Consider the following 71859-nt stretch of genomic DNA (forward strand, 5'->3'; position numbering starts at 1 on the left):
AGGCCCCAGCAGTTCCTAGAGGCCCCAGCAGTTCCTAGAGGCCCCAGCAGTCCCTAGAGGCCCCAGCAGTCCCTGGAGGCCCCAGCAGTTCCTACAGGCCCCAGCAGTTCCTTGCCACATGAGGTTTCCCAGCATATTCACTTATTTCATCAAGCCAGAAAGAAGAGTTTCTCTAACAAGTCTGCTAGCAAGATGATTTTTTTTTCTTTTAGTGACAGCGTCTTTGAGTAGTCTACAGGCACATGATACCATACCCAGCTAATTTATTTTTTTACTTTTTGTAGAGATGATGTCTCCCTATGTTGCCTAGTCTGGTCTTGAACTCCTAGCCTCAAGCAATCCTCCCACCTTGGCCTCCCAAAGCCCTGGGATTACAGGTATGAGCTCCCGTGCCTGGCCAAGACAGGGCTTTAGATAATGGACTTTAATAATGAGAGTGACATCCCATCACATTTGCCACATTCCATAGGTTTGAGCAAGTAACAGACCTCTCCACACTTCGGTGGGAGGGGTTATGAAAGCCACCTTAGAGTCTGCCTGCCACAGAGGTTACTATCTCTGAACTTCAACTTTTTCACCTAAAAACTAATACATCTGTCCTTAGGGTAGTCATGAGGATTAATGCATGCAGAACTCTTTGAACAATACCTGGCTTATAGCACCTGCTGACCAAGCTCTGTGCAGCAAGCTCAGTAATAGATAGGTACCTTATTATTGCTGTTATTATTTTTATTATTATTACTAGATATCTTGCTACAGCCACAAAAACATCAGCGACTCTGACCATGTTTCAGAATTCACTGATTGGTTTGCTCCTGCTTCTCAGGGGCTCCTAACCCATGCTCTTCTCACCTCAACTCAACCCACGTGCAGCTGCAGGGGCAGCTGTGGAGTTTGCTGAACATCTCTTGTCTGTCCATAACCTGATGAGAAAATGAGGAGGGGAAGAGGAAGCATCCTTCCTTTTTTAGACAGGGCTCGGAATTGCTATCAGCTTGAGTACATGTCCTGGGCCTTTTCAACTATCTGGCCCAAGGCTAGGTTATTGATAAAGCTTAACACTCATGGTATCCACACAGTTTAAAAATTGGATAATCTGATAAAAGATTTAATTCCTCATGGGAAAAGTCTGAACTTTGTTGATCTTCCTTCCACAAATATGTGCAGTTTGGTGCTGCTTTCATTTGGAATTCCACATGAAGTTAGAGGTAGAAAAACCTTAATTTTCTCAATAACTATGAGCCCTGAAGCTTCTGTTCTGATTTGAACATAGCAGAAGACCTTGAACTGAAAATGTCTAGAATTGAAAATTTTCTGAATTAGCACTCAGGCTTCATTTTTGTTTCATACACCATTAGATTAACCATTCTCATTTTGTTTCTTAGATTAAATGCAACAAATCAAAGGCAGCGAGAGGTGAAGTTTCTTGGTGATTTTCCTTTGTCAACAGTCACACTCACAGCAGAGAGCTTGAGAGTCATCAGGAGACAGCAAAGCTGTTGGCAAAGAATTTTATGGGAAGAGCGATTTGGGACTATTTATAATAGAGGTTAGGTGGCATTGCTTACCTTTGTGGTATCACAGAGCAGTGCAACATCAAAGAAAGATTATGTCTTATTGAGAATACTCACTTTAGTCACATAAAATATGTTATACATTGCTTTTTCAATTGTAGTAATAACACTTTTAAAAATTATAGGGTTGTGCTTTAGATTTCATGGAAAATTAACTTATGAATAGTATCTCATATATTAATAAATACAGGTTAGTGTTAGAGTAACATAGTCTGTTTGGCAGAAGAACGGTCAAATAGGGAAGGATTTCTATAGAACAGAGGACAAGAAGGCGCACTCTGGCTTTCACCTCCATCTGTGGCACAGGCCATGTGGAAGCCTGCCTGCCACTGTCCTCACTTGCCTCCAGCTGACTGCTTTGCTTCTGAAGTTCCTGTCACTGCCACATCTAATATCAGACCCATCACCACATGGTTGGTCCTGTGTGTGAGTGTCTTCTCCTCTCAGTAACTCTGGGAAGCTCTCCTGAGGATAAAGCACTGCCTCTTCCAGAAAACACCACTGGTCCTGCAGATCCTGAGCCTGGGCCTCAGAAGACCTGCTGTTCTCCTCTGGCCCTTCTGCCACTCATCCCATTCAAGTCACTCTCCAACTTAGCAGGGACTTACGATCAGAATGTGCTTCTTCTTTAAGTTTATTTTAGCTATTAAAAATGGGTGAACTTGAAAATTATGTTTCTTTTACACCTATTGGGGGTGCCACTCTTTGATAGCCAGAATCTTGGCTGATGAGAGGATGACATTTCCCAGTGACTGGATCTGCTTTCACACTCATCTGCAGAAGGAGCTGGCATTTCCTTCCCTTGGGCCTTTGGCTTTGGTCTCTAATCATGGCACTGTTGCTTGAAGTCGTTTTGGTTTTCCCCATAGTCCAAAGGCACAGGGGACAGACACACAAACACACACACACACACATACACACACACACTCTCTCTCTCTCTGTTCCTTAAAATATGTATTGGGACTCTTTTCTTGTACTTCTATATTTGAACAAACACACATAGTTTGATTACAGCTTCTTCAAATAGTCAGTTTTCATCTGACCTTTATGTATTTCCACATAGGAACTAAATGGATTAAATTTTCATTTCTTCCTTTGAAATGTATGCTCTTAAAGCATGAGGAAATGTAACAGGAAAGGGCTTTAAGGCCAGTGGGATATTGAGTGAGGAAAGAAGACTAATGGAGAAGGTGCATGTATTATTGGAAACTCAAAGCTGGTTATTTGACATTTATAGTTTATACTCAGCCTATTTCAAGGAATTGAGGTGGCTTCAATACATCAGGCTGATAGGGAGAAGGAGGAGGGCGGAGATTTGCCATGGCTGTGGGAGACAGGCAAATCCAGCTGCAGCAATGTGTTCCTCCCAATTTATTACTGGCTTGCAAAGACCCTACAGCTTCTTCCTGGAGTTGCGTGTCCAAGTACTTTAACTTCTGGAAATCGGTTGCAATGGCCTACAGCCTGGAAAGGCCTTCCCAGGACTGGCTTGCTAGAGTCCACAGGAAAACAAGCCTTTGCCTTAGCCAAAGGCCTTGAGTTTTTATTGCTGTTTGTATTAGGTTGGTGCAAAAGTAATCACAACTTTTGGTCATTGAAAGTAATGGCAAAAACCACAATTACATTTGAATGAACCTAATACTTTGTATTCTATCCTTCTTTTATTACATTGTTTTTTCTCTCCAGTTGTAAAGTTTAAAAGTTGTCCCTACAATAAGACTGTTCACACAGAACCTAGCTATTAGAAACACTAGCTGGTGGGATCACCCTTGCATCCATTAGGGAAGGAAGGCCAGTCAGGAGCACTGGCATTTGTTGAAATGTTACATTATTCTGTCCCTTGGCAACATTATTCCCATAGATTCTAAAATGAGGGATCAGTCACTCTAGCGGTACCGGCTGCAGAAGATCATCTTTTTGAATGCGTCCCTGAGCTCTTGGCTCCGGAAGGCATATATAAAGGGGTCAATGACAGCATTGCACATGATCAACATGCCGTTCACCTGGAAGAGAGACATGTAGCAAGCACAGTAGGGGTTACTTGGGCAGAACGTCATTAAGAGGATGTGAAGGACAAAGGGGGCCCAGCAGAAGATGAAGACCCCAAGCAGGATGGTCAGTGTGATGGCCCCTTTCATGTTGGCTCTGGGAAGGGTGGAGATCTTCCTGGTATGGGATCGAGCCAGCAGGAACATGTGCACATAAAGGCACAGGATGAAGACCAGCATCAGTGGGAACAGCGACGTGAAGGTGATCACCGTGGGCACATGATGGGAGAAGATCACCATGGCGATGCCACTCCCTGTGCAGAACGTCCAGATGACCGCAAGGACCACCACGGTGCGGCGCATGGTCACGATGCTGTGGTACTGCAGTGCATGGAAGATGGTGATGTAGCGGTCGGCGGCAATCACAGACAGGCTGAAGATGGAGCCAAGCAGGGAGAGGATGAACAGGGAGTCGATGATGTCATCGGCTGTGGTTTCGAGACTGCCACGCAGCTTGAGATAGCCCACGTTTCTCAATATGATAAGGATATTTTCCAAGATCTTATATAGGCTGCCCAGCATATCAGAAATGGCCAAACTACAGATGAAAAAGTACATGGGTGCCTGGAGATTCTTATTCTTGAACACAGCCAGCAGGACGATCAGATTCTCTAAAACTCCAACAATGGAAATTGTGAAAAATATTTCTTCCGGTAAAACCACACGAGGACAGTCGGAGTCATTTCTTGCTGTGTTGTTGACGTTTTCATATGAGTTGAAAATGTGCTTCATTTCTCCTGCTTGTGGTTAGGCAGGGATGTTACTTGGACTTGACTTCACAGAAAACTTGGTTGATTGTTCAGGATCTTTTCTTTCTTGTAGCACTTGCTGGAGATCTAAGTTAAAATCACCCAATCACCTAAAAGAGAGTATGCAGAAATATTAGTTGACAGAACATTAGAAAATACAAACCAGCCACTCTCACTTAAGGAAACTCTATTTGCTTCATAAAAATGCACATAAATCAGTATATTAGAAAAAGCCTGCATGTGTATGTTTATTGTAGCACTAGTGACAATAACAAAGATATGGAATCAACCAGTGTTCATCAATGGGTGAAGAGATAAGGAAAATGTCGTACATATACACAATGAAGTACTCTTCAGCTGTAAAAAAGAATAAAGTCATGTCTTTTGTAGCAACATGGTTGGAAGTAGAGACCATTATCTAAGTAAAATAACTCAGAAACAGAAAGTCAGATACTGCATGTTCTCACTTATATGTGGGAGCTAAATAATGCATACATGTGGACATAGAGTGTGGAATGGACATTGGAGACTCGGAAGGGTGGGAGGGGGTGGCTGATAAGAAATTTCCTCATGGGTAACATGTATGTTATTTGGGTGATGGATACACTAGAAGCCCAGGCTTCACCACTACGCAGTATATCTATATAACAAAACGGTGCTTGTACCCCTTACATTTATAAAAATATTTATAAAGTATTGTAATTTAAGTAAAATAATTTACTGGGCCCTCATCTTAAGCACTTTGTGAGAAACAGCTTTAGTGGAATTTTGAGCCAAGAGATGATAGCAAAAATTATTCTTTGCTGCCTTACTTTCCCTCCCATCCTTCTCATGAACACACATGAGTGTGGAATGACAGGATGGACAGCAGTGGTGCCCTTGATGAGAAAAGAGGTAAAGCAAGGAAAGGTCCATGTGCGAACAGGAGAGCCCACAGCTGCCTTCTCCGACTAGGAGGTGGTGGCTGGGCTCAGTGAACTCGGGAGAGGTTTAGGTCTCTTCCTTCTCACTGCTTGTCTCCCTGGGCCACTGCCTGAGCACCCCCAGCCTGTGGGATAATGGCAAAGGTGTGGATGTATCATTCCCAAAGATGACTATGCAATGTGTGTTACCGCTTCTGTTTCAACTCCCGGGACTGGTATTTCTGGAGAGTTCTTATTTTCGGTGTGTCTGGGGTGAAATTGACTCTGGCAGTCAATAGTAGGGGATGCCAGCACCACTCAGTGAGGAAAAGACACTTCCCAGGGAGGACAAATCTGGGAGCACAGCCTGTGATCTGAAGTCCACAGGGAGCCCATCATGGCCTCAGTGTAGGGAATCGTCTGGAAAGGAACCAATTCCCTTGGAAAGGACTAGGGGAGAGGTCAACTGCTCAGAGGGAGGTTTGTGAGTTCGGTGGTGTGGAAGGAGGGGATTGACAGGGAGTAGCTGCTGCTAGGGTTCTGCTTGGAATGGCCAATTTACCCCGTTTGCCTGAAACATGGGCAGGTTTTAAAAGCCAGAAGTCCTGCCTCCCAGGAACCACCTCAGTCCTGGACAGACGGGGATGAGCCACCTTTGTGCCTCCTGCCCAGGCTCGGGGAAGCCTGTGTGCTGTGTCCCACCTGCTGGGAAGCCTCAGGGTTGGGAGGGGACCTGTGGTGGTCAGGGTTAATGTATCAGCCTCACTGAGCTTCAGGGTGCCAGGTATGTGGTGAGACAGTGTTCTGGGTGTGTCTGAGGGTGTTTCTGGATGAGACGAACATTTGAACAGGTGACTGGGTAAAACAGAGGCCCTCCGGGATGTGGATGAGCCTCATTCGATCAGCAGAAGGCCTGAGGAGAACAGAAGGGCTCTTCAAGGACTAGGGGGCTCCTCCAGCCTGACTGCCTGACGGCGACGCTGGCCTCTTCCTGCCTTCAGACTAGCATGGAAGCGTAAACTCCTCTTAGGTCTCACGTCTGCTGGCTTTCAGACCGGAACACACCATCCACTTTCCTGGGTCTCCAGCTTGCTGGGTGCAGAGCTTGGAACTGCCCAGCCCCATAACTATGTGTGCCAATTCCCTATAATAAATCTCTTTATGTCTCTACACATCTCCTGTTGGTTCTTTTCCTCTGCGGCATCCTGGTTAACATAGGCCCATCCTGGTTAATACAGGGTCCATGTGACCGGGAAGAACCATGTATGGAGGCTCTGCCGGGACAGAGATTTCCCCATATCTTATGAGTCCATTAAGTGTAATCAGAATTAGTACATATTTCTAATCTCAGATGCAATTGATGGTAAAATTGATGAAAAAAAAGGAAATATTGAAAGTGGTTGTAATATTTCTTAGAAACAGGTAGTTTGGAAACCCAGCTTCAGTTGCTGTGCATTGCTGACCTGCAGCTGCCAATCCTATAAATCCACGAGGAGCCCTGAATTTGGACAGAAATGCAGTGTGCCCATGGGGCGCCTCCAACAGGCCACAATCAACCATTGCTACTGCACATTTGTGGATGCTGCCAAGCTGGTGGTGGGGACTGCAGGTGGTGTGTGGCCCCATTCTTGGTTAAATGGACAGTGACACGAATTGGTGGACTTTATGAGTGCTCAGCATGACCTGGTCACCATCTAATACTCCACACTCATTCACTCGCTCAACCTCCAGGGGAAACCATAGCAGAGAGGTTGGGCAGCTGCCCAAAGCCACAGTCTGGAGAGAATATAGCAGAGCCCGCCTGTGACCACCTGTCACACTCCTTTCACATGTGGCAAGGGTAACAACAACAGATGCAAGAGCCAGACACAGCACCCCTGCTCCATCACAAACTGCAATAAAATTGACACCAGTCATTTTCCTCTCGACTTGGCCTTTCTCAGTGCCAAGTAGGATTTGTAAATTATGCTGTGTTGCTATGCTCCTGTTGTACCTGCTCAGGGATTGCCTGTAGAACACACTAAATGACAATTAGAAGACGCAAAACTCACTCCATATAAACTTCGCAAGAACCTGCTGTGAGGTGGTGCCAATGATCCAGATATTTCAACAATGTCTTTGGCTGAAAGAACTTGGATAGAGGTCTGCACCTGCTGCCTGTCTGGCTCTCACTCCTTCAAAGCCTTCTGCTATCCCCTCCTGTTTGCTTTTTTGTGTCTTGATTGTTTTTCTTTTTTTGAGATAGAGTCTTGCTCTGTCACCAGGCTGGAGTACAGTGGTGCAATCTCGGCTCACTGTACCCTCTGTCTTCTGGGTTCAAGTGATTCTCCTGCCTCAGCCTCCCAAGTAGCTGGGACTGCAGGCACACACCACACCACCATGTCTAGCTAATTTTTGTATTTTTAGTAGAGATGGAATTTCACCACGTTGGCCAGGATGATCTCAATCTCTTGACCTTGTGATCTGCCCACCTCGGCCTCCCAAAGTCCTGGGGTTACAGGCATGAGCCACTGTGCCTGGCCAATGTTTTGATTTCTTTACTACAAAAAACACAGGCCTAGAGCCCTTCCAACTTCTTCCAGGGTTTGTGGTTTTCTGGGCAACGAATGTCCACCTTCAAGTCCACACTGCTTCCTTCTGTCCATACCCTATTGAAACCTGTCTCAAGCTCCTGGGCTCAAGGCATCCTCCCACCTTAGCTTCCCAAAGCACCGGGGATTACAGATATCAGCCACCCAACCTGGCAGGGTGATCATAAAAGCTCAGTCTTTCTTATGTTATTTGAACCTCTGGAGTTAACTTCTGGCCTGAAGACCAAGCTTCATCACCTTGAGCTCGCAGTAAACAAGATCTTAGAAGGCTCTAACTCTGCGGTGCTCCTCGAGAGGCAGAGATGGGAGGGTGGATGAGAAATGAGAAAAGAGGCAAGTTTTTCACACCTTTAAAATCTGTACCAGAAGAAACCTGGTTGATTCATTTGCGTCAAGGCATAGGTCTAGGCAGGCAGAGCAGACAATTGAGGCAGTTATAATTTTTCAAGGAACTGCAAGGAAAAGTGAAATCAACTTTTGTTTTTTGGCTGTGAGGGGCACACAAATCATAGAGTTAACGGCATCACAGGGCAAAAGAATGTCGCCCCAGATACTTAAGTGCGTCCCCAAATGTGGCTCATCCTGTTAGACGCGCTTTGCAAAAGTCCAGGGAGCATGGGTAACTCTAAAATGAGATTTTTATATTGATTACCATCTTTGACCAAAAAAAAAGGAAAAATATAATTTTTATATATTTTAAAGGCACTAAGGGTAAGGAGAAAGCTCTGTTATGTGTTAAATTCTTGTTATGTGCCAACTGGTCCTGCGTCCTGTGCTGTGCATGGTGGGTCTCATTTTAAGCCTCTTGACAATGATATAAGGGAGTCCTATTCTCTCTGACTCACCCCTGAGGAGTTGAGGCCGAGAGACCAAGAGACTGGTCTAAAGTCTCATAGGCTTTACGTTGCACAGTTGGGATTTAAATCAAGATCTGTTTGGCTCCAAAAATGATTATTCTTAGGGCTGCCATGAATATTCATTTGATAAGGAAGTTTTAATGGCTTTGGTAAAAAATGATTATAAAGTAACTTACAAATCCTAAACCTCTGTATCTGACCAAATCAGGATGGTTTTTTTTTTTTTTTTTTGACTCTCTCTGAGATTTTTAATGAAATTCAGAGAAGAGAAAGACCTGTAGTCCCCACTTGTGGCTTAGGAAGGATGTTAATGCTGCCGAAAGGCTTTGAGCAGCAGGGCTGCAGACGTCCTGGGGCCCCCGGGCTGTGTTTTCCGGTTCTGTGGATCTTCCTGGAGGTAAATGAGCAGCACGGTGCCACTTCCCTCTGTGCTGCTGGACATTTTCTTGGATTGCTCTTCTGGAGAAGAGCTGAGGAAGGAGGACTGAGTGATGTTTACCAGAAGCTTTCAAGCCTTTCTAGAGGGCAGTCCCGTAACCCAGGCTTTAGAGAGAGCCAGCCAAGCACTGTGCTCCTGGGCTCTGGGTGCTGGTGGCGGGGCTGTCATGCCACTGGGCTGATTTGCAGGCATCGGGTGAGGTTCTGGAATCTGCTCTGAGTGAATCAGGAGCTCCTCTCAGTGTCCCAGCTTCTGTGCTGCCTTCCTTCTTTGTTTTCACTAGATGCATTTAAGATTTTTATGTCACTCTTTGAATAGGTTCTACGGCCCAATACGCTTATATGTCTGTGTGTCTGTATGTGTGGATACATATGAACAGTACAAAGCCTCCCTCCCCACACTCTATCCATCGGTCTCTTTCTTCTGGAATTTCTTGTGTGTGTGTGTGTGTGTGTGTGTGTGTACATGTGTATTTGTGTGTGTGTATGTGCGTGTGTGTGTGTGTGTGTGTGTGTGTGTGTATGTGTGTGTGTGTGTTTTATTATTATACTTTAAGTTCTGGGGTACATGTGCAGATGGTGCAGGATTGTTACACAGGTATACAAATTCCATGGTGGTTGGTGGTTTGCTGTATCCTTCCCCACCCCCCACCCCGCCACTGCCCCTCACCTACATTAGGGGTGAGGGATACATTATTCTAATGGTATCCTTCTCTATCCCCCCACCCCCTGCTAAGCTTCTGGAATTTCTTTATGCATATACCAGCAAACATGAATATGCACATATTCTCTCAGTTGTTAGGGTTTCTGGGAAGCAGAGGCTGAGATGGGATTAGCAAGGCCTGTCAAGAATGCAGAGGAGTCTGCAGACTGGGAGGCACGCATGGTCCCTGGGCACACAAGGAGGAAGAGATTGATTAGGGCGAGTCTCAGCAGCACAGCTCTGAGAACGTTTTCATCTGGCCACGGAAAGGCTGCAAGTCAAAGCTGCCCATGAATATTGGTGGGGAGAGATTTGGAAAACTGAGCTGCCAACTCTTTTCCGATGGCAGGAGATCTGAGTGGCTCATGTCCATGACCAGCATGCCCTCACTTCCTGTGCATTCAAAGAGAGTATATTGTATATCATTTGATACCTTGCTCTTATCTTGGAAGCTTTCCAAAGGAGGATCGCTTCCTCGTCTCTCTCCTTTCCTTCCTTCTTCCACGCATGGTATTCCATTGTATGGATGTATCCCAAGTTATTTAATCTATTCTGTATTGATAATTATTTGGTTTACAATATTTTGCTGCGTAAATAATGCTATAATGCATTATCATCTAAGTATATCGTTTTACGTGAACCTGCATGAGGAAGATAATTTTACAGAAATGGAATTGTGTGCAAGTGTGTAGGTGTGGGTGATTGTGATAGGTGTTCTCAGGCTACCTTCCATGGGGGCTATCCCGGTTGACATCCTCACCAATAGTGCATGAGTGCCTGCCCCTTCCCTAGCCTCCTCAATATAGAGTGCTGTCAAGCTTTTGGTTTATTGCCAATGACACATCTGGTGGGTGTTTTAGTATCTTGCTTTGATCTATTTTCTTGTTATGGAGTCTGTGACCCCCCTTTTGGTGGCTTTGACACCCCAGTTGGGATAAGCACTCACTGCCATTCCTGCATTGTCACAGCATTTGGTCCTTTGGGTCTTGGGTTCCTACTTCTGTTTCAGTGCCCACAAACACATCAGACCTATCCTACCTCAACATTCAACTGAGGGAGGCACCGGCATCGTCTCTTTGTGCATGACCTGTTCTTGTTACTGATTAGTGCTTTTATTTCTTGGTCCTGAATTCGAAGAGAGAAGAAAAAGAGTGGAAAAACAAGCAACAAAATAAGCTAAAGATGATCTAATAAAGAAGAGATGAAAAATGGGAAATAGGATGCACTAGTCAAGTACAAACCAACACACCTGGCCAGGCAGAGTTTTGCATAATTTAAAGGGGCCAATGGTGGCCTGCGTCCTGAGAGGCCCAGAGTCTGGGGTCAATTCAGGGGACTTCGTCCTCATGCAAGGTCATGATTGGGGCACTGGGCTAGGGTATGGGTGACCCCTCCTTGCTGATGGTTCAGAGCCTCTATGGCAGCTTTTAAGGATGTTGAATATTCCTCTGGTTACAGGTCAGGATGAAGGTGGTCTGAATGTTGAAAGCCACCCTCTAAAAGGGGAAGAGTTATTGTGACTTTCACTAGAGATTACTAGCTTTGACTAAAACTTAGAAAACAGAGAGTGAAATGTGGGGAGGAGTGGGTTGGAAAATGTGGGCCCTCTACAAGCATGCAGGACGGGCTGCCCCTACCCCCTTGAGAGCCTAGCAGTCCCTCCCCACCGGCACCCATCCCTGCTCAGCACAGGCCTCTGGGCAGGGTCTGGTGGTGGTTGGAACATGGTGGCCCATGAGCCCAGCTCACCTTGACTCATACGTCATCCTCCTCTGCCCGGGCACTACTTCACTCCTGGATACTTGGCTTGAACAGGGTAGAACACTTTGAAGGACTTGTAATAAAAGTGACAAAAATGACAACAAATGAACATTTTTTTTTGAGACAGGATCAGAATAATGTTTGTCCAAATGTCTGGGCACTCCATGGCTCAGTCAAGTTGACATAAAATTAACCATGACAACAAGGAAGAGAGCTATCAACTTTATTTTGAAAGAGAGATATAAAAAGAAATGGAGATGGAGATAGATACAATCTGTCTCTCTCTCTCTCTCTCTCACACACACACACACACACACACACACACACACACACACACACCCTGTCATCCTGGCTGGAGTACAGTGGTGTGGTCATGGCTCACTGCAGCCTCAACCTCCTGGGCTCAAGCGATTGTCTGACCTCAGCCTCCCAACATGCTGGGATTGCAGGTGTGAGTCACCTGCCTGGCCCCAAATGAATGATTTGCAAAGATATATGTGCTTGTTTTGAGGCCTTTTCATAACAGATCTCAATCTTCAGTTCACGTGGAGAGAGAACTATATTCTCCTCCAGGAGCCGCCACTGAACGTCCTCTTTTTAGACATGAATACTATTGATTGTTGTGAAATTCTTTGTGACAACTTCCACCTGATTTCTTATTTGTTTGAATTCTGAATGACATCCTGGAGTTTACGTTTATATAATTCATGGGTGGTCCTGATCAAGCGTTTGTCTTGTTATCCACTGTGGCATGGGGTGGTGAGATGGCTGATTGGAAGAATATGAGTACTGATAGTAAAAATCAGAGAGTAATTTTCTACTCCTGTGTCTTTTGGTTCCTTAGACTCATTTGAAGTGCAGAGCTCCTGCTTTGAAGCTGGTTGATGTGTTTGCTTTGTGTGCTTATGAATATTTATATGAGCTGTGAAGTAGATGGGCCTTGAAGGTGCCCAAGCTCATCAGGTGTGCTGCTAAGAATTCTTTCACTAATGGATTTATTTTTTGCTTGTCTTTCCCTCCACTTAAAAAAAGTCTTTAAATTAATCATCGAGCTTTCACTTTCCTCTTCAGGTAATGGAGATCTCAGCCGTCCAGCTGCCTCCTGTGCCTCCCCGATTACTGTCAGTCACTTTGGGGTTTGTGTTGCTTATTGGCTAGAGGGAAGCTCAATTAAAATCAATAACAAAAGAGAAGATTTTAAATGTTATACACAGCATGTCGGTTTTTCTCAAATTATATAGTACAATGCAGAGGGTGAAGATCACTGATGTGGAGAGGCTGAATCTGCAGATATTCAGGCCTGTGATCACGTTTAACTGTATTGCACAGAAGTGATACTGTTCTGGGAAAGGAACTGAATCTGTTTTAAAAAGAGATTTGAGCGTGTTCACCAGAGGGATGGCCTAAACAGTATTACATTCCATCCCAACACCTCTTCATGAGAAGGCACTGGCTTCTGGGAGTGTATATTTGAGTGATAGTAAATCTCTGTGTCTCACCTCTGTTCATTCACGTTTCTCTTTAAAAAGATTCCAACATTCAGCCTGTAATCCCAGCACTTTGGGAGGCCGAGGTGGGTGGATCATGAGGTCAGGAGTTCGAGACCAGCCTGATCAACATGGTGAAATCACATCTCTACTAAAAAATACACAAAAATTAGCTGGGCATGGTGGCACACTCCTGTAATCCCAGCTACTCAGGAGGCTGAGGCAGGAGAATTACCTGAAACTGGGAGGTGGAGGTTGCAGTGAGTCAAGATCGTGCCACTGCACTCCAGCTTGGGTGACAGAGTGAGACTCCATCTCAAAAGAAAAAAAAAAAGGATTCCAACATTCTTGGAAATTTCTCAATAGTCTTGAAAGAGAAATCTGAGAAACAGAAGTGTGTGTGTGTGTTTGTGTGTGTGTGTGTGTGTGTGAGAGAGAGAGAGAGAGAGAGAGAGGGAGAGAGACAGAGACACAGACAGAGAGACAGAGAGAGAAGATATATCAATATCAAACTAAAATTGATTAGTGACAGGTGACCTTTTGTTCTTTAATTTTCTTTTCTATTTTTCCCTACAATATAGCTGTGAGACAGATTACCTTTTGGGTATTACTAGGGAATCTCATATCTAATTTATCCCAAATTTATGAGAGATTTTCGTGGAAGTTAATTTTTGCTTTGGTCGAAGAGAAATAATCATTGAAATCCAGAAACAGCATCATGAGGATAATAACACTCAGTGCATAGAGTTTGTAGGCTGTGATCTGGATTCTATGTGATAATGTATGTGCCCAGATTCTGGAATGCAGTGTGGACTCAATAAAGAAGATTATTCTTCAACTAGTTCTCATAGCCTGAAGTATAAAATTCTATTAAAACAAAACAAAACAAAACTTGGCACTTATAGCTCTGTATAGTTTGCTTCCATGCTGTTTTCTTACCGTATTTTCTAGTGTTCTCCTAGGTTGAACATGTGTTCCAGCTGGCCCAGACATCTTACTGTCTCTAAGATGGCTCGCTCATTTTTGCCCGCCACATTTTTAGTGCTGCTCTCCCACTGAAATTTATGAATCTTTCCTTTGTCTAAATCATATATTTGTTTAAGCCCAAACAAGATCAAACATCTTGAAGGTCTCTGTCTCCATCTCAACCCATGTGACCTGTCTGTGCCATCACACCACAGCGTGTCTTGTTCTCGGCTTGCGTGTGTCAGGTGACACTCTCTGCTTTTGGGAAAAGTCTACTTTAAGTGTAGATGTCTTGTCTCCTGGGCAGCTCGGCAGTGCCCTGCAAGGCTGGCAAATTTGACACCCTCTTCTTTACATCTTCCTGGGTAACTGAGGTGTGCAGCAGCAACCTGAACAACCCACAGTAATCGGAATAATTCATAGCCTGTGCTTCTAAATGAATATTTTTTGGGGAAATCCAAAGTGTACAAGAAACAGAGTTAGTGGCTTCATTTTATCGTATGTCATAGCTTATGTTTTAGTGGATAATATTTGAGTTAAACTTTATTGGAAAATGAAATCAAAATGTTGCCTTCCTCTTCTTTCAAAGTAGTAGCAAAAAAAAAAAAATGTTGCCTTCCTAGATATCAAAGTGTTGCCTTCTTCTTCTTTCGAAGTGGTAGCAGAAAAATGGAAAGCCTTCACTGTCCTCCTAGACAGGAGTAAGTGTCAGGTTCTACAGAACCCCTGAAAACAGCTTTATTTACAAGAGCAGTACTTGCAGGGTCAGAGGCAGGAAATGCTGGGACCTTTGTGCAAGAGTCCGGAGAGGTTTTTATTCAGCAGGAAGGGGCAGAAAAGGACCCTCTGCCTGTAGAAAGGAGCTGAAATCAGACCTCTTATATCTTGAATGTTGAAAAGGAAAAAAAGCTTAACCTTTGGGAATGTTTATTCTCAGGCAAGGGAGTGGATACAGTCTACCTCCAGGAAGAGTGGGGAGGTGACGTCAGACCTGGTTTTGGCCCGGAGTCCCAGGAGTGGTTAGCACCCTGGGAAGGCTGTGTGTGGGACTGAAAGTGCAGGAGACTAGGAGCTAACTACCTGCAAATTCAGTGAGAAGGGGGAGGAGCCGCCTCCAACAGCAACACCATGAGGCAGCGGGAAGTAAGGACAGTAGTAGATCAAATACCAGACTGGTCTTGCTTAGACCTGGGCTCCATAAGTCTCTAGGTTTTAGAAGATTCAGGGGTACAGAGGCAGCCTAGAGGAAGATACCGACTTTTTTTCTCACGTACTAGATTGGTATTTGAACATTTAATTTGAATATTAAGAGATATGACTATTTTACCACAACTTTGTGGAGCAACTCATATTGGTTATATAAAGTCTATGTCAAAATGTGAAATCTATGAGGCACACAGGGTAAAAAGCACTATGTTGTTCTAATAAATAAGAGTTAGACAGTATATATCATGATTAAAAAAGGTAAGGCCAAGATTCTCAATGTAAAGGGATTAAAATTTGTACTAATCTCAGATTTCTGGGGTTCCATTTGGTGCAAATCAAAAAAGTGGCATGGGGAGTTAAGAAAGGTGATGTGTCACCTGGAAGCAGTCATCCCCTCCTTGACCCTGGCACAAAGCTTTCTCAACCAGGAAAAATATATGAGAATTGGCTGAAAAGTGTAAGAAGTAACTCTTGTCTGCTTTGGGTAAAAGATGGAGGAAGAAAATAGAAATACAATGATTAAGCAAATAGTTTTTTTTTTTTTGACTTGGAACCTAACATCAACAATGACAGTTCAGAGAAATGAAAATTGAAGGAAAGAAGATAGAAAACAATTATAAATATAAGCTTCTGTGATTTATTTAAATTTAAATAAATATAAATTACTCAAAATCCAGGTACCAATTTTTATTAAATATAGGTATCTAATACTACTTTAGACCCTGTAGTTACGAAATGTGTTCTTACTAAAGACCTGGAGCAAGGAACACACTCTCTGCCTTTAGGACCTAAAAACCTGACTGATTCATGACTCAGTGGCCTTAAATAATCAGTGATGTTTACAAAGATGTATATACAATGATATTCACTGACTTGTTATTTATAGTAACTAAAAAACTAAAAACAACTTAAGTAACTGGTGATTAAGGATTGGTTAAATACGCTCTGGCAAGTCCATATGATGGAACGCTACATGACAATTAAAATCGTAGTTCAACATACCCTGAAATAATAAAGGCAGAGGTAGAACAGAATGGCAGAATAGAAGGCGCCACTGATTGTCCCCCCTGCAAAGACACCAACAACATAGAAAAAAACACCTTCATAAAAGCCAAATTTCAGGGGATCCCTCATGGTACCTGGTTTTAACTTCATATTGCTGAAAGAAGCACCAAAGAGATGGGAAAAATGGGTAGAAAAAACAGTCTTGAATTGCTCCCCTCCTCCACCCCCTCAGTGGTAGCTTGGTGCGGACAGCGTCCCTGCGTATTGGGGAGGGAGAGCACAGCAATTGTGAGCACTGAACTCAGTGGTGTCTTGTTAGAACAGAAAGGGTAACTAGACTACGCTCAGCTGACACCCGCTCACGGAGGAAGCCTTTAGACCAGCCGAAGCCAGGCGTATTGCTAACCCCAGGGGTCGGAACTTGAGTTCTTGCAAACCTCGCTGCAGAAAGCTACAGTGCTCCCAGTCTCTAAGTAAACTTGAAAAGGCTGCCTAGGCCACAAGGACCGCAACTCTTAGGCAAGTCCTAATGCTGAACTAGGCCCATAGACAGTGGACTTGGGGCAGGGGCACACAACCTACTGAGATACCAGCTGTGGTGGCTAAGGGAGTGCTGGCATCACCTCTTCCCTAACGCCAGGCTGCACAGCTCATGGCTCCAAAAGAGACCCCTTCCTTCTGCTTGAGGAGAGGAGAGGGAAGCATAGGGAGAACTTTGCTTTGCATATTGGATATCAGCTCAGCCACAGCAGGATAGGGCACTGCTCAGATCTGTGAGGCTTCCATTCCAGGCTCTAACTTTTGGACATTTCTAGACACACCCTGGGCCAGAAGGGAACCTGCTGCCTTGAAGGGAAGGAACCAGTTCTGGCAGCATTCATCATCTGTTAGCTGAAGAGCCTTTAGGCCCTGAGTAACCAGCAGCAATACCCAGGTACTACATTGAGGGCCTTGGGTGAGCCTCTGAGACTTGCTGGTTTCAGGTGAGACTCAGCACATTCCCAGCTGCGGTGGCTATGGGGTAAGATTCCTTCTGCTTGAGAAAAGCAGAGGGAAAAGTAAAGGGGACTTTGTCTTGCACCTTAGGTACCAGCACAGCCACAGTGGGAGAGATCAGCAAGTGGGCCCTTAGAGTCCCTCATTCCAGAAGTTGACTCATGGACAGCATTTCTGGACCAGTCCTGGGCCAGCAGTGATCTCACTGCCCTGAAGTGTGATTACCAGATCAGGCAGCGTCCACCACTAGCTGATTGAAGAGCCCTTGCAAACCAGGAAACATCGGTGGTAGTCTGGCAGAGCTTACTGTGGCCTGCGGTGGTGGTGGCTACAGGGTAAGTCTTCTCTGCCTGTGGGAAGGAGAGGGGTGAGTGGGAAGGACTGTGTCTTGCAGTTTGAGTGTCAGCTCAGCCACAGCGCAACAGAACATTAGGTAGACTTCCAGGGTTTTTCACTCTAGTCCCTGACTCCTGGATAGCGCCTCTGGACCTACCCAGAACTTTGGGGGGGGAGCTTCCTGCCCTGAAAGGAAGGACACAGGCCTGGCTGGCTTTACTACCTGCTGACTGTAGAGCCCCAGGGCCTTGAGTGAATGCTGGCAGTAGCCAGGGAGTGGTTACAGCAGGCCTGGGGTGAGACTGAGTACTGTGTGGGCTTTAGGTCTGACTCAGAACAGTCATAGTGGTGGTGGCCACAGAGGTGCTTGTGTCACTCCACCCCTAGATGGGTGGCTCAGGAGAGAGAGAGAGACTCTGTATGTTTGGGAGAAAGTAAGGGAAGAGAACAAGAGTCTCTGCTTGGTAATCCAGATAATTCTCCTGGATCTTGTCCAAGACCATCAAGGTGGTACCTCTATGAGTCTGCAAGAACCACAGTATTACTGGGCTTGGAGTGCTCCCTAAAGCAGGTACACCTTAGATCACAACTTCCAAGTCCTTCCAAATATATGGAGAGCCTTCCCAAGGACGGGTACAAACAAGCCTACCCAGTGAAGACTACAATAAATACCTAACTCTTCAGTATCTAGACACTGATGAACATCTACTAGCATTTACATCATCCAGGAAGATATGACCTTGCCAAATAATTAAATAAGTCATCAGGGACCAATTTAGAGAAACAGATATGTGACCTTTCGGACAGAGAATTCAAAATAGTTGTGTTGAGGAAACTCAAAGAAATTCAAGGCAAAAGAGAAGGAAGTCAAAATCCTATCAGATAAATTTAATAAAGAGATTGAAATAAAAAGAATCACACAGAAATTCTAGAGCTGAAAAATGCAACTGGCATACTGATGAATGCATCAGAATCTTTCAATAGCAGAATTGATCAAGCAGAAGAAAGAATTAGTGAGTGTGGATACAGGCTATTTGAAAATACACAGTCAGAAGAGACAAAAGAAAAAAGAATAAATACAATGAAGTGTGCCTATAGGATCTATAAAATAGCCTCAAAAGGACAAATCTAAGAGTTATTGGCCTTAAAGAGGAAGTAGAGAAAGAGATGGGATAGAAAATTTATTCAAAGGGATAATACAAAAGAACTTCCCAAACCTAGAGAAAGATATCAATGTGAAAGTAAAAGGTTATAGAACATCAAACATATTTAACCCAAAGAAGGCTACCTCAAGGCATTTAATAATCTTACTCCCAAAGATCAAGGATAAAGAGAGAATCATAAAAGCAGCAAGAGAAAAGAAACAACAATGGAGCTTCAATACACCTGGCAGCAGACTTTTCAGTGGAAATCTTACAGGCCAGGAGAGAGTGGCACGGCATATTTAAAGTGCAGAAGGAAAAAACATATTTCTTAGAATAGTATATCAAGTGAATATATCCTTCAAACATAAAGGAAAAATAACAACTTTCCCAGACAAACAAAAGCTGAAATAGTTCATCAACACTTGGCCTACAAGAAATGCTAAAAGGAGTACCTCAATCAGAAAGAAAAGGATGTCAATGAACAATAGGCAATCACATGAAGGTACAAAACTCACTGGTAACAGTGAGTACACAGAAAAGCACAGAATATTATAACACTGTAACTGTGTTGTATAAACTACTCTTATCCTACGTACAGAGACTAAATAATGAACCAATAAAATGTAATAACTACAACAAATTTTTAAGATATAGACAGTACAAAAATGTGAATAGAAACAACAGAAAGTTAAAAATGGGGGATGAAGTTAAGGATAGAGTTTTTGTTAATTTTTGTTTTGCCTGTTTGTTTATGCAAACAATGTTAAGTTGTTATTAGGTTAAAATAATGGGTTATAAGATAGTATCTGCAAGCCTTGTGGTAACCGCAAACTGAAAAACATACAATGGATACACAAAAAACCAAAAGCAGGAAACTAAATCATATCAGCAGAAAAACATCACCTTTATTAAAAGAAGACAGGAGGGAAAAAAAGAAGGAAGAGAACACCATAAAACAACCAGAAAATGAATAACAAAATGGCAGGAGTACCTCCTTACTTATCAATAACAATATTGAATGTTAATGAACTAAACTCTCCAGTCAGAAGACACAGAGTGGCTGAATAGATGAAAAACAAGACCCATTGATCTGCTGCCTACAAGAAACACACTTCACTTATAAAGACACACACAGACTGAAAATAAAAGGATGGGAAAAAAATCTATGCTAATGGAACCCAAAAAAGAGCAGGAATAGCTATACTTCCACCAGACAAAATAGATTTCAAAACAAACCTGTAAGATACAAAGAAGGTCACTGTATAATGACAAAGGGGTCCATTAAGCAAGAGGATATAACAATTTTAAATATATATTCACCTAATACTGGAGCACCCAGACACATAAAGCAAATTTATTAGAGCTAAAGAGAGAGATAGACCCCAAAACAATAATAGCTGGAGACTTCAACATCCCACTTTCAGCATTGGACAGAAAATCAATGAAGAAACATCAGACTTAATCTGCACTATAAAGCAAATGAACCTACTAGATATTTATAGAACATTTCATCCAATAGCTACAGAATACACATTCTTTTTCTTAGCACATGGATCATTCTCAAGGATAGACCATAGGTTAAGTCAGAAAACAAGTCTCAAAACATTCAAAAAAATTGAAATAATGTCAAGTATCTTTTCTTACCACAATGGAATAAAACTAGAAATTACTAACAAGAGGAATTATGGAAACCATACAGATACATGGAAATTAAACAATATGCTCCTGAATGACCAGTGAATGTAGAAATTAAGAAGAAAATCAAAAAATTTATTGAAATAAATAATAATGCAAACACAACATATGACAACCTATGGGATATAGCAAAAGCTGTACTAAGAGGAAAATTTATAGCTATAAATGCCTATATAAAAAAAGAGAGAAAGTTCCAAATAAGCAATTTAATGATGCATTTCAAAAAACTAGAAAAGCAAGAGCAATCCAAACCAAAAAGTAGTAAGGGAAAAAAATAATAAAGGTTGGAGAAAAAGTTGATTTTTTTGAAAAGTTAAATCAATACATCTTTAGCCATGCTAAGAAAAAAAGAGAGAAGATATAAATAAATAAAATAAGAAATGAGAAAGAAGACATTACAACTGATACTGGACAAAAAATCATTAGTGGCTGCTGTGAGCAACTATATGCCAAAAATTGGAACATATAGAAGAAATTGACAAATTCCAAGACACACACAACCTAACAAGATTGAACCAGGAAGAAATCCAAAACCTGAACAGACCAATAACAAGCAGCAAGGTTGAAGCCATAATAAAAAGTCTCCCTGTAAAGAAAAGCCTGGGACCCAATGGCTTCACTGCTGAATTCTACTGCATATTTAAAGAATCCTACTCAAACTATTTTGAAAAATAGAGGATGAAGGAACACTTCCAAACTTGTTCTACAATGCCAGTATGACCCTGTCACCAAAAACAGACGAAGACACATCGAAAAAAGAAAACTACAGGCCAATATCTCTGATGAATGTTAATGGAGAAATCTGCCTTCCCCACACTGCCAAATACTGGCAAAGCAAATTCAACAATATATTAGAAAGATCATTCATCATGACCAAATGGGATTTTTTCCCTAGGATGCAAGGATAGTTCAACATATGCAAACCAATCAATGTGATACATCATATCAATAAATGAAGAATAAAAACCATATGATAATTTCAATTGATGCTGAAAAAGTTATACAATCCAACATCTCTTCATAATAAAAGGATAAAAAAACTGGGTTGAGAAGGAAAATACCTCAATATAATAAAAGCTATACATGACATACCCATAGCCATGCAATCACTACCAAAATATTAATGACAATCTTCACACAAATAGAAAAGAAAATCCTAAAATTTATATGGAACCTCAAAAGACCCAGAATAGTCAAAGCTATCCTAAGCAAAATAGCAAAACTGGAGGAGTCACACTACCTGACTTCACATTATACTGGTGAGCTATAATAAGCAAAACATGAAACTGGCATAAAAACAGACACATAGACCAATGGAACAGACTCCAGAATCCAGAAATACATCCAGACAACTAGGGTGAACTCATTTTTGACAAAAATGTCAAGAACATGCATTGGGGGAAAAAGAAATTCTCTTTAATATATGGTGCTCACAAAACTGGATATTCATATGCAGAAGAATGAAAGTAGACCCCTATCTCTTGCCACACACACACACACACACACACACACACACACACACGGATTAAAGACTTAAATCTAATACCTCAAACTATGAAACTAATACCATAAAACATTGGGAAAAATCTCCAGGACATTGGTCTGGGCAAAAATTTCTAGAGTAGTACCCCATAAACACAGGTATCCAAAGCAGTAATGGACAAATGGGATCACATCAAGTTAAAAAGCTTCTGCACAGCAAAGGAAACAACTAATGAGGTAAAGGGACAACCCACAGAGTCAGAGAAAAATTTGCAAACTACCCATCTGACAAGGGATTAATAATAAAATATATGAGGAGCTCAAATAACTCTATAGGATAAAGTCTAATAATCTGATTTTAAAACTGGGCAGAAGATTTGAATAGATATTCTCAAAAGAAGACATACAAGTGGCAAACAGGCATAGGAAAAGGTGCTCAACATCATTGATCATCAGAGTAATGCAAAGCAAAACTACAGTGAGATATCATCTTACCCCAGTTAAAATGGTTTATATTCAAAGGACAGGCAATAACATGCTGGCATAGATGTGGAGAAAAGGGAACCCTTACATACTGTTGGTGGGAATGAAAATCAGTAAAATCATTATGGAGAACAGTTGGGAGGTTCCTCAAAAAAATAAAAATAGAGTTATCATATGATCCAGAAATCCTACTTTTGGGTGTATACCCAAAAGGAAGAAAATCAGTATATTAAAGAGATATCTGCATTGCTATGTTTGTTGCAGCACTGTTTACAATAGCTAAGATTTGGAAGCAACCTAAGTGTTCATCAACAGATGAATGGATAAAGAAAATACAGAACATATGTACACAATGGAGTACTATTCAGCCATAAAAAACAGTGAGATCCTGTGATTTGCAACAACATGGATCGAAGTGGAGATCATCATGTTAAGTGAAATAAGCCAGGAACAGAAAGACAAGCATCATATATTCTCACTTATTTATGGGATCTAAAAATCAAAACAATTGAACTAATGGGTATAGAGAGTACAAGGATGGTTGCCAGAGGCTGGAAAGATAGTATGTGGGGGGTGTTCTGTGGGGAGGTGGGGATGGTTAATGGGTACAAAAATAGTTAGAGATAATTAATAATACCTACTATTTGATAATACAACAGGGTGAGTATAGTCATTAACAACTTAATTGTACATTTTGAAACAAAAAATGAAGGCTTAAAGGAAAAATTAAAAAAACAACAAAAAAGAGGAGGATGAAAATGCACCTTAATATATCTATTAGAAGTATTTTAAAGCTGTGCCCTTTCTTAGATCTCTATATGATAAAATCCTTAAAAGAGTGTTTAGGTTTTTAATAATTGCAGATTTTAAAAAATTCATTTCCACAGTTGCCTGCTTATATTTTGAGTCATCCTGTTTCTTTTTCCAATGAAATAAATCCAATTAAAATGTTTTCAAAATCATAATAAAGGCCATGTGTGGCATACTCATAGCTAGCGTCATAGTGAATGAGGAAAAATTGAAAGTCTTTTCTCTAAGATCTGGACCAAGACAAGGATGCCCACTTTTACCACTTTTGTTCAACATAATCCTGCAAGTCCTGGCCAGAGCAATTAGACAAGAGAAAAAAAGGAACAAAGCTGGAGGCATCATGCTACCTGACTTCAAACTATACTAAAAGGCTACAGTAACCAAAGCAGCATGGTACTGGTACCAAAACAGATATATAGACCAATGGAGCAGAACAGAGACCTCAGAAATAGCATCACACATCCACAACTATCCGATTTTTGACAAACCTGACAAAAACAAGCAATGGGGAAAGGATCTCCTATCCAATAAATGGTGGTGGGAAAACTGGCTAGCCATATGCAGATAACTGAAACTGGGCCCCTTACTTACACCTTATATAGAAATTAACTCAAGATGGATTAAAGACTAAAATGTAAAACCCCAAACCATAAAAATCCTAGAAGAAAACCTAGGCAATACAATTCAGGACAGAGGCATGGGCAAAGACTTCATGACTAAAATGCCAAAAGCAATTGCAACAAAAGCCAAAACTGAAAAATGGGATCTAATTACACTAAAGAGCTTCTGCACAGCAAAAGAAACTATCATCAGAGTGAACAGTCAATCTACAGAGTGGGAGAAAATTTTTGCAATCTATCTGCCTGGCAAAGATCTAATATCCAGAATTTATAAGGAACTTAAATTTTCAAGAAAGAAACAACCCCATCAAACCATGGGCAAAGGGTATGAATAGACACTTCTCAAAAGAAGACATTTACATGGCCAAGAAACATGAAGAAAAATTCAACATCACTGATCATCGGAGAAATGCAATCAAAACCACAATGAGATATCATCTCACGCCAGTTAGAATGGAGATTATTAAAAAGTCAGGAAACAATAGATGCTGGTAAGGCTGTGGAGAAATACGAACGCTTTTACAGTGTTGGTGGGAGTGCAAATTAGTTCAACCTTTGTGGAAGACAGTATGGTGATTCCTGAAGGATCTAGAACCAGAAATACCATTTGACCCCGCAATTCCATTACTGGGTATGTGCCCAAAGAAATATAAGTAATTCTACTATAAAGATACATGCACATATATGCTTATTCCAGCACTATTTACAATAGCAAAGACATGAAACCAATGCAAATGCCCATCAATGATAGACTGGATAAAGAAAATGTAGCACATACACATGATGGAATACTATGAAGCCATACAAAGGAATGAGTTTACGTCCTTTGCAGGGACGTGGATGAAACTGGAAGCCATCATCCTCAGCAAAGTAACACAGCAACAGAAAACCAAACACTGCATGTTCTCACTCATAAATGGGAGTTGAACATTGAGAACACATGGGCAAAAAGAGGGGAACAAAACACACCAGGACCTGTTGGGAATGGGGGTGAGGGGAAGTAACTTTGAAGGTGGGTCAATAGGTGCAGCAAACCACCACAGCACAGGTATACCTATGTAACAAACCTACACATTCTGCATATGCATTCCATTTTTTTTTTAAGAAGAAATAAAAAAAAAGAAGTCAAATTAGCCTTGTTTGCGGATGACATGATGCTATACTTAGAAAAAGTTAAAGACTTCACCAAAAAACTAAGACCTGATAAATTCAGTAAAGTTGCAGACTACAAAATCAACATACAAAAATTAGTAACACTTATATACACCAACAGTGAACCATCTAAAAAAGAAATAAAAGGGTAATCCCATTTACAGTAGCCTCAAATAAAATTAAATACTTAGAAATTAACCAAAGAAGCGAAAGATCTCTGTGAAAACTATAAAACACTGATGAAAGAAGTTGAAGAGGACGCCATAAAGTGGAACAATTCTCTATGCTCGTGGGTTGGAATAATTAATATCGTTAAAATGTCCATACTACCCAAAGCAATTTACAGATTCAATGCAGTTCCAATCAAAATACTATGACATTCTTCAGAAAATCAAAAAATACCTAAAATGTATAGGGAATCGCAAAAGACCCTGAATAGCCAAAGCCATCCTGAGTAAGTACACCCTGACTAAGTACATCCTGACTCCAAAATGTACTATAAACCTGTAGTAACAAAATCAGCATGGCACCAGCATAAAAACAGTTACGCAGATCAATGGAAGAGAATAAATAACCCAGATACAAATCCATACATTTACATTTATAGTCATCTCACCTTTGACAAAGGTGCCAAGAACATACAATGGGGAAAGGACAGTCTTTTCAGTAAATGGTGCTGGGAAAACTAGATATCCATATGAAAGTGGGCCTCTATCTCTCACCATACACAAAAATCAAATCAAGATAGATTAAAGATTTAAATCTAAGACCTGAAACTAGGAAACTACTTAAAGAAAAGACTGGGGAAATGCTTCAAGACACTGGTTTCTGCAAAGATTCTGGAGTAAGAGCTCAAAAGCATAGGCAACAAAAGCAAATATAGGCAGGTGAAACTATACCAAGATAGAAAGCTTCTGCACAGCAAGGAAAACAATCAACAAAGTGAAGAGACAACCCACAGAATGGGAGAAAACATTTGCAAACTCTCCATAGGGAAGAGATTAATAACCAAACTGTATAAGGAGTTCAAACAACTCAGTAGCAAAAGGAAACCAACAAATAATCCAATTTAAAAATGAGCGGCTGGGTGCGGTGGCTCACACCTGTAATCTCAACACTTTGGGAGGCTGAGGCAGGCAGATCATGAGGTCAAGAGATCAAGACCATCCTGGCCAACATGGTGAAACTCTGTCTCTACTAAAAATACAAAAATTAGCTGGGCATGGTGGTGCGTGCCTGTAGCCCCAGCTACTTGGGGGGCTGAGGCAGGAGAATAGCTTGAACCCAAGAGGCAGAGGTTGCAGTGAGCAGAGATCATGTCACTACACTTCAGCCTGGTGACATAGTGAGATGTTGTCTCAAAAAAAAAAAAAAAAAAAAAGAAAGAAAAGACAAAGATCTGAACAGACATTTCTCAAAAAAAAAGACATACAAATAAATGGCCAAACAGGTATATAAAAATTGCAAAACATCACTAATCATCAGAGAAATGAAAATCAAAGCTACAATGAGATATAATCTCACCCCAGTTTAAATGGCATATATCCAAAAATGAGCAATATCAAATACTGGTGAGGATGTGGTGAAAGAGGATCCCTCATACACTGTTGGTGGGAAGGTAAACTACTACAGCCACCCTGGAGAACAGTTTGGAGGTGACTCAAAAAACTAAAAATAGAGCTACCCCCTACTGGGTATATATTCCAAAGAAAGGAAATTATTATATCAAAGAGACATCTCCACTACCATGTTTGTTGCAACATTATTCACAAGAGTCAAAATATGGAATCAACCTAAGTGTCCATCAACAAATGAATGAATAAAATGTGGTATATAAACATAATGGAATATTATTCAACCATAAGGAATAATGAAATCTTGTCATTTGCAGCAACATGAATGGAACTGGAGGCCAATATGTTAAGTGAAATTAAGCAAGCACAGAAAGACAAATGTCACATGTTCTCACTCATATGTGGAAGCTAAAAAAGTAAGTCTCAGGAAGATAGATAGTGTGGTTACCAGAGCCCAGGAAGGGTAGAGAAGAGGGGCAGATGAAGAGAAATTGACTAATGGGTAGAAATACATTGTCTGATAGAAGAAATGAGAGCTAGTGTTTGATAAATCAGTAGGGTGACTATAGTTTACAATAACTTTTGTACATTTCAAAATGACTAGATGAGAAGAATTTGAATGTTCTAGCATTATTTTAGGGTGATAGATTTCCTAAGTACACTGATTTAATCTTTACAAATTATATGAATGTATCAAATTATCACATGTACCCTGAAACTACATACAACTATTAAAACTACATACGTACACCAATTTAAAAAATTGCAGCTCAAAAGTGCAGAAGCTTCTTTCTGTGTGTGTGTGTGTGTGTGTGTGTGTGTGTGTGTGTGTGTGTATTTCAAGCAAAGGTATAGAAAAATCCATGACATCAAATTTTAATGGTGGTTATCACTAGGGGTAGAGATATGAGCTATTTTTTAAATAAATATTTTATTTTGGAACAGTTTAAAATTTATGGAAAGGTTGCGAAGATTGACAGAGTCCCCACAAACCCCACACCCAGTTTAACATCTTATATCATGTTAACATCTTACATGAGTATGGTGCATTTATCACAACTAATGGACCAATATTGACATACTATTGTTAACAAGTCCATACTTTATTCAAATTTCCTAATTTTAACCTAATGTCCTTTTGTGTTTCAGGATCTTATCCAGGACATGATATTATTACTTTTAGCCATCATGTCTCCTTAGGTTTCTCTTGGCTGTGACAGTTTCTCAGACTTTCCTTTTTTGATAACCTGGAAAATTTTAGAGTACTGCTCAAAAATTTTGTAGAATTGCCTCAATGGTCTGATATTTTTCTCATGATTAGACTGGGGCTATGGACTTTGGGGAGGAAGACCACAAGATGTAAACTATCATTCTCATTACATCATATCAAGGGACACATTGTCAAGGTGACTCACCACTGTGGTGCTAACCATGGTCTCCTGGCTGAGTTCGTGCTTGCCAGGTTTCTCCACTACAGCTACTGTTTCCCACACACCCTTTCCATAATGGATTCTTTGAAAGGAAGTCAGGATGCACAGCCCCAACATACAGAGCAGAAGTTCTGCCCCACCACCTTGAGGGTGGATGGTGTACATAATCCATTTGGAGTTCTTCTGCATGGGAGATTGGCCTATCTTTCCCCATTTATTATTTACTTATTTATTCAATCATATGTTTCTATCAGTATGAATGCATGGACAACTATTTTGTACTTTAGATTATAATCCAATGCTATTTGATTTGTTTTATTGCTTAAATTGTTCAACTTTGGCCACTGGAAGCCCTTTCAGTTGGCACCTGTGTCCTGTGCCAGACCTGCATCACTGTGGCTTTCTGGAACACTTAGTTACTCTCTGGCACTGCAAGATGCTCCAGGCTCAATTTGTTATTTCCTGACAGTCATAGAATAAGCCACTTTCCCAAGGATCCTTGATTTCATCCACTGCAGAATGGAATTAGAAACTAAGACCAGAGTGCTCAATGTACTTGTTGCTACTGGGGTGCCATTTAAATTTTAATAAAGTCTATTATTTATTTTTTCTTTCATGGATGATGGTTTTCATGTTATATCTAAAAACACCAAATTCAGTGTCATGGAGATTTTCTCTTATGGTTTTTTTAGACGTTGTATAGTTTTGTAATTTTCATTTAGGTCTATGATTCATTTGAAGTTAATTTTTTCCTGTAAGGAATAAGATGTATGTTTAAAATAATTTTTCCCCATATGAATGTCCAATTGTTCCAGCTCCGTTTGTTGAAAAGTCTACCCTTTTCTCATTGAATTGCTTTTGTTGAAATCAGCTGGCTATATTTGTGTGGCCCTTACTGTTTCTTTGATTTATTTGTCTATTCTTTTGCAAGAACATGCTGTCTTGATTACTGGCTTTAGAGTAAGTGTGAGACTTACTCAGACTTATATAAAGTAAAGAGTGACTGTCCTCTGACTTACCATAAAGTAAGGAATGACAGTCCTCTGACTTTGTTGTTCTTTTTCTGTATTTTCTTGGCTCTTCAAGCTCACCTGCTTTTCCACATATATTCTGGAATAAACTTATTGACATCTTCAAAATAGTTTTCTGGACTTTTGACAGGGATTGTGTTGACTCTGTTGATCAAGTTGAGAAGATTAAAAAAGTGTGTTTCTTGTCATTTTGCAAGTTTTCTGAATTTGGTATTTAAAACATATACTACAAAGTGCCTGAGGGGGAGCTTGGACAGCTTCCTGTAGCCTGCCTGGAGGAGGGGCAGCTGCGGCTGGCAGGTTCCTTTGGGGCTGCTGTTCTTTAGTCCAGTCCTGGTTGTGCTGAGGCTGCTCCTGTCATGCTCACCACTAAGGCTCCCTTCAGTGCACCAGGCATCTGGAGGACAGAGAAGCGCTTGGAATCTTTCAATTCATCTGTTTCTCATCACAACAGTGTTTGCCCCAAATCATGCCAGGCACAGTGAGGGAGCTTGCAGTCGCTCCTGTGCCCTACTGTCTCTCCTACAAAGCTGACGCTAGTCGCCATCCCATTATGAGTGAAAGCATCATCTCCAGAAACTGCTTCCTTTTTCAATTCTTATCTTTTACACCTGAGACCAAATTGACACTGGCTCACTTAATGCCATGATTTATGATTTATAAAAAGCAATCAGAGTGGCTCAGCAGAGAACACAGGCAGGTGCAGTCGCCATAGGTAAGAGAGTGAAGCAGCAAAACTTCAGAGCCAGGGTGATTGCTAGAGCAAGGAGGCCAGTGACAGTAGCAGAGACTAGGGGCCAGAGGACACAGGGATAGGACTGGAGCCGAGGGCTGGGCAACTGAGGGCAGGGGTGTGGTTGTCAGGGAGCAACCCAGGCAGCCTGCAGTCTCCTGGAGCTCCCCTTTTTATTAGATAAAGAAACTCCATAAAATCCTTGTAGTTCACCTTAAAAACAAGTACGAGATTCTTCCCTGCATGGTCCCATTTTTGTTCTCATCTCTGAAATGGCTCCAAATTTTACCTTTTGAAAAAGCATGAACTAGTTTAAAACTGGTTTAGCTAGCCAAAGAAATGCCATTAAATAAAAGGATATCAGTAAAGAGCTGTTTTTTCCTCCCAGAGAAGAGATTTAAAATTTACTGGGTATCTTTGGACGAGTGCCTGAAATACTTCTCTGCCTTACCTAGCTCCTATTAGCCCCACCTTTAAAAAGTGGCCGAGTCCATCCCAACTGGACCCCAGAGAAGCCTATGAGCACAGAGGGCAGCTATGGCTTCTGGACCTTGCTCTAGAGTCACTGGCTTTGTACCATCCATGGCAGGGTCTCCATCCTAGGGACTGGGGGGTGTTAACTGGGAAAAAGGGGATGGGCCATATAGGGAGGAAAGGAAGAAGGAGGAGTTAAGATCTTTTGTTGGCTTTAATCCTAGTAATCAGTTGAAGAATTGGCAGTTTTTAGCATGTCTAGAATCCAATTTTAGGTTATGTGTCACTGGAAATCCAAAAGATACAGAAAACACCTTACTGCCCATGAACATCTAGCTGAGGAGGTAAGACATGCACAGTTGAGAAAGAGGACAGGTGAGGCTTTGGCCACTTGCCATTTGGGGTCAGAGCTGCTCCGTGGTGTGGCTGGCATCGGAAAGAATTGGCTTCACTTACGGGTGCTTTAGGTAATTTATTCTCTACTGTGTCGGGCCCGCAGCGTGTGTTCAGCAATTTTACTTAATACTCGACCAGGTAAAATAGCAGACTCCTGGATAGCTCAGCACAGCCTTACAATTCTGTACGTTAAGGGCAAATTGATTTTGCCATGGCTTCTCTTACAGTTGTCTCTATGTTAAAGGTTGGAGAAAGGACAGAGTGAAAGGTATTCTCCCTCAGTGCTCCAGTTACACATAAGGGGTAGTGTTTCTATTTCCTGCTCCCCTGCCTATATCATAGATAAGAAAAGTGAAGCTCAGAGAGGTTGAGTTAGTTGCTCAAGGTCACCTAGCCACTGAATCTGCCTCGTCCCAAGGTCCGTGCTTGCTTGCTTATTACAAAGAGCCTGAGAGGCTGTTTGGAAGCAGAAGCAGCAGCACAAGCCTAGCTCTGAGGGAGGTATGGGTAGGAAGACGGGGTCAGTTTAGGCCAAGAGCTATGGGAGAAGCCGGGAACTGAGGGGCTCAGGACTCTGTAGATTATTACTAATCAAATAATCAAAACTCTGTTGAAATAAATAGGAGAAATCCAAGGACAGGTGAATTTCTATTTTGTTCACTGCTCCCCGACCGTCCAACAGCTTTGCTAGGGCTCAGTCACTGTCTCCAGCTGAAGTCAGTTTCCTTGATCTTACTGATGTTGATCTTGCAGAGTTGTAAGTTACCCTTATCACTATGAAGAGGGGCTGCAGCCAGCAGAGCTCATTATGGTAGGCAGTGGCTCATCTGAGTCCAGCACATATCCTGTTTTGAATTCCACATAGACTCAATTATGAGAGGCATTCAAGGGAGACTTATTTTGGGGGTGGCCTTATTCTTTTTCCCCATGCTGGGCATAGGCAGAAGCATCTCTCAGTGTGAGCATCCTGCAGGCCACTGGGCGGGTTTACAGCTTTTCCCACACTTCACAGAGCACTGCTGCTTACAGTATAATTTCTTTTTTAATGTCTACAACAAGACTGGAAATTGGGCATGAATTAGGCATGAATGACAATGTTACCACATCTTAGGATGAGCAAAGGAAGGTCCCAAGAATGGAAGCTTTCTCTGGAGCTCACAGCTAGGGAGGCGTGAAGCCAGGGCTGGAGTACTGTGGTTGGAAATGAGTGTGATGCCCGCCTCCCTGCACGGCCTCACCCCGGCTGCCACCTTCCATCCACTCACATCTCCTGTCTTCTGAGCTCCACTGCTCATGTCAGGCTTCCTCCATGGCACCTTCCCACCTGTGTGACCCACCTGGACCTTTCCCTGCCATGCTGTGCCGCTCACACAAATACTTGCTGCCCCCAGGTTTTGGTGCTGGGACGCCCACTAGGTTGACTTAGTCTCTACTGTTTGCGCGTGTGGTTTTCCCACCAAGCCAGGCTCTGTGTCTTACCCATGCCGCTAGCATGGTGCTTGGCACACACATATTTTGAATTGAGGACTTGCTTTAAAACCGTCTTCCAAATTTCTGTGCCCTGGCAGCTCATAGTCAGGGAACAGAGAAGCGAAGACTTTAAGACTCCACTACCCTTTAAGGCCCATTAGGTGGGGTTTGCACCAGCACTGGCCTGTCTGTTCACACATCTCTCTCCCTGGGCCTGCCCACATCTCTCCTCACTTCTCACACTCAGCACTGTGTCCTTGCCCAAGTGCAGATTCTCCTCCACTGCCCCTGCCCCCATCCCAAAGCAGCCCAGGATCGCTGCCCGTCTATGTGCCTGTAGCTCTTCGTTCTTATTTCTATGATGGCATTATTCACATGAAAACCCTGCAGATGGATCTGAGTTCCTTGTCCATAAACCTGGCCCCTGCAGACAACCTGGCCCACAGCAAATATATTTGTACAATGAAGACAAGGAATGTGGCTTACACTGACAAGAAAGCTCTCACTGAAATTTATTAGACACTAAGGATTCTGTGGGAAACACCTGGAATCATTACCAAGGTAAAGAATAGGATGGGTTTTTGTTTTGTTTTGTTTTTAAACAGATGTCTTAAGTTGCTCTGAGGCAGTGAGAGGGCAATTTGCTGCTGGAGCAAAAACTTCCTCTGCCAGAGATTCAGGATCCACTGAGTTCAAGACGGCTTTGCAGCCATCTACCCCATTGCCCATGTTCATGCCCTCCTCCTCCCCTGCCGTGGCCTAAACAGGATCCCGAAGGCAGGGTGAGGGCTCCCTTTCCCTGCTCCCACAGCTCTTTGTGGGTGTGTGTCCTGTCTGGGAGCTAGTGTGAACTGTTGTCTCAGTGTGCTGTGTCCTGAGCCCCGGGGCTCCAGGAGGCTCCACTCTGATTTAGGCTTGCAACAGTGCCCAGCACGTGAGGTTTCAGTACAGTTTGATCCAGGTGTGAATATGTGAGCAGAGCCTGTGACCACGGCCTCACTCCCACTCTAGGGATAGGGTGTGGAGGGGATATGAGGAACGCTCCTCCTTCCAGTCTGCTCAAGGCTGTCTGCTCAGCACCCCTTTGAACCCCTTTCCCATTCCGATCCCTTCTGGGCTTTTTGCATGGGTGTGTATATGTGTGTTTACAAGTGTGTGCACATGTATGTGTGTATGTGTGTGTGTATGAGAGAGAGTGTATGTGTAAGTGAAGAATGGGGATGGTTATCTGAAAGCATCATAGGCAAACTGAAATATGAAAAAAAAAACTGTTTTATCGAAGCCTGGGGCCTCCTTTCTAGGTAACATGTGTCCCCCTGACAGAGCCAGCCAAGAAAAGGTGTGAACCCCTCATGATGGCAGTGACTGCATGCTTTTCAGGAGTAAGTGATAATCAGCATGCTTTTAGTTCTTGTTTACCCTGCACCCCATGTTGCTGCCTAGGAAGCTGAAGGAACACTGAGCTAGTGATTGAGAAAGGCACAGAAAGTGTGCGTGCATCTCCCAGAAATGTAACATCACACGTGTTGATGGTGGAGTTGCTTAGAAACCAACGCCTGAGGTGCAGGAAGCCACCGCATGCCCACGTCTTTGTGGCACTAAACCCTCTGCACTCTTACACCTAGAAGATCTAATCAGATGAAGGGGCAAGCTCCAGAAGTAATAATAGAAGCATGATTTGTTTCACCCCTAATTCCATTAAGAAAAACTGGCTGTATTCTTTGGATAGAGTTCAATGACAATTTGAAGAGTACTAGAGAAGCTAATAAATTCATTAATAGGAAAGATTGTTTTAGCTAGACAAAAAGGTAATACACTTCATTGTAATAGTTTAATTAGAAAAATAATAAACTTCCTTAGGAAGGATGAAAGCCCATAATTAAAAAGATGAGCTATTAGGAGGAATTCTGAATATTACCTCTTCTCAGATTTGTTCCTAGTTGCTCTATTCATGGTCCAAAAGCACTTAACAAGCTGAGGAATTAGTGGAAAATGTACTTACCTTCAGCTCCAAAGCAGGAACTTTCTAGCCAAAATGACCGAGAAGGAATGAGCTCTGAGAGAAAAGCAAGCAAATAGACCTTGGACCAGGAAGGGCCGGAACACATGCATCACAGGGAGAGACAGCTAGATTGTTATCATTACCTTGAATAAATGTCATCCGACATGAACTGCATATTTCTGGTAATGTGAAGTTAGAGAAATGGAAAGACACAGGCAGATTAAGACATAATTTCCATGAACTCAGCTAGTCAAGGTTGCTTGCAGTGTTTATGGCAATGTTTACAGCAGATTATGGAATTGTAATCTTGCTCTTTTTAAATGTCACTTAAGAGCTGTATTTAGTTCTAAAAATAACTAAGGAATTAAACAAATTGGGTTTTTGAAAAAATGGTTTTGGAAGAGTTTGTTTTAAAACTTGCAGCAAACTTCTCAAGACATCTTGCAAACATTTGGCTCATTAGTCTCATTGAGAAGAAGGGAATAGCCCCATTATCCATATTTCACAAGACTAAACAATGAGACTGAGGGAACTGTGTGCTCAAGTGCACATATGACGCATGGGCCCAGACGAGAAAAACCCTGTGTTCTGCCAATGCTTCTCCGTCCAAAAACTTCATAGAAACTGCCATAGATAAGAGCCATCATTCAAAGCAAAATTATTCCATTTTAGGGTGCAATACTGAGTGTTTTCTGCTTGCCAGGGCCTGCAAGAAGGGGCCGCTGCTGGTGTCAGTCACAGCCACAGGAATGTTGAAGTGTGGAGTTGGCCCAAGTTTTGGGATAATCTTGGGTTTTGGGGCTGGGGCCAAATCAGTGGCTGTTTCTGAAATGTGAGCTTCAGCCCCAAGCTAAAATGTGTTCACATGTGGGTGGTCTGGAAAGGACTGAGGAGAGAGGCCTGAGTTGAATTTGACAGGCGGCTAAACACAGTTTTATAAAGTGGTTTTCCCTGGCCTGCCACTGAGGCAAAGTGTGTTGTTCTCAGGAACTCACAGACCCAGGGTCATGCCAGGTTTTGACTGTTTCTGAGTAGGTGTGTGCCCTGCAACATGCCCTGCAGCTCAGACCAGTGCGTTCCACATGCCTCTTTCCCCTTTCCAGAGTCACGTAGTTTAGGTAACACAGAAAAGCAAGGCATTGCCTCCGGAAGGCTACTGTATTATCTGGAAAAGTAGAGACAACTTGCCCTTAGCTCTTGGGCTTACAGAAGCACAGGCCCTTTGTGGGAGATCTATGGATCTCATTAGCTGGTTGAGAAAACTGGTGGCCAGCCCCGGGGAGTGGGACATCAGGTAGGCTGCAGACAGTGGGAACACTGTCTGGAGAAGGTGAGCCTCAGCCAGTCCTCTGTGTGGGACCTGGGCCACTCTGATTGGGAGAGACAGAGAGAGACTTCCAGCAGGTGGAAGGTTGCCTAGGGGTTTAGCTAAGCCCTGCAAAGAGAGTAGCTGTTGCTATTTTATTCTTCCATTTTGGGGGCTCATCTCTCTCCAATTTTTAGAGAAAAGAGGGCAAATATCTCTTGGGAGAAGCAGAGTAGAAATGACAAAGGATTTAGAGCCAGAAGACTTGGGATCAGAGTTCTGATGCCAGGCCTCTAGGACTCCATTGCCTTGTGTAAAGTGGGCTGTTGTGAAGATTGAGATCAGGTTTGTAAGAGTACTCAGGGAAATGTAAAATCATATACCAATACCTGTGGTTTTATTATAACCTGGTCCAAACACTCTTGAAATAGTGGTCTTTTAAAAGAAATATCTTTGCTATAGGGAAACCCATTCAGCTGGTGAACATTGAAAAGGAAACTTATAAGCAGAGATGCTGGCAGATGAACTCTGATGACCATGTTACAACTGCGCCACCATTCCATCACCAGCCCAGTCTCTCTCTCACCCAAAGAGACAGAATGGAAAAGGGGAATTTTAGGGAGCATTCAAATGGCTCCTGTATGAACCCTTTTTTCTCTTCTCATACAATTGTATACAACTCGGTCACTTTCACAACTACAACTTCCTCCCCAGTGCTGTCTCTCTTACGGAAAAGCTAAAGAGGCAGAGACAGGAAGAGAGGGTGGGGGAGGCTTGGGAGGCAGAGGAAATGGGAGGGAATTGGAATGGGGCAACAGAAAGGGACAGAAAGAAGAGACAGGGCCAGGGATCTGTCTTTTGTGTTTGCAGGACCGCGCCATTCTGACACAGAAAAAGCTGGAGTTGGAAGTTAACTCACAAATGTCTTTGCTGAAATCTGCAGTTGAAGCAATGGTAATAATCCATGCTGGGTTTCCTACATGCCAGCCATGGTGAATGTTCTCAGTGCTATACATATGTCAACGTTTACTCTTCACAGCACATGTGTGAAGTCACCTTACAGACCCCATTTATAGATGGGGATCTGAGAAGTTCAGCAGCTCTGAAGAGGCTATGATAGTACTTAAGATTTCCCTGTAAGAACGATGAGGAGTCTAGACTAGGATGACATGAACTGATTCAGGCTTTAAAGGATCCTCTCCACAAAGAATGGGTTATAGGGACCAGAGGGGAGACAGGACAGTGGTAGAGCTGGGTGCCTGTTGGGAGCTGCTTGAGGAGGGAATGGAAAGTGAGAAGACAGCAAGCATGGACAAGCTTTTATAAAACATTTATATTCAATTTTAAAATTAATATTGTATATATTTAAGGTGTACATGATATTTTGTGTGTACACTCACAGTGAACAGATGACTGCAGCCAATCTACTGAACATACCCATCCGTTCGCAGTTGTCTGTCTGTGTGTGCAGTGAGAACACTGAAGATCTGCTCTCTTTGCACATTTCAAGCATACAACACAGGATTAGCCACAGTCACCATGCTGTACCTCTGGCCTCCAGGACTTACTCCTTCTGCACCGCTGAAACTTCATGCCCTTTGACCAGCATTGCCCCAGGTCCCCACCCCAGGCCCTAGCAGCCACCCTTCTCCTCTCTTCCTAAAGGTTTGACTTTTTAATTATTCAACATAGAAGTGAGATCAAGACATGGTGAGGGCTTTCAGTTTTGATGTGAGAAGACGCAGAGCGGGAGTGCATAGGGAATATTTTGATATGGGAAGGTGTGGATGGGGAGTGGATAGGGAGTAAGTGGGGCCTGCCTTTTAGGAAAAGACCTCCTGGGTAGGTAGCTTGTGTGGGGATGGGACTATCCAGCAGAAAGCATGGGCTTGGTCAGCAGGTCACAGTGCAGCGGAGATGCACACACGTTCCTGAGTAGGCAGGGGGTGGATCCTGAGGGCTAGAGGAAGGGGTGACCTTGGCCAGAATGGCGAGACAGCGGGCACAGTTGTAGGGAGCCCATGGCCTGGTGGTGGGGAGATGAGGGCCTGCCTCTTGATTGCGTATTTTGTCACAGAAGTACAAGGCAATCTTATTTTGGTCTGATATATGAACAATTGGGTAATTGCTCCAATATCTGAGCTACGCAAGTAAAGTAGGAAGTGTATTTGACATCCGAGCGTGACCAACAGGGCTCACTAAAGCCTTGCCACCCAGCCTAAAGAGGACCAGCCACAGACACAAATGTAGCTCCCATCCATAAAGCCAAAGGAAGCACATTTCTAGCCATTTTAAATTTCCCATTTGGACCCACTTTTCAGTCTTCAAGGGAATATTTTGAAATCCATTTGCAGAACACCTCCACTTGCACAGAAAGCTCCACAATAATAATTGGCACAGAGCTGGTGCTCAGCAAGATTTTCCTTCTGTTCCTGACTTCCTTTGCTTTTTGAGACACAGTCTGACTGTGTCACCCAGGCTGGAACGCAGCAGTGGGTTCTTGGTTTATTGCAGCGTCAACCTTCCAGGCTCCAGAAATCCTCACACCTCAGCCTCCCGAGTAGCTGGGACTACATGCATGTGCCACCATGCCCAGCTAATTTTTGTATTTTTTGTAGCAATGGGGTTTTGCCATGTTGCCAAGGCTGGTCCTGAACTCCTGAACTCAAGTGATCTGCCCACCTTGGACTCTCAAAGTGCTGGTATTACAGGTGTGAGCCACTGCCCTTGGTCCCGGTTCCTGACTTCCTGTTAGCCCTCTGTTAATTAGATTTCTAAATGCACTGGCCTTTTCATCCTCACACCAATCGCATGCATTGCACAAAGGATAATGAAGACTTATCAATTCATTTCCTCATTTATTCCGCTCTCATTTGATAAGTCTGTACCATGCGGCTGGCACTGTGTGGATGCTGGGGATGCAGATGTATGACATAGCCTCTGCCCTAGAAGAGTTCAGTATGTAGCTGGAAAGAAGGACCACATAGGTATAAGTGTGCCACACAAGTGATAAGTGCTAGATCCAAAGTATATCTAAAATATTTGGGGAACTCTGATGTTAAAGTACCTATTCCTCCTTTAGGTGAGCATAAGGACGTCTTCCTATGTTGTTTAAGTTGCATTGTGAGGGGTAAATAGGATTTTGCTAAGCAGATATGGTCGGAAGAGGATCACAGGAGATGCAGAAAGCAATCATGAAAGTTCATGTGAGAGGGTCTAGGAGGAGTGGAGAGTGAGCGGGGAAGGGCGACGGGAAGGAAGTGCCTGTCATGGTGGTTCACAATATGCACTGTAGAGCCAGACTGCCCACGTATGGGTCTTGGATCTGCAGCTGATTTTGAACCGGTTATCTCACCTTTCCAGGCCTTTGTTTTTTAGTTTCCTTCTCTTTAAAATAATATCAATATTTCCCAGTTGTGGCAGAGACACTCTGCTCACCAAACATCACATGTGCTCTTCCAGATTGCTCAGTTTTTCTTATAATTGGGTTAGGAATGACCATGTGACTAGTTCTGGCCTTAATGCACTGTGTGTGGAGTGTCAACTCCAAGCTGAGCTGGTGAAGTACCCGTGTGACTCACCTGTCACTTTTGTTTTTCCTTGTGCAGGCACCTTGGAGGCCATGTGTTTCATGTGATAGAACCACGGGAGCCTTTGTGTGGTAAGCTATTGATACTTTGGGGTCAGTTTGTTACTGCAACTTAGTTTGCCCTATCCTAACCGGTACATCACCAGTTAGCGCTGTTACAAGAATCAAATAAGCGAACTTGTAAAGCATTTAGAACAACACCTGGCATATAGTGAGTGCTATACAAGAGTTTTTAAAACTAATTACAAGAACAGAGGGTGGGGAGTGCTGAGGACATGGCGGGAGGTAGTCAGCACAATTTGGGTCATAAAAACTCTTGCATACCACCTAAAGGAACTTAATTTAATTTTTAACTAGAGGAGTGTATTAAAAGTAGGTGAATACTTTGTCAATGTGGACAGAGAGAGTAAAGGCAGTGCCTAGCACATATAAATGCTTGGTGAAGACTGCCCTGGTTGTTTCATTGCTGTCTTGTAATCGCAGGCGCTCCCTGACTGCTGGGTAGGGGCAGAGCAGGGAGCGACTTTGAGAGTGCAAGTTTCTCATTGAAGGAGAGGTGGGAACACCAGCCACAACCTAAAGCTGAAGGCTGTTAAAAGAATCGTGTTTATTAGTTTATTAATTTGGAGAGGCAGGTGATGGCTGTTTATGAAATATGGTTTGTGCCTTAGCCCCTCTGTGTACAGATCACCGCCACTGGGGCTGGAGAAACTAGAAAACAAAGACTGTGTGAGACCAGGTCAGGAGTCATTGTTAGAGCCTGGGCAGAGCTGAAAGCTACACTGGGAACCCTCTGTCTCTGTGTAGTCCTTCTTGCCTTGCTGATGAAGAAACTGTTCCCAGAAAGGCTGGCTCGCCTTCCTGCCCAGCGGCTGCTCTGCAGGGTTGGAGAGCTGAGGCTGCCTCTCCTTGCCTGTGCCTGCTGTCTGCGTGATAGCAAGCACTTTCTCTCTGTCTTCTCTGCTTCAAGTAACCCTATATTTTCATCCCAATAATCACTTACTGTTTTCTCTTCCTGAACTTTTTCTAGTATTCCTACATCCCTCCCAGATTAGAGCTTCGGTTAGACACAGAGACAGTCAATGTCCTGCAATGGATGGTTCACTCAGACTGGACCATTTGAGACAAGTTTAATAAAAGGGCCATTTATGGCCCTGCACGGTGGCTCATGCCTATAATCCCAGCACTTTGGGAGGCTGAGGTGGCTGGACCATTAGGTCAGGAGATCGAGACCATCCTGGCTAACATGGTGAGACCCCCTGTCTACTAAAAATGCAAAAAATTAACTGGGCATGGTAGCATGTGCCTGTAATCCCAGCTACTTGGGAGGGTGAGGTAGGAGAATTGCTTGAACCCAGGAGGTGGAGGTTGCAGTGAGCCAAGATTGCACCACTGCACTGCAGCCTAGGTGACAGAGTGAGACGCCAACTCAAAATAAATAAATAAATAAACAAATAAATAAATAAAAGGGTCATTTACAAAGATGTAGGCAGTGTAGAGCAAGCCATACTGCAGAGCACAGAATCTGGTCACAGCCATGCCTCTCAGCTGCCCTGGGTTTGAGGTATGTATCCAGCCTGTGGTGACCTGCAGGAGAGAGCTGGGAGAATACCCTGTCACCCCTCTCTCCTGTGCAACTCATGGGTTTAATCCAATCAGAAGCCAGAGGGCAAGGACGTTGATTCCAAGTTACTTGTGCTCAGCCTCCCAGGCCATGACGCTGGAGGAGAGGTTGGACAGGGGATCTGGAGAGGCACAGGGAAGATTTCTGCACTGTTAAATACAATGTGTGGTGGCCATTGTTTGGACTGAGCTCCTGTACCCGGCCACAACAGATCAGAGCAAACCAGAATGGAGTCACTTGTGCTAGATGCCACATAACCAATCTGAGCCTAGAAATGGGCCTGTTTTCCAAAAAAGCGGGAGATTCAGAGCAACCAGTCCTAAGGGGCCCAGTCAACCTGTCAGTGGCTCTATAAGAACGTAACTTTGAACTAACCCATCTGCTTTTTGTTCCCTCTTTCTGCTTCTTCAGGCTCTTCTGCCTATAAAACCTACCTCCTCTGCCTAGCTATTAATACCCTCTTCATAGATGGGGTGCTACTCAACTCACGAATCATTAATAAAAGCCTATTAGGTCTTGAAACACAATTTGTTGAAATGTTTTCTTTGATAGCACAGATGAACACGGTCCATAAAAGCTGGCTCAGAAAGGAGCTTGCAGAGATGGCAATGTGGTTGCCACCTGGCAGGTGCCATCAGCCCGGGCCTCCCAGCACTGTGCTTGGAGTCTCAGCTGTGGTCTCAGGCTCTGACTACCACTTATGCAGAGCCCAGTGTCCCAGGGACTGGGCCCCTGCGTCACTGAGCAGTGTCTTGTGTTCTAGCCTCGGCTCTGGTTACACAGGGATAGAATGGTTCTGCAACAGATGCCCTTGCAATCCTCCAAGCTTAACCTCATGGCAGCACTGCAGTGGTTTATAGCTGGGGAGAGGGTGCTTTACACTCTTGGAAGATATGTGTAGAGTAGGGTTTTCAAACTTCAATTGTACAGAATCCTAGAATGCTGCTTTCACACTTGGCCAAGTCATCTAAGATGCTTCCCTTGCACTGCCTGTCTCCATCAGGGAGAGACTACGGTTATCAGAAAGCACCGCCTATCTGTGATAATATAAATGGAAAAAGAATAAATTTCCAAAACCTTTAGAAACAAAAAGAACTGAGAGTAAATTCTCCAGTTTAAAGCTGACAGTTCCATCAATTTCTTTGGTTTTAGAGCCTCCCTGGAAAAGGAAAAGGAAAGCATTTAGCTTTGTTTCAGTCCATATGCACAGGGTCGATTGCGATTTCTTTTAATGAAACCTCTAGCAAATCCTAGGCCCTTAGAACTGAAAGGCAGCTAGAGGTCCATGGGTTTAAACACTTTGATGTGCAGAGAAGGAAACTGAGACCCCCAGAAGTGAAAGGACACTTTCAGTGTCACCCCGAGAGGCTGTTTCATACTGGACACAGTTTGTTCGGGTCCCATGTTTCCCTGTGTTCCCTTTGACATAGAAATGAAGTAACTTGAGCTTCCTTTCTGTGTGCTGTGGGAGTTTAGCTCCTTCCCCCGGTTGCTACTGTGATTTCATAACCAGCATCTGGTGGCTGCTGCCAGCCTCTGCTTGTGGGAGCTGCTGCCCCTGGCGTCTCGCCTTTGCCCTGGACCATGCCTGGTCCTGGAGGCTGGAGGCAGTTCCCATGCTGCTTTTCTGGAGCACACGTGAGCCTCCCCTTTTGTCTCCTAGCACAGAGAACTCAGGGAGGTGACGACAGTCTCCAGGCACAGAGACTGGCTTATGACCAGACTGCACGGCAGGTTCACTCAACATCCACTAAAAGTTTGGGTGCTGGCAATTTAACAATTCACAGAACAGACTCACCAAGTCACTGCCCTAAGACCTTCCACTTTAGGGCCAGTCCTCTTTATCCACAAGGTGCTTTCTCTTTCCTTCTCCTGCCTGATCCCACCTTGAGAGACACCTGGGTCCTCAGAGCAGAGTCTTTTCTATCACATCCTCTGTAGCTGAGATCTGTGTTGTCTCCCTTTTATTCTCAGAGGGCCAGAGGAAAACAAAAAATTCTTTTAAACAAATAAATCTGGCGAAAAATACCTATTTACTTGATTTTCTTGAGCAGTGATTTTTGCAGTGGTCGGCTGACAAGCAGCCGGAGGATCGCCTGCACACGTGTACCAAAGCAGCAGACCTGAGGTCAGAACTGGGGTGTGGGTGGGGGAGTACGCTTTAGGGGCTTCCGATGCCTGGAGTCTGAGAATCTCTGTTGTGGAGCAATTAAACTCCCACCTGTCTCAATGTTCCATCTCTTCTAGGCCTGCACATCTCTGCATAAGCAAGAGGCTCAATAAAGTGCTTTCCCAAACAAAAGAAAGTTACTTCCAGTAAGTTCAAGGAAAAAACAAAAATAATCTAAGATCTATGACTTTTGGAAGACATTGTATTTCAATAAATGGATCAGGGTGTAGATATCAAATTGTGTAGTATTTTAGACTCCATTGAATGTAATAAGTGATAATAGCTTTAAATGGACATTTACAGTCAGCTGAGAATGACATCCTTTGCAGTTATTTAAGCCTATAATGAAAAGTGTTGGAAGTCACCTGAGAAGTGTACTCAGGTTGAGAAGGCAGGTTTCCTAAATCCTTTTAGTGGGGACCTGAGCACAAATGTTTGAAGGCTGCTGGTCTGTCACATCCAAGCTACACTTCTTGATGTAAACACTGTTTGTGGTATGGCTCCTGTTACATCTCCAGGTTCTGGGGGAGCCGGGCTGGCAACTTTCCCCACCTCTCCACACCCTGAAAAACCTGCAGGACCTGAATGCATGTGGCATGCTGGCTCATCTGCCAGTCTGTGCCCTGTGGCTGGCCAGAAATGCCCTCTTCTGTGCTGTGTGGCATCTCCCACCCATCCGCAGCCTCTGTCAGCTCCCACAACTCTACCCGGCTCCCTTCCAGAGGGAGGGGAGTGCTCTGCTCTCTCACGGGACTCCCCTTGCACCCACCTCATGGTGGTGTGATGGCTCCTTGCAGCGTTTTCTCTGCTAGCACGTGAGCTCCTCAGGGGCAGGCACCTGGGCCTCCCTTTTTGCCCTCTCTCCCTTGCAGGTGTTTTTGTTTAAGTTATCCAGTAACTGGTTTTATTTCTCCTTACGTAGCAGCTTTGACATTTTTTCTTGTTCCTTAAAACATTGGTATATGTCACATTGTCACTTTTCTATGTGTCTGTGCAAAGCATGCGCTGCACATTTGTCAAATTAGTCTACTGTGCTGAATGCCCATAGAGAGTCGATATGTGAATTTTCCCCTCTAGGACAACACTTACCTCAGGTTTGAGCTGCACTGTCCCTTCCCGTCTCTGAGCACGTGCTTCTCTTTGGATCTTCTAGTGAGCCCCCCATGTGCCAAAGGAGCCAAAAGGACTCCAGAGACTTACACCAGAAATGCAGAGTTGCTTAGCCACCCACAGACGGAGTTCCACTCTTGGATAGAAACTCAGAGGAACTTTTGCCGCTTCTGTGGTTGGTTCATTGATGCTCATGTCTTTCCTGCTTGTGTACATGTTTTTTAAAAAATATACGTATACAATTACTGAATGCATCTCAGATCACTGTGGATAATAAAATGGTGCTTAAGATCTTAAATAAATGGCATGTTTCTTCCCAAGATATGATGAATATGGTGGCATGCCCCATCAGGATGCTTGGGATTTGATGTCATTACTTGTGTCCTAAAAAAGCTGGATTTTCAGTGATGTAATAAGGTTATTTGTAGGAAGTGCCCAGACAATAAACTCTATGGAAGTGCAAAGAGCAGATTCTGAACTGAGGACCATTGGTAGCTGGCAGCTGGTAGTTCTGAAGTAACTACAGTCTGGGGGACAGTCTGGGGGACATTAAACTACGATAGAACCTGCATCGGAAGCTCGGATCCAAATCTTTGAATGAGATCCAAAATCAAGTCATGGAGAACAAAACGTGATGTATGGATGCATGTACATGTGTGTATGTGCAGGTGCATGTGGTGTGCAGTTAGAGCCTCTGTGAGTTCTGTGGATGTGTTGCTTCCTTAGTAGCTTTCTATGGACTGAGCTAGACCAGGGTGGTTAGGCCAGGGTATGAAATGGTAGTCACCAGCATGGCAAAACTTAAGAATAGTCTGGAACTAAAAGGAGTAAACTGTATCAGCCAAACCCAAAGGTTTAGGGAATAAGATGAGTAATAAAGGCATTTAAATGCTCTTCTTACTGAGAAACTGGAAAACCATGGGCAACAGAGGATCTTTAAAGGGGTACTCTTTGGATCTTCTTTTATTTTTTCAGGTGCCTTATGACTATATTCTTTGTTTATTTTCTTCCTATTCTTTTTCTTTTTTTCAAAATATATATTTTATTGCACTTTAGATTCTGGGGTACATGTGAAGAACATGCAGGATTGTTGCATAGGTACATACATGGCAATGTGGTTTGCTGCCTCCTCCATCCCTATCACCTATATCTGCATTTCTCTTCATGTTATCCCTCCCCAACTCCCTACCCCCCACTGTCTCTCCCCTAGTGCCCCCCAACAGACCCTGGTGTGTGATGCTCCCCTCTTGTGTCCATGTGTTCTGATTGTTCAACACCTGCCTATGAGTGAGAACATGCAGTGTTTGATTTCCTGTTCTTGTGTCAGTTTGCTGAGATTTATGGTTTCCAGATTCATCCACGTTTCTACAAAGGACACGAACTCATCCTTTTTACGGCTGCATAGTATTCCACAATGTATATGTGCCACATTTTCCCTGTCCAGTCTATCATAGATGGGCCTTAAGATTGGTTCCAGGTCTTTGCTATTGTAAACAGTGCCACAATGAACATACGTGTGCATGTTTCTTTATAATAGAAAGATTTATAATCCTTTGGATATATATCCAGCAATGGGATTGCTGGGTCAAATGGAATTTCTATTTCTAGGTTCTTGAGGAATTGCCACACTATCTTCCACAATGATTGAACTAATTTACACTTCCATCAACAGTGCAAAAGTGTTCTTATTTCTTCACATCTTCTCCAGCATATATTTTCTCCAGATTTTTTAAAGATCACCATTCTAACTGGCACGAGATGGTATCTCAATGTGGTTTGGATTTGCATCTCTCTAATGACCAGTGATGATGAGCATTTTTTCATGTGTTTGTTGGCCTCATATATGCCTTCTTTTGAAAAGTGTCTGTTCATATCCTTTACCCACTTTTGAATGGGTTTGTTCGTTTTTTTCTTCTAAATCTATTTTAACGGTATTTGTAGATTCTGGATATTAGCCGTTTGTCAGACGGGTAGATTGCAAAACTTTTTCCCCATTCTGTTGGTTGCTGATTCACTCTAATGATTGTTTCTTTTGCTGTGCAGAAGCTCTGGAGTTTAATTAGATCCCATTTGTCTGTTTTGGCTTTTGTTGCCATTGCTTTTGGTGTTTTAGTCATGAAGTCCTTGTCTATGCCAATGTCCTGAATGGTTTTGGCTAGGTTTTCTTCTAGGGTTTTTATAGTGTTAGGTCTTATGTTTAAGTCTTTAATCCATCTGGAGTTAATTTGTGTCTTTTTTCTCATGAGTTTTGAAGAACATCTTTATTTCTGCCTTCATTTCATTGTTTATCCAGTCAACATTCAAGAGCCAGTTTTTCAGTTTCCATGAAATTGTGTGGTTCTGACTTAGTTTCTGAATCCTGAGTTCTAATTTGATTGCACTGTGGTCTGAGAGACTGTTTACTATGATTTCTGTTCTTTTGCATTTGCTGAGGAATGATTTACTTCCAATTATGTGGTCAGTTTTAGAGTAGGTGTGATGTGGTGCTGAGAAGAATGTATATTCTGTGGATTTGGAGTGGAGAGTTCTGTAAATGTCTATTAGGTTTGCTTGGTCCAGATCTGAGTTCAAGTCCTGGATATCCTTGTTAATTTTCTGTCTTGTTGATCTATCTAATATTGACAGTGGAGTGTTAAAGTCTCCCACTGTTATTGTGTGGGAGTCTAAGTCTCTTTGTAGGTCGTTAAGAACTTGCTTTATGTATCTGGGTGCTCCAGTATTGGGTGCATATATATTTAGGATCGTTATCTCTTCCTGTTGCATTGATCCTTTACCATTATGTAATGTCTTTCTTTGTCTCTTGATATTTGTTTGTTTAAAGTCTATTTTATCAGAGACTAGGATTGCAACTCTTGCTTTTTTTTTGCTCTCTGTTTGCTTGGTAGATCCTCCTCTATCCCTTTACTTTGCCTATGTGTGTCCTTGCATGTGAGATGGGTTTCCTGGATACAGCACACCAATGGGTTTTGACTTTTTGTCCGATTTGCCAGTCTGTGTCTTTTGATTGGGGCATTTAGCCCATTTAAATTGAAGGTTAATATTGTTATGTGTGAATTTGATCCTGCCATTTTGATGCTAGCTGATTGTTTTGCCCATTAGTTGATGCAGTTTCTTCATTGTGTCAATGCTCTTTACCATTTGGTATGTTTTTGGAGTGGCTGGTACTGATTGTTCCTTTCTATGTTTAGTGCTTCTTTCAGGAGCTCTTGTAAGGCAGGCCTGGTGGTGATGAAATCTCTGAGCAATTGCTTGTTCATAATGGATTTTATTTCTCCATCGCTTATGAAGCTTAGTTTGGCTGGATATGAAATTCTAGGTTAAAAGTTTTTTCTTTAATGGTGTTGAATATTGGCCCCCTCTCTCTTCTGGCTTGTAAGGTTTCTGCTGAGAGATCTGCTGTGAGTCTGATGGGCTTCCCTTTGTAAGTAACCCAACCTTTCTCTCTGGCTGCCCTTAGAATTTTTTCCTCGTTTCAACCCTGGCGAATCTGATGATTGTGTGCCTTGGAGTTGCTCTTCTTGAGGAATATCTTTGTGGTGTTCTCTGTATTTCCTGGACTTGAATATTGGTCTGCCTTGCTAGGTTGGGGAAGTTCTCCTGAATAATATCCTGAAGAGTGTTTTCCAGCTTGGATTCATTCTCTTCATCACATTCAGGTACACCTATCAAACGTAGTAGATGTTTTCACATAATCCCATATTTCTTGGAACCTTTGTTCATTTCTTTTCACTCTTTTTTCTTTAATCTTGCCTTCTTGTTTTATTTCATTGAGTTGATCTTCAATCTCTGATATCTTTTCTTCTGCTTGGTTGATTCGGCTATTGGAACTTGTGTATGCTTTGGGAAGTTCTCATGTTGTGTTTTTCAGCTCCATCAATTCACTTATATTTTTCTCTAAGGTGTTTATTCTCCTTAGCATTTCATCAAATCTTTTTTCAAGATTCTTAGTTTCTTTGCATTGGGTAAAAGAACATGTTCTTTTAGCTCAGAGAAGTTTGTTATTACCCACTATCTGAAGCCTGATTCTGTCAATTCATCAAACTCATTCTCCATCCAGCCTTATTCCCTTGCAGGTGAGGAGTTCCCTTGGAGGAGGAGAGGCATTCTGGTTTTGGGTGTTTTCATCCTTTTTGCACTGGTTTCTTCTCATCTTTGTGGATTTATCTACCTGTGATATTTGTAGTTGGTGACTTTCGGACGGGGTCTCTGAGTGGATGTCCTTTTTGTTGATGATGAAGTTATTTCTTTCTGTTTTTTAGTTTTCCTTCTAACAGTCAGGCCCCTCTGCTGTAGAACTGCTGGAGGCCCACTCCAGACCCTGCTTGCCTGGGGATCATCTGCAGCAGCTGCAGAACAGTAAGGGTTACTTCCAGTTTCTTCTTCTATTATCTCTTTTCCAGAAGGATACTTGCCAGATGTCAGCCTGAGCTCTCCTTAATGAGGTGTCTCTTTGGATATACGAGGGTTGGGGAGCTGCTTGATGAGACAGTCTGTCCCTTATAGGAGTGTAAGTGCTGAGCTGTGAGCTCCGCTGTTCTATTCAGAGCTGCTGGGCAGTTACATTTAAGTCTGCTGCAGCAGAACTCATAACTCCCTTTTTTTCCCTAGGTGCTCTGTCCTGGGAAGGGGTTTTATTTATAAGCTCCTGACATGCTGCTGCCTTTTTTCAGAGCTGCCCTGCCCAGCAAGGAGGTAGCCTAGTCACAGTCTGCCAGCAGAGGCATTGCTGAGCTGCCGTGGGCTCTGCCAGCTGCTATGTGAACTTCTTTGTGGTTTTGTTTATAGAGGTATAGTTAGAACTGCCTCAGTAATGGCGGTGTGCCTCAGTAATGGTGGACTGTCTCTGTAATGGTGGACTGTCTCTGTAATGGTGGACTGTCTTTGTAATGGCAGACTGCCTCAATAGTGGTGGACTGCCTCCTTAATGGCAGTTGCCCTTCCCCCAGTAGAGCTGCATCATCCTGGGCCCAGCTGTGCTTGCTGTGAAACTCTCAATCCAGAGCGTTTTAGATTGCTGGTCTTTGTGGAGGTGAGACCCGCTGAGCCAGATCACCTGGCTTCCTGGTTCAGCACCCTCTTTTACAGTTGAATGGGCAACTCTGTCTCCCAGGCATTCCAGGCGCCCATTGAAATGGCATCCAGATTTGTGTGAGTTTTTGTGTGGAGAACTGCTGCGCCGGCTGAAACAGCTGTGCTGGAGGCTCCTGGGGCTTTTCTACCCAGGAATCGCCTGGTCTGTAGGCAATAAATATTCATTTGGAAATGCAGGGATTTCCTCTCTGCATTTTCCACTCACCCTCTGCATTCTCACTGGGAACTGCGCTCCAGAGCTGTTCCTATTTGGCCATCTTGAATCATCTCTGTATCTTCTTAATAGAAGAATAAATGTTGATGAGTAGAGTTAAGAATTACAGAAGAATTTCCAAATTAAGGTGAGGTTAAAAATGAGAAGGACAGGTGACTTGATCAAATTAACAAATGGAAGAAAACAGAAAAAGAGGCAACAACAAATTAAAGTGAATAGTACATCTAAACAGGAAGGCAGTCAAATAAGTGCTGTAGTCAGTACGCCCCATGGGACACTGAAGTCTTCTGGCACAAGCAGGGACAGGCAATTTGGGTTAAAAAACAAACCTCATCTAAAAGAAATGCTATCTTCTCATTTATAAGTGGGAGCTGAACAATGAGAACACATGGACACAGGGAGGGGAATGACACACACTGGGGTCTCTTGAGGGGCCGCAGGTGGGGAGAGCACTAGGAAAAAGGGTGGATGCATGCTGGGCCTAATACCTAGGTGATAGGTTAATAGGTGCCGTAAACCACCATGGCACATGTTTACCTATTCAACAAACCAGCATGTCCTGCACATGTATCCCAGAACTTAAAAAATGCAATAAAATAAAAAAAAATAAAATAAAAAGTAGAAGGAATGTTAAGCAAAAGTGGAAAATAAAGTGCTTAAAACAGAAATACCATGTAAATGCACATAAAAATGGTTGTGACAATATCAGTCAATGTGAAATGTGTGAATGGTGTTAAAAGGAAAAAGAGGGATGTTGTCATTAAAGAAGGAACAATGAAGATAATATAATACCTGAAAAAATATATATGCAACACAAAATACTAGCTGAATAAATAATGGAAACACTATTAGAACCGCAAAGAAAACTTAAAAATAACAGAAATATAGTGGGAGATCTGCTCATCTCCTGAACAGTTCCCCAAATCAAAACACAAGGAATTGAGTAATGTGAAAAACAAACATGAGTATCTGTGCTTTTCATGTGTGTATACATGGTGTGTTTGTGCAAAAATGTACGTATATGTGTATATATAAGCTTTGTATCTCAAGCATAGAAAATATACGTTTCATATAACCATAGGATATTTTTAAAATGTCACATTAGTACATAATCCAATAAAATTTGGTTTATTGGGATGGTTTGTAATCCAGTAAAATTGCCTCCCCAGCAATGGAAGTCTGTGAGTCCACTAAACCTATTTTCTTGACAAATTATCCAATCTTGGTGTGCCTTTATAGCAGTGGGAAGATGGACTAATACACCAGCCTCTCCAGATAATATGACACTCTGAAAATAATATACAGCCTCAGGTAAAAGAAAAAGAGCACCTTCAGCATAACATGGTCTCGGAGTAATGTAGCCTTAAGGTGAAGCCTTTAAGCTAGACAAAAATTCTCCCAATAATACTAAGGGTGTGCTGTGTACACCTGTCAGCTTGACAATTAGGCTTTTAAGAATCTCAGAGGCATTCTCTCATATCGCCTCACATGGGACTTAAGGTAGAAATACCCACTCTGGAAAGAAATGTGGTATGATTTTTGTTTAATGGGATATGATTGTGGCTTTTGTCTAATTTGATACATAAAAAAGTCACAAAGGTTTTAAAGGAAGCATGTCATTTTGGATTGAAAGGGACAAAGACAAAAATAACAAAAAGAATGTGCGCCCTCATGCTCCTATGAAAGGAAGCAGGCTGAGAAACTTCTTTGCTATATACTTGGGCCATTTCTTATGGGAAAAGAAAGGTGATTCAGAGCACGGAGTCAAAAAATCACAGGAAACCACTGCAGCTAGTGGAACTCCAGCTCTAATCAAGAAACTGGTGACATGTCTGTGGATTTCACAAGTGCCCTGGGCCCATGACTACGTGCTTCCTCTCTCCCCCTGCTCTGAGATGGGAGGAGCTACAGCAATTATCTGATGCTTGTTCCATGTTGGGTGTATGTGAGGCCCAGGATTCACAGATCTTCAAACTGAGATAAACCACCCAAGAAGTTGCATCCAAGGAACCCCACTGGAGGAGAACTGTCTTGTGATTTGGATGACAACATCCTGGAATCTGAGTTGATGCTTTCATGAGATAAAGACTTTTGGGATCTTAGGAGAGGTTCGTGTATCTTTTTTGCAGGGGGAGGATATGGATTGTTATGGCTAGAGGGCAGACTGTGTTCTAAAATAACCTCAAGACATTCCATTCTGCTCTGTATGTGCATGATGCTTCTCTCTTTAGGAGCTTATGTCTCTTCCACTTGATTCTGGGATGTGTCTGTGACTACTTCAGCTAATATAAATATGGAAGAAGTAAGTGTGGGAACTTTTGAGTTCATATTGAATGAACACATGCAGTGACAGCTTCTTCTGGAGGAAACTGTTATACTAGGAGGGAGCTCTAGCAGCTACATGAAGGGGCCAACATGAAGGAAAAGTGTGGCACCTAGTCAGCAGCCCCTGGGAGCTCCCCACCCACAGCCAGCAGCACCTGCTGTCCACATAAGTGAGCCATCACAGAAGTGCCACCACAGGCCCAGCTGAGCTACTCTGACAACAGAAGTGCAAACAGCACAGGCAAGTCCCCACCACGCCTGCTCACATTGCAAAATTGTGAGGAAAAAAATGACTCTTTTTGTTTCAATACACTAAATTTGGGGATGATTTGTTATGCAGCAATTGACAATCTATACCAGAAGTAATTTTCTTCTCTGAGAATTTAACTTGATGCTAGATATTCTCAATGATGAATTTAATATAGGAAATGCTAACAAGTAAAAGGGGATTGCAAGAAGAAATGGATTAAAAATGACTAGAGAATGGAGGCATGTTGAGGGAATTTGAGTATGTTTTTAAAACAGAATAATCTTGGAGATTTTAAATGTTGAATATATAATCATAAAATCTGAATTGGGTGAATTTGAAAACTGAGATTTATTTAAAGGCAATGTCTTTGAAAACCATGAAAAAGTGTTATCATTTCAAAGAAAAAAAGTGCAAAGTATGATGTCCTTTTTGAGAATAAATCACAAACCCAAACAGTGGAAGAGACTGGTCGGGTTGATCCGGAGCTAGTTCTTCATCTAAGCATTGAAAGAGAGTACTTTTCTTATTTCAATTACATTTGGTTCTGGTCTAGTGGAAAAACAGAATCTTAGCAATTAAAATCTATTCATTTTGGTTACATTCACAGTTGATTATGAAGTTGGGCTGAATCAATTATGTATTGAACTATTGGGAAGAATGGGACTATCTATCCATATGTAACATGGATGTAACATCACCTGGGGGTTGTGGTTTTTCATTTCCAGGCATATCTATATGTATAACATATGGGAAGCATCCTACATATGGGAAAGACCCATGGAATACCTGGAGAACTTTTGCATAAGCAGAACTTTTGTATGCTATGTACTGCATGTTATCTTGTGAAGTACATTGTTAAGGTATCGTTTACTCATTGAACAAACACTCACTGGAAATCTATTTACTAGACACCGTTCTTCGTACTGGGAGTACAAAGACTTTTTTGTCCTCCACTGCTGCAAATGGGCCTTCAGGGTTTGTGTGGCCCATGTGTCTCTGCTTTGCTGTGGCTACTTTCTGATGGTTGGCCTGGAGAAAACACCAGAATGTGGATCTTGGCTCTTCTAGCTCTAGGACAAAATGAATGTTAGAAGTCAACCAAAATTTAAACTGACTTTTAGGAGGAATTGTCAGAATAAATTGTGTTCATCGATGAGTCTGTTTTCTGGAGACCTTGCATCCTAGCAGTAAGTAAACACTATGCCTATGTGAACAGGCTAACAATTAAGTTTCAGATTCTCCAAAGTTGGAGAATGCAATGTTATGATTATGATTGAGTAGATATATTGACAAATAGAAAGTTACCATATGTTATAATCTAGTGGCAATACCTAGGGGATTGGAATTTAATGAAAGATAAACTGAGTTATGGATGCCTAACAAACCAGCCCTACACTCAGCAACGTTAAACAGGAAGCGTTTATTATTGAACAATTCTTCTGATCTTGCTTAGGCCCCATGACTAATGTGCAGTCAGTTTTGGGTCAGATAGGTGAGTGCAGATCTTGGCTGGGTTCTCTTATATTCTGAGGGTTGGTTGGCTGTAAGCTGGTTTAGGATGACCTCAACTGGCCTCAGCATGGCTTTCCTCACACTGCTTTCACCCTCCAGCAGGCTAGCTTGAGCTATTTCCACACAATGGTAGAGTTTTGAAACTCTCATTTCATGACAAAAAAGTACACACTTTTCTTTAGGTGTAAAAGCAACTTCAAACTGGTACACCATTGAAACTGGCCCAATACTCTTGTAGACTGTTCTTTTGGATAAGCACAGACATTGACCCTTCTGCTGTTAAAGTCTGAAACTTGTATTTCTTTTATCTGAGTTCCTTCCTCAGGAAAGGACTTTAAGTTCTCTCTCAAAAAAAAAAAAAAAGTATCAAAGAACTGAAACTCACCAGATCATGGGAGGAGATGCTCCTTGCCCCGCCCTACTTCCTGTTTTCTTCCACATTGTTACATTTCTTCCCAGCTATACAAACCCTAGTTTTAGCTAGTCAGGGATTCCCTGCTATATAAACCCTAGTTTTAGTCTGTCAGGGAGATGTATTTGAGACTGATTTCTGGTCTTCTTGGCTGGAGCACCTGATTAAAACCTTCTTCCTTGGCAATACTCAGCATCTCAGTGATTGGCTCTCTGTGGGGTGAGCAGCAGGGCCTAGAACAAGCCGCTAGGCTTTCAGAAACATCATCACTTCCCCCGCATTCTACTGGCCAAAGCAAGTCTTAAGGGGGCTGGGGAATAGATTCTAACTCCTGATGGTAGGAGCTTCAAAGTTACATTGCAAAGGGCACAAAAGAATTGCTACCAGTTTTAGAATAAATCTATCCTAGTTTGTGTAGTGAAAATAACAGATTTTGGAGTCAGATCTATGATTGATTAACAGTTCTCTATTTGCTAATTTTATCACCTTAGGTAAGTTGGCCATAATTAAGACTATCTTATAAATGACATATGCTGATGTTGCTTCCCTTCCCATTGACACTGTATAAAATGGATTATGACTTTGTTTGTTTTATAATGTGCTATGAACTCAATTTTGTTCCCCTCGAATTCATATGTTGAAGCCCCAACCCCCAATGTGACTATATTTGGAGATATAACTTTAGGGAGGTAATTAAAGTCAACTGACGTCATAAGACTGGGGTCCTAATCAAATAGCATTGGTGTCCTCATTAGAAGTGGAAGACACAGAAGGTCTCTCTCTGTACACACATGGAAGAAAGGCCCTGTGAGAACACAGTGAGAAGATGGCCGTCTACAAGTCAGAGAGGCCTCCCCAAACACCAGCCATGATGGCATCTTGAATCTTGGACTTCCAGGCTCCAGAACTGTGAGAAAATATATTTATATTGTTTAATCCACTCAGTCTGTTTATTTTACTGGGGAAGTCCTAGCAGACTTATACATAATGAATACAATGTAGAAAAATATCATGTTTTATATCTTTTGTTGATAATGTCAAAGTATTATTAATATTTGCAATATCTTATTGTGCCTTAGGATCATGGTTGTGGACACCATTTGTCTTTGCAGGACCAGGTGGCTATTTTGGCATGTGGCCAGACTCCAGAAAAGCTGTAGCCTCCCTGGGCTTTTCTGTGCCTTGCCCCGGGGCTGAAGTCCTTCTGTAATGACAAGCTGTCTGTAATGACAGGACTTGTAACTGGCTTTAAAATGACCTGGAGCAGGCGGCAGCAGGCCTTACCCCCACCTGAAATTGTAACTAATTTAGGATTTGATGTATCATGCCTCAGGCTTGCAGACAATGAGGATGAACCTTTACAAACTGGGGCAGAAAATACTGCTTGCTGGGCTCAAGTAGGGTGGGACCTGGCACCAGCAGGGCTTAAGTACATTATGATTGGACAAGAAGGGCGTTGTTTCTAAGCAGGAGGTGAGAGGTTAATTTCCAGATGGGTGTTGTAGCAGGTCTTGTTGCCATAGCCACCAGTGAGGTCCTGAGGACAAAGTGGACCATCAGGGTCAGCATAGCACAAGGTTGGGTCTGGGGCTGGGATTTGAGACCACACTGAATTAGCTTGTAATGTGACTCACAGTGTCACAGAAACCTGTGGCCAATGGCTTTATCTGCTGCACGTGAATCCCTTCCTGGAGAGGGTGAACCTGTCTGTGGCAGTCCTGCCTAGCCTCCAGGGCTCAGACATCAGAGGGAGCTTCTGGTAAGTCATATGTCAGGCTGCCTTCTAATCATTTAGCAGTCTCTCAGCGGGACTTCTCTGGATTTGGTTCTTCCCTACAGGACGGGAGCATAGTTGTAAGAATTTGCTTTCTTCCTTTTATCCTTCTTCCCCACTTTCCTCACTCTGGGGCCAGAGCAGGCATCATCATCCTGGGCTGAGACTTTATGATGATATGATGTTTCAGACCACAAATGGCAGGAAGAGCAGCTGGGGTTGGCAGGATAGCAGTGATCAGAAAGGAGAGGAATAAACATAAGATGCCTGTGGAGATTCCTTGCAAAGCATGGCTTTGTGAGTCTTAGTTGTTCTTGAGGCAAAAATAGCTCAACAAGTGGATCTCCCACATTCATGCTGGTTCTGTTCATAGTTGTCCTCCCAGGAATCAGAGGATGCCCTCTGCAGCTCTCCTAAATGCATCCCTCTTCCAGTTAGTGCTCCTCCCAGGGACCCACGTCTTTATCCCAGGTTTTGTCTGCAATGTACAACACCCAGCTGATCTCGCTGCACAGTGTAAGGAATCAACCCACAAACCATGGACAGGTGGACATGCATGCAATGTGCACACAGCTTGGTTACAATCTCCTCTGCTCAACTTACTATCCAGGTATGCCTGGTCATTTTCCTTTCCTCTTGTTTCTCTGCTTTACCTGCAGATCAGGAAAGATTCACTTTAATTAATGCGTATAAGTAGCTATTTTTTGATGGTACCACATATTGGAAGTTCTGGCTAAAATTCAGACCCCCGAAATTTCACCTTAATTCTCCAGCTCCTCTCATCTTAAAACCAGAATTTTAATTTCTGTCATTTCTCAGACATTGACACAGGCCAACTCTGGAAGCCCCTTTCTCATTTTCTGTCCCCAAACCACCCAGTTACCCTCAGCTCTCAATTTCCCTAGCCTATGGCCAAGCTAGTGTTTTATGACAGTTGGATTTCTTCCCGAGATAATTCCTTCCTCTGAGTGTCCATAGCCATTGTCTGCACCTTTCTGTGGAACTTATTGTGTATCCTGGGGTTTAGGACCACCCCAGACTTGGTGCTCAGTAGAAACGTGCAGCCATCAGGGTTTTTCAGGACTTGGAATCCATTTCAGGATCCTCTTAGTGGACAGCCCTACATCTCTTGAGAGAGATGTCCCTGTGCAAGAGTTCAGTTATTCTGCATTACTGCATGTGAAGATGCAATGAGATAATGTGTCTGTCAATAAGAGTGTCCAGAATCCAGAAGCCCTTGCTGTGCTCTTGGCGTTGAGCTGAGTGCTTAAAGTGCTTTGTTTCATTTGATACTCATAACAACCCTGTGAGATAGTTACCATTAATGTCTTTATTTTACAAATAAGAAGACTGAGGTTTAAGCAGGCCTAGTAATTTCCCCTATAGCACATGGCTGACAAGTCACAGAAATCAGATTCAGATTCAGGCCTGTCTTATCCGGAAAGCCCTAACTCCTGGCTATCTCTTCATGTGTGTGGCCTCTTGCAGGGAACTGAGCATCACACTGAAGCTTCCTAAGCTTTTGATGGGTGGCAGTTCCTATTTTTAACCTTAGTTTACACCAGGCTTATGCATGTGGAAAACTAGGGTCTGCATGCTACAGCCTCTTAACAACAAATGCTTGTGATAAATCTCCTGGTCCCCAAACAGAAAGAGGTTACCAGAGTAAAGTAGCAATGATCTCACATTGATCAAATGTTCTTAGAGTAAAGTAGCAATGACTTTACGTTGATCAAATGTTCTTTTCCTTGTTGCCAGGGAAACATTCCTGCCTTCTAGCTAGTGAAAAGTCATGACAATGCATTCATCTTTCTAACATTTGCCCGTCATGGCCAGACATTTGTTCTTGAATGATTCAACCCGATGGTTAACACCTTCCCTTCCCTTTGTGCCTGGCTTAGTTAAGGCCTCCTTGCTTCCTGATGATTTTATGTGCCATGTAGAATTACCTTTCTGTTTCCTTGTCAGATATTTAGGTCTTTAGGGCTACTCAGGCCTTACTCTGTTGACATATGATAGAAGTGTTTCTTACTGGGTTGCTATGCACTTCTTGGAACTTAGTATTCTATATTAGTTTTACTTAGCAGCATTTTAGAATCCAGAAACTCTTTATAGGCCACAGCAACCCACTCTCATTTCAGCGTGGGCTTCAGAGACTTACTTTCACAGATACATGATGGAACTAAGAGGAAATATGTGTTTCAGTTTCTAACATGAATATACAGAAAGGAAAAAATAGGCTGTGTTTCAGTTAATTAAAGGGATGCTTACCTCTGTTATGTAAAAGAGATGTGATTCCATATCCAGTTGTTTAATTTTCCTCCCAAAGGCCATTTTTATAATGAGTTCCAAGAATGTTTTCCCAGAGTGATCAATGCTTAGGACCATCTTCTACAGCATGTGTAAATGGCAGTTAACAGAAGAGGAAGTAAACTAGTTTCAAAGAGTTTACTGTTGGAAAAGGGTATAAAAAGAACAACATCTATGAGTCAACTGGGGACTTAAGCCAAATAATATTGACATATTTCAACATTAAGAACCTATTATGTTGCACAGTTTGTGCTCTGAAAAGCAGGAAGTGGTGACAGTCTTATAGCCAAGAGTATCTTTCAGTAAGAGATCCTGGGAGAGACAAATCATTTTTGGTTGTTATAAAAGGGCTTAGAGAACGGTTGGGAATAGATAGCTGAGAGAATTTATATAAGCCTTTGGACCTAGAAAATATCCTGAAATATTAATTACTTTAAAATCATTTTGCTGACTTGTGCTTTCTCTGGTGAATCTGAGGCATCTTCATCTCCTGGGAAGCATGAGGACTGTTGTAGATAGACACAAAGAAAAAAATGAGATGGGATACAGCAGGGGACCATGGCAAGGCCATGGGAACCTACACTCCTGCTCAGTCTATTCTTTACTGCTACAGATTGAGTGGTGGCTCCTGGAAAGCATATCTGCAGCCTATCATCTGGAGCCTGTGAGCGTGAGCTTATTTGGAAGAAGGGCTTTGCAGATGTAATTAAAGATCTTGAGATGAAGTCACCTTTGAGGGCTGAGCACGTGGAAGGCACTGTGCCGAACATTCTTCACAGGATTGCCAGTCCTTCCCTTGCTGTGCACACTCAGGACCTTCAGGAATTGATTCTTTAATTCTCTATGATACTGAAGAGACAGGCTGTAGTGGAGCTGCAAGGAGCTGCTGGTCACTGTCGTTGGTGTGAGAGCAGCAGCTCTCAGACTTGGATTCTGATTCAAATCAGGCAGCATCATTTAAAAATTTCCAACTACTCCTTCCTCTCCCTGCAGCCACTGAGCCAGAATCTTTGGGAGTGCCCCTTGGGAAACAATCTCTCTCTCTCTCTCTCTCTCTCCTCTCTCTCTCTCTCTCTCTCTCTCCCCCTTCCCTTTGTGTGTGTGTGTTTCACACTTCCCTGGAGATTTGTTTCCATAGTGGTGAGATGGAAGACCTTCATCCAAGAGGAAGTGCATGATGGGTAGGTATAATTATTTCGGAATATTTTACTTGGTCTGGTTCTTCCACCTCTTCTTCTGGTCCTTGTTGATTGGGACTGGTGGTTCAGGACAATCCTAGATTTCTTACTTGAAGATTCTGTGAATATATCTATGCAGACAGGTGGATTTGAATTTTAGTCCTGGCTAAGCCATCTAAAACACTGAAAGTGAAATTAACCAGTGCACTTAGGGTAGAAATACAGATTTGTCTTCCAACTGCTCTTCTTAGCTATGTTCATTCTAGTTTCCAATTGTCTAAGATCCCCAGTGCTTACTCACTCCAAATGGCAGGTGCAGAGAGGAATGGAAATAGTGATGGGTTGCTGTGCTCTTCTTGTCCTATGGGGTTGCTGTTGAAAGTAGGTCCTGTACATCCACTGGGAGCTGCCATCAGCACCGATGGTATTCTGAATGACACCCTGCACTGGCTTTTGTGATGCCCCAAACTTGCCTCCAAAAAGCTTCAGCTATTTTCATTCACAGCTGCATGCTAAGCCATTGTCCCTCTGAGGATGCCACCATGCCAGGCTAGTTGAGTTCCTCAAGGTCCCCACCCTCAGGCATACACTGCCCAAACCAGTGGTTCCTACTTAAAGATGAGCTCAGGCCACCAGCCCACATTGCCTTGTCACCACTGTGGGCTCTTGGGTCAGTCCATTTTAGAATTCAGGATCTCAAGGCCAGGGATTGGACTTGATCCTTTTTCTCTCAAAAGATCCTTAGACTTTAGTCAGTAAGCCCTGCCCCTCCCCAGGGCTCTTTACCCAGAGGAGAGGCATGGCTTTTGCTCAGCTGAATGCACATATGGTCTTGTTACAACTCCTGCCCTGGGGCAATAGATCCTATGGGGGTATGTTTTAAAACAAAGTGTTTCTGAAATGAAACCAGCCCTACTTCATCCTCTTGTGATTGACAGCCTCTGAGATGCCAGTCACAGAGGCTGGCTCCCAGAGACCCTGGTGGGCTGCCATCACACTCTGGGTAACCATCTTCTCTGCAGTGTGAGCAGGACATGGTGACTCACTTCTGATGCGTGGAATACAGCAAAACTGGTGGGATATTGCTTCTGAGATGAGGGTGTAATGAGAGTGTGGCCTCCATCCTGGGGTCTCCCCTTCTCTGCCCCCCGTGACACACTGGGTGTGAAGGAAGCAGCTGCCATGTTGTGAGGCACCCCGGGAAGAGGCCACATCCCAAGGAACACACAACTTCAGTCCATGGTTGACAGGGTCTAAGTGCTGCCAACAGCCTCGTGAGTCATCCTGAAACCAGATCCCATCAAGTTGAACCTTGAAACAACTACGGCCTTGGCCAGCCTGATGGCAGCCTGCAAGAAACCTGAGCTAGAGTCATGCAGCTAAGCTGTGCCCAGATTTCTGACGTGATAACCAGGGAGACAGTGAGTGCTTCCTTTAATCTGCTAAATGTTGGGGTCATTTGTTATGCAGCAATAGATAATCAGCACACTTACTATTACTTAGGGTCTACTGAGTATTTGGGGAAGCCGTTGGCAGCTTATCCTTACCCCACCCCCAGCTACCCAAATTAGAGTCTCAGCCCAGGCATCACTCTATCTTTACAAACGCCCAGTAAGACTATGTGATTGTACACAAGACACCTACCCTTTCTGGCCCTCCATTCCTTCATCTGTAAAATGACAACAGCAGTAATACCACCTTCGCCAATTCAGCACCCTGCAGGGGCGCAGGAAGGAGCTGACTCTCATTTCCTCCTTTCCTCTCCTTAGTATAAGTTATGACTTAAGACAAATCACAGATTCGTCAGAGAATTATTAATCACCTAGAACAAATTTCTGAAGTGTTTGAGAGGCTCAGTGCTGCACATTGGTAAGAATGTGTTAGATTGAACCATGTGACATTACCATTTTTGTAGATCAGAGATATTTATTGCTGTCTCCCCACTGCCTGATACAATGCATGGCACAAAGAAGAGGCCAGGAGAACACGTGTGGATTTGGTTAATTCCCTGAGTAATTGACTGTATTCTTCTGGATTATAAACATCTGTCTACTGGAAAATTCCTGTGTGTCCTTGAAACCCCAGCCCAAGTATCACAGCATCTGGGACGCTTCCTCTGACCTTCTCAACAGGACTGACTGTGCTCTTATCTCAGCTCCCCTCTACTGTGGCTTCTCTGCACCCACTTGTCACGTTGTTGATTTGCACGTCAGTTTCCCCCAAGGCCTGAGACTGACCCAAGGACAGAGCTGGGCCATGGATCTCTATACCCTGGGACCAGAACATTCTCCATGAATGCTTGGGAACTAAATGGATGTCAGAAAACTCTGCACTTCATTTTCCTCCCATGGAAACTGCATACCATTTTCTTCTACATTTTTATTTTTTTTTTTTGAGATAGGGTCTTGCTCTGTCACCTAGGCTGGAGCGCCGTGGCAGGATCTCAGCTCACTGCAACCTCCGCCTCTCATGTTCAAGCAATTCTTGTGCCTCAGCCTCCCAAGTATTTGGGGTTACAGGTGTGCATCACCACACCCAGCTAATTTTTTGTATTTTTAGTAGAGCTGGGGTTTTGTCATCTTGGTCAGGCTGGTCTTGAACTCCTGACCTCAAGTGATCCACCTGCCTCAGCCTCCCAAAGTGTTTGGATTACAGGCATGAGTCACCACCCCAACCCTGCATTCTTTATTAACAGTGAATTATCTTTTCATGATCTGACAGAGTAATCATCTATATATTTTTAATTACACAATTTCTAACATTTTCCTCCTAAATTCAGCAGCCTCCTTGGGTAGGAGAGGACAAAACAACTCACTTCACATTCTGTCCTCAGGTGCTTCTTGATGTAGCCTCTTTTGAGCATTTCTGCCTCTAGCATTAGTCTTAAAGTCAGAGCACAGGGAACAATAAGAAAAATTGTGATGAAGGACACATTTCTGACATGATTGTGAAAAGAACAAAATTATAGTGTGAATGGATGCCTCTCTCTGTTATGAAGAGCAATGTGTAAAGCCGTCTCTCAGATCCCATCAAGGAATGTGTTCAGGTTCTGTCTCTTCCTCTTAAGCTAGTGTCCCAGAGGTAGCTCTTTCAGCCTTGATTTCCCATCTTAACACAAGCATGGCTTTTCTAGCTACCTTGTAGGATGGCTGGAAGAATGAGACAATGGCATGATGCTGTCAAGGGAAAGTTTTCTGATACCTGTTATTATTTCCATGATTTTTCCCCAATTCAAATTATTAAAATCAACCAGGAGGAAGGGCAGAATCCATTAAATAAAGAGCTTAAATGTCTACTTCAGGTTTTTGCAAAATAAACCAGTGAGAAGTTGTATGATGACCCATAGGCTGGGATAAAGGCTGCGTCCCATTCAAGCTGCTGCTTGTGGCTGCTGGGTCCTCCAAGGGCACTGCAGTGAAGGCTTCTGTCTGGCCTCTGCCCAGCAGCTCAGGGAAGGGCCACCCCGTAGATGGCTTTTAGAAGAGTTTTGTCATCGTATGACTCCTAGTGAAAAGTTAGGCTTTGTGAGCATGTAACCCTATGCTGGAGAATGCACTGGCACATCCCACTGGGCATGGGCCCTCACTGGGCTGCTGCACAGGGGCAACAGGAGCTCTTGACAGCAGCCTCATGGGGACAAATGATTGTGGTTATTTTCTGTGGGTAACTGATCACTCTGTAGGCAGAAATGAGGCCCAAGAGCCATGGGACCCAGTGCTACCCCATCTGATAAGCTTGCGTGTCCCTGAAGCATGTTTTAAAGAGAAGTTAAATTGATGAAATGTAGGCTGTGTTTTTCCCTTAAGGCGGCCCTACCTGTGTTAGGCATTGAGTCTTAATCTTTAGTGCCCAGGGTGGATGAGAGAAAAGGCCATAACTCCTTTGAAATTGTGATGAAAGCATGGAACCTCCAAGGCCCCAGAAAAATACACTCACGTTTACAATTTTGCAAACAGCCTTCAAGAATCCACAAAACTACTGGGCTTCTTCTGTAAACCACCTAGGCAGTGGTTCTCACCCTTGGAGTCACATTTGAAATCACCAGATGCTGGGCCGTTCCTCGACTACCTACTGGATGAGAAGCAGCAGCATCAATAAATGCTTCTGAAAGCTCTAAGGTGATTCTATGCAAAGCCAGTGATGAGAGCTACTGTCTTAGGCTGACAACCATGTTTAATCATGGACTTGTCTGTCTCTGAGCTGTATGTTATATGTTGATTTTTAGAATGAATTTTTATTTTATTGACATTGCATCTGCCCAAGGTTTAAGAAGTTCCTTAATAAAATCATCAGTCCTCAATAGTAACCATTCTCCATTTTTTAAGTTGTTTCTTGTTATTTACCTCCATGTAGCAAAATGATAAGCATACAGTCCTATGTCTTCATTCATTGTTTTTAGCCATTACCTACTAGCTTCCTTTTAGGACAGATGAACGGTCTTGTCCGCCACCCTTCCTTGCTCTCCTCCATCCTCCTGGTGTAGTTAGATGACTTCTGGTTACATTAATAGTCAGTGTTTTTATTCTTGCTAGGAGGTTGAATATTGGCTGCTGAATCATTATGTGTGTTATTGTTACATTTCCTTTCTTTTTACCTTGTTTTGTTTTCTAGGAATTAATAAATTCCTCATTTTAAAATTTGTCATGGATTCTTGGGTTCTGTTTAAGTGGCCCATGCCTAAGTGTTCTGTGAAATGTATCACAGTGCAGTTGGCTGTGGGTGCCCTGTCCTCGCCTCCAGCACCTCCAGCTGTCTCCAGGCTGCAGGGCAGCTGCCCTCCTGGGACTTTCCTTCCCTGCTATCTGCATAGCTCCTTTCTTGGTCCCTGGAGTTGGATCCCTTCATTCCTGGATCCCATTTTTTCCCCTTCACAGGATACTCCCTTGCTTTGATGGAACAGAACTTTCAGTAATTTTCTGAGAAAGTGTGCATGAAGACTACATTTTTTACTTTTCAGTTCTGAAAATATCTTTCTTATATTCTCATATTTGACATATTTATCAGATAGAAAATTCTAGGTAAAAAGTAATTTTCCCTCTGAAATGGGAGGTATTACTGTTCTCCCTCTCCTCCCCCCACAGCTGTTGAGAAGCCTGATCTCATTTTGACACTCACGCCTTTTCTAAGAACTTCTCTTTTTTCCAGTGCATTGTGCAGTGCACTCAATGGATGCGCTCACATGGGAGACTCATGTCCTGTAATGGAAACATTTAGTACATTCATCGTCTGATAACTTCCTCTTCTTGGTTTCCTCTTCACTCTCTTTAAAAACCTGCTTTGAGATTGATATTGGGCATTCTGGATTGATGCCCTGATTTTGTTTTCCCATGTTCTTGACGGAAGAATGGAGAAGGCCCTCACTGTAGCCCTGCAACTGTTCATGGAGCATGAGGCCGTGTTTGCTTGCAGAGAGAGCAGTTCTTCCACTCCCATCAGAACAGAAGGGGTGCACTGGAGTCCCCTGCGTCTCCACAGCTCCCACCCAGGTTGAAGGCCCAGAGCCTCACTAGGCAGCAGACACTTTCCACGTAATGCTGACATTGTTTTCACCACACAGGTAGGCTGGAAAACACTCCATTTCAACCCTGGGAAACGAGCAAGGACAGAGCTAAGGAGGGAGCTCTTAACAGGGGCCTGCCAAGCGTGTCTGATGGTGTGCACAAGTGGAAATATTTAAGATGGGAAAAGAAATAAAACAATTTCTTTGAGCTTCAATCATACAGTTCTCCCTGGTAAAAATATTTTCCCCTCTAAATCTGAGCACAGTCTTCTCTATTCTTTATATCACTTCCGTATGAGAAAAAAAGCTGAACCATGAATACTGCCTCAAATCTTGGTTTTCATGAGTTATCAAGGATATGCATGTGGGGCATAGATGATATATCTTGAAGGTGACATAAGGTGTGGCACTTGTCGGATATCCTTAATTAACTTATCTTCAGTTACCTCAAAACAAGCCATAGATTCTGGGTTAAGAGTATGGATCAATTCCTTTAAGTAAAGCTTGCCTCTTAAATACCTGGCAATAATTTATTTCTTAATAGAATAAATTATGTTTCCCTGGCCATGCCAGGATCAGGAAAAAAGGCTATGGTTAACTGAAAGAAACAAAGTTCAAAGGCTCTGATTATCATCACAAATGTTTCGAATTCAGGCTGTCTTTTGTCATATAATGTGCTCATTTTCCATTAGTATATTCTCTAATGAAATGTCTGTTTGTGTCTTTTGCCCATTTTTCTAATTGAATTGTTTGTTTGCTGTTCGGTTTTGAGAGTTCTTTCATTCTGGATACAAGTTCTTTATCAGATATGTGATTTGCAATTTTTTTCCCCAGATGAAATTTGTCTTTTTATTCTCCTACCAGGGTTTTCCACAGAGCAAAAGTGTTAAATTTTCTTAAAGTCCTTTTATCAGTTTTCCTTTTATAGATCATGTTTTTGGTGTTAAGTCCAAGGATTCTTTGCCTAGCTCTGGATCCCACACACTTTCTTATATGTTTTTTTTTTTTCTAATTGCTCTAGCATCATTTGTTGGAAAGTTATCTTTCCTCCATTGAATTGATTTTGCACTTTGTCAAAAATCAGCCGTGCATTCAGCATAATCAACAGATTGAAGAAACAATCTCCAGAAAGGGATTAAATATGTGCAAACCCTGCATCCAATAAGGCATCAATATCCAGAATATGTAACGAACCCAAACAACTCAATCCAAAAAAACAAAATAACCCAATTAAGAAATGGACAAAGGACTATTTAGGTTTCTCAAAACCTAAATAGGCAGGAGGATTGCTTGAGGCCAGGAGTTCAAGACATTTCTCTAAAGAAAACATAAAAATGACTAACATGTATATGAAAAAATGCTCAACATGACCAATTATCAGGGAAGTGCAAATTAAAATCATTTTGTGATATAAACTCCCTCCTGTTAAAATGATTGTATAAAAAAGATGAAAGAAGTTGAGCATGGTGGCTCATGCCTGTAACTGCAGCACTTTGGGAGGCTGAGGCAGGAGGATCGCTTGAGGCCAGGAGTTCTAGACTAGCCTGGGAAAAAAAAACCTGTACAAAAATACAAAAATTACAGATAGAGTGGTGGATGCCCGTAGTCTCAGCTACTTGGGAAGATGAGGTGGGAAAATCACTTAAGCCCAGGAGTTTGAGGCTGCAGTTATTAGCTATGATGGTGCCACTGCACTCCAGCTTGGGTGACAGAGCAAGACCCTATTTCAAAAAAAAAAAAAAGAAAAGAAAAAGATGAAAGATAAATGTTGGCAAGGATGTAGACAAAAAAAGAACCCGTACACACTGTTGGTGAGAAAGTAAATTAATACAGCCATTATGAAAAGCAGTGTGGAGTTTCCCTAAAAAAATTAAAAAAGAATTCCCATATGATCTAGCAATCCCACTACTGGGTATATATCTAAAAAACAGAGAGAAACCAATGTGTTAATAGATGTCTTCATTCCTATGCTTATTGCATCATTATTAACAGCTGCCAAGATTTCATCTATGTGTCCATTAATAGATGAGTGGATAAAGAAAATATGGTGTACATACACAACAGAATACTATTCAGCCATAAAAGGTAAGGAAATCTTGTCATTTGCAACAACGTGAATGAACCTGGAGGACATTATGTTAAGTGACATAAGCCAGGCACAGAAAGATAAATATTCCATGATCTCACACAGATGTCAGAATCTAAAAAAGTCTGTCTCACAGAAATAGAGAGTAGAATGGTGGTTACCAGAGGCTGGGGCAGTGATTGGGAAAGAGGTTGGGAAGACATTGGTTAAGGAAGACTTTGGTCAAAGGTTACAAAATTTCAGTTAGATTAGAGGAGTAAGTTCAAAATATCTGGTTAGTAGCAACATATTTTACTCTTGAAAAATGCCAAGAGAGTGCATTTTAAGTGTTCTCATCACAAGAATGACAGCTATGTGAGGTAATACCTATGTTAATTAGATTGTTTTAGTCATTCCACAATGTATATATATTTCAAAACATTATGTTGTACACGGTAAATTTATAAAATTTTATCTGTCAATTAAAAAGTAAAATAAAATAAATCAGCTGTGCATATTTGTGTGGGTCTAGTTCTGAGTTCTTGATTCTGTTCCACTTATTTGTCTATCCCTTCACCATGCAGTCTTGATCACCATAGCTACAGAATAACTCTTGAAATTCAGCAGACTGATTCTTCCCACTTACTCTTTTTCAAAGTTTTAAAATATTTTTGAATTCATTTTCCTTTCTATATAAATTTTAGAGCAATCTTGTGTGTAAAAATGAATATATCAGTTTTATTGATCTTATTGAAGAGCAAGCTCTTCTTTCATTCAGGTTCTCTATTGTTTTTCTGTTTTAAATTTATTGTTCTTAGTCTTACTATTTCCTTCCTTTAGTTTGCTTTGGTCTTATTTTGCCCTTCTTCTGCTAGGCTTCTGAGGTAGAGCTTACATTATTGATTTGATACTTTTCCTTTTTTCTGATACATGCATTTATGTGCTATAAATATCCCTCTAAGCACTGGTCAGACTTTACCTACCCCCTTTTTGTTAATTTTGGCATATTGCATTTTTATTTTCATTCAGTTTGGTGTGTCTGTAAAAATTTTTCCTTGAGATTTTCTGTTTGGTCTATGATTATTTAGAAATGTGTATTTAGTGTACAGGTGTGTGTAAGTTTTCCTGTTTTCTTTCTGCTGTTGATTTCTGGGCTTGATTTGTTTGTGGTTGGACAACAAACTCCCTATGATTTCAATACAAACATTTTTAGAGGTTTTTGTGTTATGGCTGAGGATTATGTCTACTTTGATGGATGTTTCGTGGGCACCTGAAAAGAATGTGCTTTCTTCTGCTATTGATGGAATGTTCTATAAATATTGATTAGATGAATTGGTGTTGATGAATTCTTCTGTATTCTTGCTTATTTTCTATCTAGTTGTTTTGTCATTGTTTCTTGCTTATTTCCTGTCTAGTTGTTTTGTCATTGTTGAGAGAGGGGTGTTGAAATTTCAAATTATAATTATGGATTTGTCTATTGCTCCTTTTAAGTCTATGAATTTTTGCTTTACATATTTGCATTTCTGTTGTTTGATGTATACACACTTAGAATTGTATATCTTCTTGTTGGACTGATTCTTTTGTCATTATATAATGCTCCTGTCTAACTCTGATAATTTTTTTCTTGATGTCTATTTTATCTGATTTTAACATAGCCACTTCTGCTTTCCTTTAATGAATATTTGCGTGGTGTAACTTTTTTATTCTTTCAGTCTGCCCTTAGCATTATATTTGAAGTGACTTTCTTGTAGATAGCATACATTAGAGTTGTGTTTTTTAAACAATTCTGCCAATCTCTGTCTTTTAATTGATGTATTTAGACTGTTTACATTTGATATGATTGCTATGCTAGAGTTTCAGTTTGCCATGTTATTGTTTGCTTTTGCATTCTCATTTTCCTGTTTTTTTTTTCTTTCTTGCCTTGCCATGAGTTACTTGATTTTTTTAAAATTCCATTTTGATTTATCTGTAGTGCATTTTATTAAAATTCCATTTTGATTTTTTAAAAATTCCTGATTTTTAAAAAATTCCATTTTGATTTATCTGTAGTGCATTTTATCTTTTTTGAATAACATTTTTAGTAGTTGCTCTAGGTATTGCATCATATATACATAACTTATCACAGTCTACTGGAATAATCTTTTTATCAGTTCAAGCGAAGTATAGGAACTTTATCTCACTTTATATTCCTTTGCTCACGTCATTTGTAATATAATTGTCTTAAATATTTTCCCTATATACATTTAGAACCACATTAGACAGTATCAAAATTTTTGCTTAAACTGTTAAAAATAATTTTAAAAATTCAAGGGGAGAAGAAAGTCTATTGTAATTACCCATATTTTTGCTCTCTGTGTTCTTTCTTCTTTCTTAATGTATCAAAGTTCCTTACTTTATTGTTTCCTTTATGTTTAGAGAATTTTCTTTGGACATTCTTTCAGGTCAAGCCTGCTGATGACGAATTTTCTTAGGTTTATCTGAAAATATCATGTTCTTCCTTTCATTTCTGAAGGACATTTTCATTTGGCATAGGATTTTGGGTTGACAGCTCTTTTCCCTTAGCACTTGATAAATGTGTCATTTTCTTTTGCCTATTTTCTGATTCATAATCCACTGTCATTTGAATTGTTTCTTCTTTGGGTAAAAGGGTTATTTCCTCTTGCTTTTGACATTTTTTCTTTATTTTTATTTTCTGAAGTTTGATTATGATACGACTTGATGTAGATTACTTTGGGTTCATCCTGCTCCAGGTTTACTCAGCTTTTTAAATCTGTACACTTATGTCTTTGTCAAAATGTAAAGTTATCAGCCATTATTTCTTTGAATATTTTCAGCTCTGCCATTTTTATCCTTTTTTGGGATTCCAATGATATGAATGTTAGATATCTTATAATAATGCCACCATTTTCTGAGACTCTGCATATTCTTTTCTCTCAAAAAAATCAGTCTATTTTCTCTCTGTTCAGATTGGGTAATTTCTATTTTCCTATCTTCAAGTTTACTGATTCTTTCTTCTCTCTTTTCCATTCTTCTTTTAACCCATTCATTGCATTTTTAGTTTCAATTTTAATTATTAATTTTGTTCTTCTTTGTAGCCTCTATTAATGTGGTGAAATTTTCTATATTTTTGGTGAGACTTTCTATTTTTTTGTTTCTTTTCAGCGTATTTATAGTAACTTAGAGCATTTTTAACGATACTTGCTTTAGACTCTCTGTCAGATTGTTCTAACATATCTGTCATCTAGGTTGTCATCTGTTGTCTTTTCTCATTCCGTTTGAGATCTTCCTTGTTCTTAGTGTGAGGAGTAATTTTTGATTAAAACCTGGATACGTGGGGTATTAAGCTGTGAGACTCTGTATCTAATTTATTTCTTTGGATTTAGCTGACTTCCTCTAATACTGATCCATCGGAGGAATGTGGTGGGGCCTTCCTCACTGCTGCCAGATGAGGGTAGAAGTCAAGGCTGCCTACTTGGCCTCTACTGATATCCAGGACTTGGAGGGGAAAGAGGTTCCTTATTACTGTTGGGTAGAAATGGAGATTGGAGCTTCCCATTTGGGCCTCCTCTGATATCTTTTTGTGAGGATGTGTCTCACTGTATGTCCTCATGTAGCCTCCACTGACCTCATGGAGAAGTGTGGCCTGATTGCTGCTGGGAGATGGTGAAAGTCCACTCTCTGTTGTGCCTCCTTCGATTTCACCCTAGTGGGGAGGAGGAGGGCTTCCTTACTGTAGCCAGGTGGAGGTGGAAGTGCAGGCTCTCCACTCAGCCATTGCTGACATGAGTGGGTAGGGTCACACATTTTTCAATGGTTGGCTGGATAGAATGGTACTGTTTAAAACTTTTCTATCTTGATAGGCTGCTCATTTCTTAGTCCTTTGATTAGAGACAGCAGGCTTCTGTTGGGCATTTTTGTCCATACCCATTTGTGTCTCCGGGTTTTCAGCTTCAGGTTTGGGTCATGTGAGGCGAAAATAAAACACAGGGCACTTACTATTGTTTTGTTCCTTTGGCGCCTGAGTCTCTAACTTCTAGCCTAGTCTGCCTTCCTCTTCCACATTTCAGAGTCTTCTTATATTTGCTCTTCATATAACGTGCAGTGTTTTCAGAAGTCTCCTTTTCTTAATTTTAATCATTACTTGGGTGTGTTTGTGGAATGATGTGACTGGTCAATGATATCCTCTGGTGACACAGAAATCTTGAGGACTCTGTGTCATACATATAATGCTCGATAATATTTGGCAAAACTGGTAAATTTGTTTTTATAAAGTGTATTGCCTGTTACTGGTTAAATGTATAATAAAGATGTGGCAGTGGAAAGGTTACAACACTTCCATCCTCAACCAGCAGGGAACAGTCCAAATGAAGCTATGAGGATCCCTGGGTGGCTAAGATAGGCCTGTGAAATAAATATTTTAGTGTAGGTAGAATGAAGATAACATTTGTCTAAACTGTTCAGTTTTAATTTAGAGTAAATATTCTAACTACCACAATAGAGTCAATGAAATTTGAAATAAGGAAATGCCTCTATATTGATGAGTACAGCTCCTTTACCTGAAATTATGATGAGAATAGTATTTTGATTGGCATCTGAATAAAATGACAATATTAACATCTAGAACACGAACAATCTTGCCTTGGAGTTGATTGTAGAAGACAGAAAGGATCTATTTATAACCATAACCAAATTGAGAAGAGATTTGTGCACAGCTCATGTGTGGTGTATGGAAGCTGATATTTTGGATCGGTGAAGGAGGTCAGAAACTGTATTCTGTGTTATATTAATAACACAAAGATTGAACTTGAGAGATGTTGGGACTCAGCCAAAATCACAAATGTAGTAAGGAACAAAGGCGGGATTCACACCCAGGCCTAGAAGCCCCCAACACATGGCAATTCTCACTGCACCAAGAAGCTACTGTGTGAAAAGAAATCTGAATGTCAGAAAAAAATTCATTTACTACAAGCTTTTAAATCCTGCCAGAAAGAGAAAATGAAGAATGATTGTGAGAAAATCAGTATTTGATGATGGGCTGATAAGAGAAACATACCGTTGTGGAATAAAATAGAAAAGCAGAGGCCAGGTGCGGTGGCTCACGCCTGTAATCCCAGCACTTTGGGAGGCCGAGGCGGGTGGATCACGAGGTCAAGAGATCGAGACCATCCTGGTCAACATGGTGAAACCCCGTCTCTACTAAAAATACAAAAAATTAGCTGGGCATGGTGGCGCGTGCCTGTAATCCCAGTTACTCAGGAGGCTGAGGCAGGAGAATTGCCTGAACCCAGGAGGCGGAGGTTGCGGTGAGCCGAG

General features: G+C 42.1%; 1 protein-coding gene across 4 annotated transcripts; it reads right to left on the reverse strand.

Moving 5' to 3' along the window:
- Positions 1-2686: 2686 nt before the first annotated feature.
- On the reverse strand, positions 2687-34415 carry MC2R (melanocortin 2 receptor). Of its 4 annotated transcripts, none has more exons than XM_032293465.1 (2): positions 34117-34252; positions 2687-4481 (listed from the first exon to the last, which is right to left on the reverse strand). In XM_032293465.1, the coding sequence occupies exon 2, from the start codon at positions 4352-4354 to the stop codon at positions 3461-3463; it is 894 nt and encodes a 297-aa protein (XP_032149356.1). In that variant the 5' UTR covers positions 4355-4481; positions 34117-34252; the 3' UTR covers positions 2687-3460. The 4 variants fall into 4 exon arrangements, 3 of the variants coding, with proteins under 3 accessions (XP_032149356.1, XP_032149355.1, XP_032149357.1); XM_032293464.1 differs by lacking the exon at positions 34117-34252 and adding an exon at positions 22437-22560; XM_032293466.1 differs by lacking the exon at positions 34117-34252 and adding an exon at positions 11612-11741.
- Positions 34416-71859: the final 37444 nt, after the last annotated feature.

Source organism: Sapajus apella, unplaced genomic scaffold (genome assembly GCF_009761245.1).
Source record: "Sapajus apella isolate SASKATOON/1434 unplaced genomic scaffold, GSC_monkey_1.0 scaffold29, whole genome shotgun sequence".
Classification (NCBI taxonomy): Eukaryota; Metazoa; Chordata; class Mammalia; order Primates; family Cebidae; genus Sapajus; species Sapajus apella.

Excerpts from the sequence above, each read along its gene's own strand:
- MC2R (XM_032293465.1), bottom strand. The coding sequence starts at position 4,354 with ATGAAGCACATTTTCAACTCATATGAAAACGTCAACAACACAGCAAGA.